The sequence below is a fragment of the Mytilus galloprovincialis genome, chromosome 2 (assembly GCF_965363235.1).
Source record: "Mytilus galloprovincialis chromosome 2, xbMytGall1.hap1.1, whole genome shotgun sequence".
In the NCBI taxonomy this organism is placed as follows: Eukaryota; Metazoa; Mollusca; class Bivalvia; order Mytilida; family Mytilidae; genus Mytilus; species Mytilus galloprovincialis.
In genome coordinates, this window is record NC_134839.1 from 55,690,667 (window position 1) to 55,762,755 (window position 72,089).

General features: G+C 31.2%; 1 protein-coding gene across 4 annotated transcripts; it reads right to left on the minus strand.

The window, feature by feature from the left end:
- Positions 1-2,377: 2,377 nt before the first annotated feature.
- On the minus strand, positions 2,378-43,858 carry LOC143063890 (ATP-dependent RNA helicase A-like). 4 transcript variants are annotated; one of them, XM_076236323.1, is made up of 31 exons: positions 43,814-43,858; positions 41,408-41,518; positions 40,301-40,441; positions 39,661-39,769; positions 38,846-38,967; positions 35,268-35,407; positions 32,380-32,426; positions 31,902-32,038; positions 31,385-31,474; positions 30,715-30,879; positions 29,919-29,996; positions 29,322-29,441; positions 28,737-28,808; positions 27,540-27,681; positions 26,469-26,551; positions 25,477-25,633; positions 24,799-24,908; positions 24,010-24,108; positions 22,844-22,958; positions 21,561-21,655; positions 19,432-19,505; positions 18,429-18,581; positions 17,989-18,149; positions 17,281-17,392; positions 16,018-16,185; positions 15,580-15,664; positions 14,576-14,674; positions 13,414-13,581; positions 9,887-10,002; positions 9,127-9,327; positions 2,378-3,328 (listed from the first exon to the last, which is right to left on the minus strand). In XM_076236323.1, exons 2-31 carry the CDS (start codon positions 41,516-41,518, stop codon positions 3,010-3,012), a joined length of 3,789 nt encoding a protein of 1,262 aa, XP_076092438.1. In that variant the 5' UTR covers positions 43,814-43,858; the 3' UTR covers positions 2,378-3,009. The 4 variants fall into 4 exon arrangements, with proteins under 4 accessions (XP_076092438.1, XP_076092437.1, XP_076092439.1 ...); XM_076236322.1 differs by having other exon boundaries at positions 43,762-43,836; XM_076236324.1 differs by having other exon boundaries at positions 43,776-43,826.
- Positions 43,859-72,089: the final 28,231 nt, after the last annotated feature.

Consider the following 72,089-nt stretch of genomic DNA (forward strand, 5'->3'; position numbering starts at 1 on the left):
CTGCAAAAACCCTTAACAGTGCTTCTCGTGCAAGTTGCTTCCGGTGTTTCTGGTATCGATTTTGTGACGTCAGATATTTTTTATGACAACGTCAAAATTTACGGGAACTTTTGATCATAAAACTCTTCCAAATTTCCAATGTTTCAAAATGCCTCTATAGGAAAAGTTACCATACATATATATGGAGGTAGTGACGCTGTTGTTGGACAATTATAGTATATTTGATTCATAATTTAACTTCTTTATAAAGTTTTTGACTGTTTTAGTTATTGCATTTTTTTATTAGCCTTACATGAAACTATTGTCGGAAGTATGTGATAAAGCGATTAATACATGGCCTTTTCCATATATCAGCCTGGGTATCATCCCGAGACCCATATCAGCACCTCGACTCCGTCTCGGGCTGATATGGGTCGAGGGATGATACCCAGGCTGATATGGAAAAGGCCATGTATTAATTTCTATATAACACATCCCATCAGCTTTATTCGAAACATTTTATAGAATACCTTGTTGGGATGTGTATAACTGTGCAGAATCTTAGATATGGTATTTATGATTTAGCAGCACCTTTATGACTATCATGGACCATTGGTTGACCGTTATGGAATAGCCTTTTCACAAATGATATCGGATATGTTCCTTACGTTGTAACTACAGTCCCCTTCCCTTTCATAAATGTGAACTACCGAATTAAGACTATTTACCAGATTTGTTATCTCATAAGCAACATGACGGTTGCCACATGTGGAGCAGGATCTGCTTACCCTTCCGGAGCACCTGAGATCACCCTAGTTTTTGGTGGGGTTCGAGTTGTTTATTCTTTAGTTTTCTATGTTGTGTTATGTGTACTATTGTTTGTCTGTTTGTCCTTTTCATTTTTAGCCATGGCGTTGTCAATTTATTGTCGATTTATGAGTTTGACTGTCCCTCTGGTATCTTTCGTCCCTCTTTTATTGGAAACATTTATCTGAGAATTGGTAAATCTTAAATTAACAAAAAATATAACAAGAATGTGTCCATAGTACACGGATGCCCCACTCCCACTATCATTTTCTATGTTCAGTGGACCGTGAAATTAGGTCAAAATTTTAATTTGGAATCAAAATTAGAAAGATCATATCATAGGGAACATGTGTACTAAGTTTCAAGTTGATGTAACTTTAACTTCATCAAAAACTACCATGACCAAAAACTTTAACCTGAACTTTGCACTATCATTTTCTATGTTCAGTAGACCATGAAATTGGGGTCAAAACTATAATTTGGCATTAAAATTAGAAAGATCATATCATGGGGAACATTTGTATTAAGTTTCAAGTTGATTGGACTTCAGCTTCATCAAAAACTACCTCGACCAAAAACTTTAACCGGACGGACGGACGGACGGACGAACGGAGGCACAGACCAGAAAACATAATGCCCCTCTACTATCGTAGGTGGGGCATAAAAAGGAAGCTTTATACATCAATAGATATAAACATTTCATCAAAGTTTCATGGAAATAGGTAAAAGGCTTTTTGAGTAGTTGTCCTACAGAATATTTTTTACTTGTCAGGTTGACATTTGCTTGATCAGTTGGAAATGTTTTAAGTGTTCATGAATGGCCTTTGAAAAGTGATCAAACAATGAGGTTAATAAGTATTGGTATCAGCAACACATATTCAGGTACTCCTCTTTGTAAACATTTATTATTCTACTGTATCCGGTGGTTAACTTTTATAGGATGAAATCAGGATGCCAAGGCTAAATTGCACGTCTACAAATCAATGTTATTTACATAGAAAGTTTAAAACCCTTTTCAAAATAAGCAGCTGCAGTGATCTATACATAACAAACTAATACATGTTAACTAAGCAAAAGTTTCAAAATCTCTAGACCATGACTGAGGGACAAGGCCAAATATTCTGCATGGAAATGAGATGTGCTAAAGCTCAAACAACTGAATACCAATTAACTTGGGCCTACCACTAATGGTTCCCCTTGAACTGACCTAATCACAAACTAATACATGTTAACTAAGCAAACTTGTCAAAGTCAATAGACCCTGTCTACGGGGCAGACCCAAACAATCTCTATGGAAATGAGATTGCAAATTCTAATGCAACTACATACCATATATGATTGACCTACCACTTATGGTTCCCCACAAACTATACCTAATTACAAACAAATACATTGTTGGACACCGCTATCACAGCCAGAAACAGCATAACTATGTCTCACTTTTTGGCTCCGTCAAGCAAGACAAAAACTGTGACATATTAATTTCCAGATCCACCTTTTCCATGAAATGAATATAATGATACACTGAAAATCACTCAAAAATAGAGTGACATCTTTTAAAGTCTTTAATAAATGAGATATGACTCTGAAAACAACTGTATATTTTTTTTATTTAGACACATAAATATTCATCAATATTTTCAATAAAATGGCATTCTAACACAAAAACACATGATTATGGTAATTTCTAGATCCTATAGCTGTAATGATGCAAGACTTTTGTTTTAAACTTAAAAACTTGTACTTTTGTACAACTTCTATTTCTTATAAACTACAAATTGCAAAGAGAGTGAAAATAAGTTTTCATCAAACAATGTTAAAATAATATGAACTTGATAGTTTTGAATTTATAATGCAATGATAAAACGATTTTCATAACTGAATGAAAGCATACATCTATCTACTTTATGGTTACACATCAACATACCTAAATGTATTTAAAATAAAATATGTCTATTTATACCATGATTTGGACTTTAGTTACAGGTGAATGTACTCCGAGATTTAAACAATCATTATTTTAATGAAATTGTACATGTAACAAAACAATTTAAAAAATGAAATGTAACGATTAGTAGAAGACAGAACACTGGCTATGGTAAAATAGCAAAAATAATATTTTAAAAATCATAAACATTTAACAGGAAACTTATCATACTTGTCTTAAAAATGTCTTAAACAAGGACTGTTGATAATGTACAGAAAACATTTCACATATTAGAATCAATATCCCCCTTGTCCTCTAAAGTTCCCCCCACCAAATCCACCCGATTGTCCATAACCTCCACGCCCTCTTCCAAATCCACTTGATTGACCACCTCTACTGAATCCTCCTCCTCCTCCACCTCTTCCAAACCCTCCTCCACCAAAATTTCCTCTTCCTCCCCCACTGAATCCACGTCCTCCATACCCACCACCTCCAAAGTTTCCTCTTGATCCTCCAAAACCTCCCCTACCACCAAATCCTCGTCCACCACCGCCGCCGCCAAACCCACCTCCTCCAAATCTTCCTCTTTTCTGTGGTCCACCAAATCCTTTAGCTCTGAAAAATAGGGTTACATTTAAAAATAGAACACAATATTAAATGCATACCAAAATTTTTGAATTTTCAGTATTTCAAACAGCTCAGTATCAAAGGAGAAGGTTCAGGAAGGGTTAAAATTGGCCCTAAATTTTTTATGTTTTTTAAATCAGACCATGAAATTACAAACTTCACATAGAAATACTTGAGATAGTAATCATAGTACTGTTAAAACAAAACTATATTTTTTGGCACCTTTCTTTAACATTTATGAAGCTATGATCCCTTAAATAAACATTTTTTGTAATTTAAGGTCAATTTCGGTAAAATTTTCCATAATTTTAATAATTTTTGGCATAATTAACATTGGCTGCCATCCATGATCCAAAAGGTTTTGATATCAATGAATTCTATATCAAAATTGGAATCTTTTGGTTACCCCACATTTTGGATCGTAGGTCGCGTCCAAGGTGTTTCTAAAGCTTTTAGGTTTGAAAATTGCACAAAATCATCATATGTCGACAAAATGTCTAAAATGGGCCTACTTTGGAGAGTATTATGTACTTTTATGAAAAGAACTGACTTATTTAGCATTAAGACTTTTGATATAGACCCATTACGAACCAAATTGTAACCATTTTCATGTTTTATGACAAGGTTGATATTTTAGGCCATCTGTGCCATAAGTGAACCTTGTCCTTTGAATATAGATATAAATCAAAAGAGATGTTGGGTATAAAGCGAGAAGACAACACCCCAACTTGGCAAAAAAAAAAAAACTTCAAGCAGCCAACATATGGTCATCAACAATACAAAAGTGAATATGCAATATATATCATCATTTAAATTGCCTCAAGTTAGAGAAAACTGGTGAATTGATTTTTAAAACAGAGATTAGCCATCAACACTAAATCTATGAATGTAAAAAATGTGTTTTAATTTTATTTCATCAAGTTTGACAAAATAAAATTAAATATAAAGACTATCATAATATGTTTCATAAATACTCTTAAAATGAAATAATTGTTTTGTTAGAAATAGAAATAAAAAAGATTAACAATAAAAAAAAAAATGATATTGTGGATTAATTGCTGTTTGTGGAGTACTTATTTTGGAAGGTATTGTAGGTATATGTAAATCACAAAAAAAAAAAATTACAATTTTGATCAAGTATAAATGTTCTATAGGCTTGTCCGCAGAATAAGACAGAACCAAAAAATTCATTTTCCGTGAAAATAAGATTTTTCTTAAATCAATGAAAGAATTAGTACACGAATAAATAAATGAACTCGCTTTTTAGGAGGTAATATACAAGAGACTATACTAAACAAATTAACATGAGATGGTTAAACAGGTTTTATAGGTTTATTCAACACTAATTTATTTTAAAACATTTGAACATGAAATAATTATTGAACAACAAACCATTTCTACAAACTACTATAACTTTAAATGTAGGGAAGGATTTAAAAAAGGATCCAAAACCATAAATCCTGTTTAAACCAAATTGTCTGACTATAAAATGTAATTTGTTTTCATCTGAAAATCATTAATAAATGCTTCAAATCTTTTAATGAATATCATTATATGACTTTGAAATTAAAATAATTTGCATAAATTGCATAATCAAATTAATTTCTAAATTCAAATCAATATTTTTCAAATATACTGATGTGATGGATCTTTATACATTTGGTTTAAACAGGCTCCACTGTAACAAAACAAAAACAGTTCGACTACAAAACAAATTTCCAGCTTACAGACACTGCTCCTCATTTTGTTCAGATTTATTTTCTAATAATCCAGTCTTGCAATATTGTCCTCTATGCACTTTATTGATTTCCCCCTCCATTTCAATCTTCATATTATTGAATCCCCTCTTTTTATTATGTCCATTTGCCTCTTCTTTCACTCTTTCTTCAATGTCATTCCTTCCATAATTCTGTTCTGAATCATTTCTTAGTAATTCCTCCTCATATAAGTAACAACTAGTGTATCTTTCAGTATTATCACTTCTGATATCATCCTGTGTTTCCATTTTAACACCATTGAATCCTATTTCTGTATTTTGCCAATTTGTCCTAGGTCTGAATCCTCTTTCAGTATTTTGCCCATTTGTTTCAGGTTTGAATCCTATTTCTGTATTTTGCCAATTTGTCACAGGTTTGTTTCCTATTTTTGCGTTATGCCAAATTGTCACAGGATTGTTTCCAATTTCTGTATTATGCCAATCTGTCACAGTTTTTTTTTCTAGTTGTGCCTTATGCCAATTCGTCATAGAATTTATTCCCATTTCTGTATCCTGCCAATTTGTCATAGGATTTATTCCCATTTCTGTATCCTGCCAATTTGTCATAGGTTTGATTCCCATTTCTGTATCCTGCCAATTTCTCACAGGTCTGACTCCAATTTCTGTATCATGCCAATTTGTCACAGGTCTTTTTCCTAGTTCAGTCTTATGCCAATTTGTCATAGGTTTGAATCCAATTTCTGTATCCTGCCAATTTGTTATAGGATTAATTCCCATTTCTGTATCCTGCCAATTTGTCACAGGTTTGATTCCCATTTCTGTATCCTGCCAATTTGTCACAGGTTTTATTCCTATTTCTGCATTATGCCAATTTGTTACCGGATTGACTCCCATTTCTGTATCCTGCCAATTTGTTACCAGATTGACTCCCATTTCTGTATCCTGCCAATTTGTTACCAGATTGACTCCCATTTCTGTATCCTGCCAATTTGTCACAGGTTTTATTCTTATGTCTTTATCCTGCCAATTAGTTACAGGTCTGACTCCCATTTCTGTATCCTGCCAATCTATTGCAGGTCTGCATCCCATTTCTGCATCTTGCCAATTTGTAACATGACTGATTCCCATTTCTGAAGTATGCCAATTTTTCAAAGGATTGATTCCCATTTCTGGATGAACAGATTTTGTTTCATTGCTGTCATAGTTTCTATCTGTTTCCTCAAAGGCTTTCAATTGTTTCTCTTTACTCTCATTATTTCTTATTGTATTTCCAGTCTCTACTTTCACCTGAACACCACCTCCCAAATCATCAATTGCTGTCCAGATTTTGATATTATCATTAGCATTTAAATTAGCACTGTCTCTCTTTCTTCTTTCTTCAATTTTTGAATGATTCATCTGGAAATCCAGTAGTGCAAAAGGAATATCATTAGTATCTTGTGGTTCCTTTTTAATCACCACTTGCTCTTTATGAATCTCTGTATTTTCCTTTACCACAGCCTGTTTGCTGTTTGATTCATTTACCATTGATCCATCAGAATCATTCAAGTATTTCATATCTTCAAAGTTTGTTATTGACATGTTGACTTGTTGGGATGAATTCTCCATCTCCTTTCCTTTGTTCACTTTACCATGACTAAGCTTGGACGCACTCCTGGATGTGGAATTCCTCCTAAAACTATGAAGCTGAGGTATAAAGACAGGTATGACATTGTTATGGCCATCGCTTACTTCTTCTCTAAAACAATTAGTGACCTGGCTATTGTAAATATTCAATTTTTTCTTCTGACATTCAGACATGCTTATCCTACTAGAGACATAATCTTTCTCTTCATTATATGGGATATCATCAGTATCTTTACTACTTTCTGTCTGTTTATAACTGCTTGTAGATTTTAAGTACTCCTTTCTTTGACAAGAAACATTATTTGTGGAAGATTTTGACTCCTTTCTGAGGATGGCTTTCGGTTCAGTTTTCCTGTAATCATCTACAAACTTATTTTGAAGTCTATCTTTTTGGACTTTAAACTTTTTCGCTATCATTACAGAATCAATTTCCTCAATGTTTACCTCATAGATTTTAGGATCAAATACTATCTTTGGTATTCTCCATTTTCTTTTCAGTCTTTCATCACTGTCTTTCTTTTGTGATTTCTCTGGTGATCTATCCCTTTTAGACTTTTTCAGTTTTTCATCCCCCTCTTTCATTTCTGATTTCTCTGTTAATGTATCCCTCTTTGGCTTTTTACATTTTTCCCACTTAACTGTAGTTTTTGTGGAAACAATTTTTGTTGAGCTCCTTAAACACATTCTTGTGCCAGAATTGACAGTGATTCTTTTGGATTTGTGAGTATTTGTGTTCCTCATGAGCTTTTTACTGTCTATCTTAGTTTTCAATGTCTTTTGATCAATATCAGAATTACTACAGCTTAATGTCATGTCAGAACCATTTAAAAAAATTTCTTTCCCACTGATAAATTCCTTCTTACCAATTTCTGTCTCTTCTTGTGACGAAAACCAGAAAACTGAATGTTCTTCTCTTTCATTGTCACTAACAGATATATCCTTGATAAATTCTTTATTTTTGATACCCTCTAGCATTGATTCACCTAAATTTAGTTTGTCTGAAAAAGTAGAGGACAAACAACTTTCAACACCCAGGTATTGTGATACTTTATTCACTGACATTAACGTATCACTATTATCCTCTAGTTTCACCCTTGGGTAAGCGTTGCTGCCTATTTGCACATTAATTTTGGGTCTTTTTTCCAGGCTACTGCTTATTATTCCTACTCGATCTTCTGGGAAATATCCAACAATATCCATCTTGCAATGATGGAATGATGGCAAAGTTTGAAAAGCTGATGTTTTCTCTTGTGTCTGACATAAGTTTGATGTTGTTTCCTGAAGTTCTCTCTTGATAGTTCCTACAGTAAATACATCTGTTTTGCTTTTTTGATTTGTAGTGGTCACAATGTGTTTTTCCTCTCCTACATATTTGTAATCTTCAGTACCTAAATCCTTATGAGCATTAGTTACTGGTATGAATTCTGGTTTTTGATACACACTAGTTCTATGGCTAGTTTCATTAGCATTGGAATTTGTTAGCACACTATCTGTTGTATTCTGCTTTTGAACATAATCACAACCAACTTTCTGTTGATCAGCAGTCTTGACAGGAAAACTATTCAAAGATGGAAAAATAAAAGCAATATTTTTGTAATTCTGATGAAAATAAAAGAAAATTTTCCTCAAAGTATAAATAATGTGCATGCTTCTAACAGGATGTGGTTAAATGATAGATGGATCACATGATACAACCATCTAACAATCAGTTAGAGTGGATTTTGTATGAAGATTTAATACATACTATCTACATGATCTAATAAACAAAACTATACAATACATTTTGAAGAATTTGTTAAAAAGAAATTAGAAGATGTGGTATGAGTGCCAATGAGAAAACTATCCATCCAAGTCACAATCATACTGAGTTATGTTGAGATATATGAAAAATTGACTAGTCCAATAAATCAAAAACTGATAACTCTGAAAATTGTCAAAATCAAAAGGAAGTGTATCATGACTTTCCTTCTTATGTATATTGAGTTATCACAAGATTTGGTTCAACATGCCCGATAGTACTGAAGGTAAAAGATTGCATACAGATTTCAGAGGGAGCTTAATTTTAGCATTGAAAGGCAATATTTTGAATTGGAGATATCACCATTTGTCTATTATTGGTTCAAATACCATTATAGACACAGAAAGACAATTTCAATTTTAATATTTATCTTCATTGGCATTTTTTAAAACAAGTCAATTCACTAATGTAAATATTAATGAAACCATAATGTAAATTTTAATGAAACAGAAGCTGCACAAATTCCAAAAAATAATACAAATTACAAATCAATTTTTGATATTCAGAATGGGCAAAAAAAATAGATGTAAAAATGTGCTAGCTGTTTTTGTCTCCATCTAAAAATAAAATTGAACAGTATAAAGTTAATGTTAATATAAGACTTCTTTGTGAAATTTTAACAACAGCATCTATATCTAAACTTACGTTTTTTCATCCTGTGCAATACCAAACCTCCCAGCATTGACCTTTGCTAGAGTTCTGAAGGCAGCCATCAGTGGCTCCTCCTGGTGTCCTGGACTACTAACAACCTCTGGATCTGTTGTAGCTCTAACAACCATGGCTTCCAAAGCAGGTCTTAAACCTACTATCTTAGCAGCATGATCATAGTCCATTTTTAAATTAATCCTGCAAAAATATTCAAATTAAAAATTAACTGTCAAATGAAATTACAGTAACCACATCATTCAAAGAAATATTAAATGAAAATGTTTGGATTATCTCCAATCATACAACAACCATATTACACAAAATAAACTCTAACTAAAGGTTAACATACTAAAACTTTGAATAAACGATGCATGCTGTACATTAATGACACATGAACCTAAACACATAAAAATTAAAAGAAATCAAGAGATCAGCATACATTGTCAATCATTAGAAGATCTAAATTACCTGAAGCCTAAACAGTTGTGAATAAATTTAACAGTGACTGTATGATATCTGCCGTCAAAATAAATTCTTGGATGGAGATTAAATATCAAGCTTAAACTACACAAATCTATGACAAGGTCCCTGATGGCAAAGGTAATATAAATAAATGGAATATGTACACAATAATGAAAACTTGAGGTAAATGAGGATTATATTTTACAGATACATAGAAAATATTGGAATGCACCACAGTTGTCTTTCCTTGAACAATTTTTCTTGTACTATATTATTTAGTTATTGCCCAATTTACCAGTTGTCCAGAACAATGCCATCATTGTGAACTGCCACATGTCTTGAGCCAAATATCAGAAGCTGAAGAGGTGTAACCATTGTCATCTGCTTGCAAGAAACTGCTCTTGTCCGTATCTAAAATTCAGAAAAATATTAAGTATAATTAAGGAATGACTGTAATATTTTTTCGGCCTTTAAAGAAATAACATCAAAAATGTTATGTTATTTCGAATAGACAGAAGAAATATTCAATCATTTCTTATAATTTAATTTCAAATTCCATTTTAAACCGGAGTAAACCATGAAAAAACATTGATGACGTCACATGACAAAATTATGTCTATGAGCTGATAAACAAAACAACTTCAGCCAATCAGAAGACAGGTTACATCCAAAATTGAATTATAATCCATATGCCAAATTTTGTACAAAAAGTTTAATAAGTATGATTGAACCATTACTGGTTACTTTCCATTTAGCATTTAGAAGCTTTTTAACGTTTAATACCTGAATTTATTTTTTGTCTGTAGACAATAACCGAGGTTCAGACAAGTTATGACAAGTTATTGTAAATTGAAAATAAAAAACGGAAGAAGCTGACAGTTTGCGTAATGTTTACATTTCTGAAATATTCCAGATCACATAAAAATAAATCGCAACGTGTTCATTATTGTTCAAAATATGTTGATAAATTTACGGGCAGTGATCTCCCACCTTAGAAGAAACTAGATATCATTGAGATGGGAGCCATCTCTGTGGGCCCCGCTGTGAATAATGTGCATTAAAAAATTGTATCTTTACCATAGGACATGGGTTTGTCAACTGAAATCAAAGTTTTTGACCTTGACCTTTGACCTAGGAAGTTGTAAATAAATTATGACACACCCTTTGGTGTTGGTTTATAATCATGTCAAGTATAAACTTTGAAATGATAACGGTTCTCAAGATATAGAGCGGACACGATCTTTACCATAGGACATGGGGTTGTCAACTGAAACCAAAGTTTTTGACCTTGACCTTTGACCTAGGAAGTTGCACATAAATTATGACACACCCTTTGGTGTTGGTTTATATACATGTCAAGTATAAACTTTGAAATGATAACGGTTCTCAAGATATAGAGCGGACACAATCTTTACCATAGGACATGGGGTTGTCAACTGAAACCAAAGTTTTTGACCTTGAACTTTGCCCTAGGCAGTCGTTCATAAATTAGACACACCCTCTGGTGTTGGTTCATATACATGTCAAGTATAAACTTTGAAATCATAACGGTTCTCAAGATATAGAGTGGACACGATCTTCACCACAGGACACAGGGTTGTCAACTGAAACCAAAGTTTTTTTACCTTGACCTTTGACCTAGGAAGTTGTACATACATCATGACACGCCCTCTGGTGGTGGTAAATAAACATGTAAAGTATAAAGTATGAAATCATAATGGTTCTCTAGATATGGAGCGGACACAAAGTGTTACGGACGGACGGACGGACGGACAGACAGACTGATCACTGTAGGGGACCCGCCTTTGGCGGGGCCCTAATTAGAAATCAACTACCTACAATTTAATATTATTCTTCAAGTGTAGACTTCATGAAGGCCCCGATTCAACACATTTGTAAACATATTAAGCATTGTTTGTTCATACAAATGTGATAACAAGTGTATAATATCGCTATTATTGGAGAATCTAGGGTTGGAATAATATGCTGGTTTTTGTTATATTTTTTATTTACATAATTTGATAAATGGCGTCAAATATGTACGTTTAATATAAAGCAATTATCAAATACGTAAGAAAACAAAAAGCACATGTTCATATCTATTTATATCTTGGTTATCTCACTTGCTGTGTCAGCAAAGTTCGGGAAGTAAACCCGTGCATAATTAATGAGATGAATAGGCACGCAACACGATATAAATTATCAATTAATAACACTTCTGTAGTTAATGAAAACATTCTAGCCATCTTATTGCTTATTTTTAGTAAATATCTTTGATTTTAGCAGCTTTAAAACTTGTTAATAATTTTGTCATAAGCTACTATCCCTTTAAGTTTGAAATGACATATAGATGTTCTCCATTAAAGATATTTTTTGGAAAAGTACAAAAATTCTTACTACAGTGCAAGAGATTTACAAAATAAATTGTTATTCACTATTTTCACTAAGTTGCATTTCATCTAATATAAAAAAGAAGATGTGGTATGATTGCCAATGAGACAACTATCCACAAAAAGACCAAAATGACACAGAAATTAACAACTATAGGTCACCGTACGGACTCCAACAATGAGCAAAGCCCATACCGCATAGTAAGCTATAAAAGGCCCCGATAAGACAATGTAAAACAATTCAACGAGAAAACTAACAGCTTTATTTATGTAAAAAAATGAAAGAAAAACAAATATGTAACACATAAACAAACGACAACCACTGAATTACAGGCTCCTGACTTGGGACAGGCACATACATAAATAATGTGGCGGGGTTAAACATGTTAGCAAGATCCCAACCCTCCCCCTAACCTGGGACAGTGGTATAGCAATACAACATAAGAATGAACTATAAAAATCAGTTGAAAAAGGCTTAACTCATCAGATGGACAAAAATACAAGTGGACGTGGACATGTGTATATTATTTCAGTGTAGTTTTCTTTTTTCTTTTTTTTAACTTTTTTTTTCTTCTTTTGTTGTATTTAATTTCATTATTTTAAAATTAAGTTTTTTTTCTCCTTTCTTTTTCAGATATATAGTTACTTATAGTTAACTGGAGTTGGTATTCTAAGGAAACGGATTAATATAAGCTATATATAGCTTGTTTCCGAATCCTGTTATTATTGTGTATTTTGTATGATTATATATTTGTATTGATGATGAATAAATACGTTTAAACTGTTTTGTTTTCTAAGTTTGAACCTCTTACATAAATGGTCAGAAATATACAATAAAATGTATTGTACCATCCCATTTTTAATATCTGGTACTTAACCAAAATGAATAAATTAAAGGCTTATCAAACAGACCTATATTGAATCACAGTTTTTGTTTTATCATAATCTTCTAAGTCTCAGTTAACCTTGAAAGTCCAAAGACAATCAGATACAGTCACAGTTCTGATTATATATGATTCAAACAAATAACAGCCTATTATTTGAACTTTGAATTATTTTTAATTATGGAATTTGCATAATTTCTTGTGTTTAAAATTTTTGAAAAGTTCCATGTGTATTCTGCATTAAAATGTTTTGATAACACTTTCCACACAGTGAATTTTGTATAGATAGTGTTGTGAGCGGCACAGTACAGTCTATTGAAAATGTGCTATCTTCTTTGTAATAGAAAGTGTTGTGCACAGCACAGAACATTATAATACAGAATAAACATGGAATTTATTAAAAATTTCCAGCACAAGAAATTAGGTAAATTTCATAATTAAAAATAATTCCCAGTTCAAATAATAGCCTGTTAAATGATCAAACTGAGTTGCCACAATGACAACTATTTCTGCTTTCATATACAGCTTATACTTCAAACTGTCATTACCTTTTCACCAAATATAAAAAATGGAGATGGAAACTTGATCTCCTGGTTACTGCAGTTAACAGATGACTTGTGAACTAAGGCAGCTCTACTCTCAGTTGTCAACACCTTTCTCTTTTCCTTATGGTAGCATACATTTGGATATAAACCAAGACAGAGTAGAGATATAACCTGTAAAAAGATAATGTTTATGACAAAATATTACAGTATATAACTTATAGATACCTGAGTAGCAATCAACAATATCTGGTTGGTCCTAATATATATTCATTTACATTTTACGATTGCTATGTGATAAATATAAATATTGATGGGGTTAAGTGGAAGAAACTATAGATAGTTTTCCATTGACATAATTTGAACTTGAGCTGTTTTCCTTTGCTGCCATGTTGTAGACTAATGTACATAAACTCCTTCAAAAATCAATAAAATTCAACTTATAACAATATTGACTGCTGGACTGCTAGAAAAATTGTTTTCATATAAAACAAAAGAATTTTGATTTGTGTAAGATTTATTTAATTCATCACTATGATCATGTATAAATTTTGTTTTTTATTTTTTGTTTTGTACTGGCTCAAACTTTACTATTTAACAACCAGCTTGCATTATGTATGTGGGAAGTCACAAGGAAAAAGATCGCCACACCAATGACAAGGATATGTTAGAAGCAGGAGTCATAGAACCTTGAGAAGGTCCATGGTCTCTTCAAATAGAGAAGGAGAAGGACTGGTCACAAGTGTTTGTGTCGACTGTCGTTAGTTAAATGAATTAACTGTCAAGAAAGTATATCTGATGCCTGCCTTGTATATACAAGGGCCTAGAGCATTTTACGCTTGGTTTCTGCTTAGGTTACTGGTAGGTAGAAGTAGGAGACATTGACCCCCCCCCCTCCCCAAAGAAAAATGTAATGGTGTCAGTTCATTATATATAAAGGCAAAATGTATTTAAGTGGCAGGAACTCATGTATTGAATGAGCCAAAAGGAATACCGTTTTTACTATGTATCGTGCATTCACAACACTATTGACCAATTCCCTATAGTGAAGCTTGAATAATGTTTTCAACCTGAATTCTTCAATAAGATTGAAATGTTAAGCTCTGCATAATTTTAGCTTTGTATCACGAAAATGAGAGAATTGAGACCTCTGCTTGTTTACACATACCACATCTAGATTACTGTCAGGTCCATGAAAGTTGTAAGCTTGAGGCATCAGAGAGTCTTCAGGGAATCCAGAATTCACTAGGATATCTGCTAACTGTCTCTGAAAAACCAAAGATGCCATATTAAGGAAGTTTAAATCTAATCATATATAATCCCCCCATCATCAAATTCACCCTTTTATTGTTATTTATAAAATTCAGCATAATAGTTGCAATTGTGAACTTACATCAGAGTAAATTTCATTACTTACAGAAACATACCTTTAGAAACTCATTTATTATGTTAATTCAGTGATTGAAATTTTAATATCTACACAAATAAAGACACTCGTATAGCTCTTCAGAGTTACAAAGTTCATCATATAGCATATTACTAGAAAAGCACCTCGGACACATGAAATTAATAACATTCTGTTTTCATTTCTTCATATAACAACTAATACCATTCCTCAACTGTTGAAATAATAACTTAAGCTACATTGGCTAATAAAAATTCCTAAAGATTAGACAAAGACACCCTTTTTTACCTTCCATCAGAAATCATTTTGTAAAAGCCAATTATTGGAATAAGTTACTATCAAGTCCATTAGTTTGTTCATATGATAAGTTCTTTCATTTTGATAACTTATAATTTAATGAATAGACTAATAAGATAAACAAAGCTACCAGCCATCATTGTACTGTTTTCAAAATTTAATGCATTCATTAATACTTGTAAACAACAAATAGGAGATATATATTAATTAGACTCCTGTAGATATTGTAGAATATATCACAATCACAAAATTAAATGAGTTTTAAATGGTGTGATGTTTGTCATATCACATTTTAGCATGAATAAAAACCTTGCATTTGTTTATAATTCTACAGTATCCGATTTTAATGTATCAAATCAAAATGGAAAACAATCCAAATTCTTACAGAAAAAAGAATTATCTGAGAAGGCTAAATTTTTAATAAGCCTATATTAACATATCTTTTCCTATACATGACAGAGTTATCTTACCTTGGCTTCAGATGTCATTCTAAGTGTTGGCATTGACAATGACTTTTGATCACAGAAATTCATCTCTGACATTTCTCCACCAGATCTGAAAATGTATACATAACCATATTCTTATGACTGACTTTTAACTCATGGATTGCATGTGTTGAAGTTTATAGAAATAGAAAAGATTTTTGGGTTAGCAGATTCATTGATTTTATGAAATTTGTGAAAATCAATACCAAGTCAATTTGTTGCAGCAAAAAAAAAAGCAAAAAACATTTTATTTTTATTTTCGAAGCAGCAGAATGTTTTCAAGGCAAAATATCTGTATTAATATTTGATTGATCAATGAAATCATATTCAGATCTAGCAGACTGATAGATTTTTTTTACCAATTTGAACAATTTAACTCTATACTTTAAAAAAATTTATTACCACTATTTTAAGAAAATTTACCTTGAATCTTCCCACATTTGAAAAGCATTTAGTAATGCAACATGATCACTGAATCTGTCTCCAGCTAAAGATTTATGTACCCAGCCTAATCTTCTTCTATCTGTAGGGGTTATAAATGGTTCTGGGAAGGTTGTACTGGCAGCTATTGTACATACTGCATCACCAACACTAAAATATAACATTTATTATTTGTTATCAATTTTTATTTAATAATAAGATCAGGGGTTTTAGGATTGTTGGAGTGTGAAGACACTAACAATATGTAATGCATTTACTTTTTAGAGAGTGTTGTAGAGCTTTTAAAAAAACCTAAATATATATTACTGAATTTACATAAGCTGCATATGTAAGAAAAAGTTCTTTTCAATTCACAAAGTATTTTTTTTGCAAAAGCATTTAAGGAGGCTCGAGGGTATAAAAATTTCAGAAGAAAATTAAACATTTTTTTTATCATTACAAATTTTATTTATTACTTTATTAGTTGTTACTTTATCATATGGTATAAAATCATTCAAAAAAATCAATTCGTTTTGGACCCAGATGACTTTTAAAATGTATATATCATTGAAAAAGCTCCAAATTATCTCCCTTTGCTGCAAAAATGCCATTTTTGGCATTAAAATTGATATATCTTTTTTAACTCATCAGTGACCTATATTTTTAATTATTATTTTCAAATAAGCTGTACTTAAACAAAACTATTGTAAAATCTGAGAAATTTCTGTAATTTAGTTCTTTTTTTATTTCGATATTAACTCTAATTCTTCTATTAGTTCAACAGAAAAAAAGTACCTTTACAAAAATGTATGCTTCTGTAGAAGGCAGATTGTGAGCGTAAATGAACGGTGACCCCATTTTTTATTTTATTTTTCTATTAAGTATAAGATAAAGTTCATTTATAGAAAAATATAGCGTAATCCTATATTAAGAAAAAAAATCGATTTAGAACAGCGAGCCCCCTTAACGTCAAAATAGATACACCCTTATTTTTGTATCTACAATAATGAAAAAAGAAGATAACAAGATATTAAATAATGCCCATGGAATACAAAAAGAACTTGACAGATATCATTATGAATAGTGAAAAATATTAGATTTCATAAATAAACAAACAATCAAAATTTTGTTTTCAATGTATAAAGGCTTAACTCTTATGGGTATGTCTTATAAATGCTCAGTTATACTAATTATGGTACATTTTACTTATTTTTTTTTCTTTTTCAGGTTAAAGAATTAGACTAATTTACCATTGATAATACTTACTAAAACATACATCCAAAGATGATCATCTTTCCTAGTCTTGGTTCTATAGGTAGTTTAGCCAGAATTTTACCAAGTGGTGTCAGCTCATCATTAGTGTCCAATGCTCTCATTTCTTATAACAGAAATAATAAAAAAAAAATATATAAATATATTGACATCACATAAGTTCAAAGAATCATAACTGCTACAATAGTCAACTGATAAAAATTCTTTGTGGACACGCACATCAACATGGAATGTCCTGATTATCTACAAAGTTTCATGAAAGTGTATTGCATGGATTCAGATGAGTTACCATAGTATAATACAGGCCTAAATTCTATGTTCAAATGGGCATAGCTTCTAGAAAAAAAATCCTGTTGATATGCATATCTACATAGTATGTTCTAATAATCTACAACGTTTCATAAATAATGTTTTGTGGTTTCAGAGGAGTTGAGAAGACAAGAACAGGACTGATAGACAGACGGAAAGGTTAAAAACATTTGACCCTCAGGAACGAAGTTCTAAGGAGAATAATTAATTGTTAAAATTAAGTGTTTTTGACAAACAAAGCTTTAAGGTAGGCAACATTTAATGTCAAACAGAGTAAATTAATATTCATATTAACAATCAAATATGTAAAATCCATGAGATAGGTTAGGACTTACCAACATAAAGATTATAAAGTGTAGCAATAAACAACTTTTCACTGTAACTGTTACCTACCTTTAAGAAGTGCTTCAGCTTCAATGACAGCATCAATTGGTGGTGGTTCCACTGCTTTAGCCATGAATTTAGCTATAGGACCTAGCCTCAGTAGCTTAATAGACAAAGCTAGTTCATGAAGAGGTGTTCTGAAAATCTCTGGTGTTGTATGCTGTTCCAATCTGTTCAAATATAAAATTAAAATGAAAAGAGGGAAAACTAGATACACACTAAAATTTACTGATATATATAATATGTCAGCTCCAAATCAATAAATTTATCCTTCAAAATAAATAACTAACCCTAGTGGATGAAGTAACCATTTTCAGCCTTACATTCCCCAATAAGCACAAACTTTTCCTACTATAAATGCGTATTTCCCCCTTTCAGTGCATCCTCACATATATAAACAATTCTCTCACTTTGAAATAATTTTTGGACATCCTCAATATCATCATTACCTTTCAAACCTGGCTCTACTGCACAAATGGAAGGCAAAACCTGGTCTAACACGCCCAGCTCTCCCTCTTCTCTGCTCCAAGTTGGTCTTCGATGCCCAGACGGTGGCATAATTTGTCATGTTGTTATGTGATGTGAACAGTTTCATTTTAGCTCTGTAATCATTGAAAACATATGATCAAGTTTATCATTAATCTTAAAACCGTCATTAGTAAAATAAAACATATAAAAGATCCAAAATTCAAAATTTTCTTGAAGTTAGATAATATATACAAGAACCACTCAATAATCAAAGTGCTTGAAAGCACTGAAGGGTAAAGATTGTTTTAATTTATCAGTGGGAAGTAAAATTAAATATTGCATTGTCAATAAAGCATTGGTTGTAGTACTAGATGATTGAACTACAATTCTGGACAATTGGAGATAACTCCAATTTTTAAAGATGACTTTAACAATGACATCATTTATATTCTTAGAACAGATATTAGATCCTGCAAATTGCAAAAGTTATGTTATTTTCTTGACAGGTGTAACATCATTTTGTGACTTAAATATCTAAGCATATTTTACATTGATAAATTTCTTGAATTATTCTTGGATAAGGTGTATAGAATGTTATATATAATCAATGCACTTTTTTTTTTGTATCATAAAGGTAGTGATAAGCCTTGGAAGGTTTATATATCAAGTCAGTCACATGGGGTTTGGATTGCATTGAATGCAATCTTTACCCAACAATTGGCTATTGATCAGTCATTCCATACTTCTGTAAGATATGAATGTTACAATTGAGTTTAAGTTTGTTAATTTGTTTGTTTGGCTTTAATCCCACTTTCTATGGGTTTATTTGAATTCAAGGTTCTGTTGATTTTATTGAACTGGAGTAAGAGGCACTGAGTTACATAGTGTTGGACTACAGTGATCTGTACAGAGAAAAGCCCTCAGATATTAGTGTATGGTGCAATGGACATTTTCCTGATATTTGGACAGTTTTTTTTTACTTACTTGCAGCTGTCAACAACAAAGACAACATCATTAATAGTAACACTGGTTTCTGCTATGTTGGTTGATAGAATAATCTGAAACCAAAACAAACAGTGAAAATTGAAAAAAACTGGGTACCAATTTTCGCGGATAAAGAAAAACTTGCGTGTTTGTGGGTATTTAATTTTGTGGTTTTCAGAGGTCTGCATTTAAGCCTATAGAAAAATTTGTCATACATTGAACATAAAATTTCACGAAATCCACAAAAATTGATATCCAACGAATAATAATGAATCCCCAATATCTTTTTCCTTTATGACTAGAATATCATGACAATTTCACAGGTGGAAATCGTATCTTTAATAAGGCTTTTGCTTTTGTGGAAATAGATCTACAAATATCCGCCCATTTAAGTCATTAAAAAAAAAAAAAATCTAAAAGAGAAATACAAATAATTAGATAAGTCACAACTTAGATATAGAAAGGTATCATAGTATGTAAAATGCATCACAAGGTATAGCTGACTCATATGAATCCTAAAACAAAATTTCAGAAATTCTTGTAATGTTGTTCATGAGAATCAATAATTTATTAGTAGGTTGCCTCTTGTCAGAGTATTCAATATCTATGGAACATTACAGCTATCTTCCTAATGCATGTAATTCAAAGGTTTGGTTCACTTGTTTGATTTGTATGTATCAGACTTGGGGTCAATTACATTGGAATGTAATTAATTAAATTACACATTACATTGCAAAAATGATCAATTACACTAATTACACAATACACAGTTTTTGAATTGTAATTAATTAAATTACAATTACTTTACTAAAGTAATTAATTAAATTACACATTACATTTCATCATGATATTTTTTTAACAATCTTTTACATGTATATATAATATATGTGTAAAATATTCATGTAAGCATATAGTTTAAGCGTTGCATTTGATAATCATTTATTTTAGTTATTTTGATGTTGTGTCAATTAGTCTGAATCTGTCTGGTCTGAAAACAGCAATTGTAAATAATCTTTCGACAGAAGCTAATGTGCTAGATATTGCTTGATCAGAACATGGAAGTTTTATGATTAGAAGATCATCAAATTGATAGGAGAGGGAATTTGTTCCTATTTACAAAAGGCATTTGACATCTCAGAAATGAACTCATTTGAATTAAACATAATATGAATAAAGAAATTATAAATGAATTAAAAATATTTTTTATTTTACTTATAAAATATTAAAAAGTGTGCTTGTCACAATATTGAAAATAATTTTTAGTACAAACAGTGTATATAATGTCTAAATATAAGTAATATTTTGCTAATTAGAAAAAATATATGTAATAGTGGCATTGCCTCTGGACATTTTAATCTGATTAATAGCTGTTTGTTTTTACAGCTGTTAATTTTTATTTCTATAATCCTTTTGTGTATACTAATTTGACAAAATGATTAAATGCAGTGATTTTAAATTCTGAAGCTGTCCAAGAAAGATGTTTTACAGTGACACATTTTTGTGTTTTGTTTTGTTTAACAAGCTGATTAATTAATTATCAATCTATTAAGTTAAAAGATCTTTCTTAAAAACTGAACAACACTAATATATGATTCTCACATTTTGAAAATTATAAGACTATTAAAAAAAATCTGTAGGTCAAATAAATGATATAAAAACTTCAGAATAAATTACAGACTTCATATATTAAAAAAGCACGTGATATCAATATTTGAAAAATACATGTACATATAATTTTACAAATTGTATAATTAAACACAACTCCTTATCTTTAACACCATAAAAGTACATGTAATTGAAATGTAATTCAAAAGTAATTGAGCTTTCCATGCTTTTTTCAATGTAATTAATTAAATTACCATTACATGTAATTAAAAAAATGCTCAATTACACATTACATGCAATTACATGGAAAATTGTAATGCATTACACTTAATTACCATTACATTTTTAATTACCCCATCCCTGGTATGTATTACTGTTTGCTCAAGCATTGTAATTAAGTTTTACAATTGCTATCAATAGATAAGTGGGGCTTCAGCTGTTATAATGCTATTGCTTGTTTGAGCAAACATTTATACAAACCTTTAAACTACATGCATTTGGAAAATAGCTTTAACGTCATTTACCTTAGTTACACCATCTGGTACTGGATCAAACACTCTCCTCTGGTCCTCCCTAGGTATTTGTGAATGTAAGGGTAACAGTCTATACTGTGGACCACCTGTTAATATATCAAAGTCGTTGTAGATAAAGACAATAGTGTGTATACAGGATTAAAGTAAAATAATTGACCATGTAATCATTGGGACTATTCCTTTAAATTAAAAGTGTCAGATAGGGGAAACACTTCCAAAATTCTCTCATATCAAACCAACAAATATTTGTGTAATTTTGCCTTCATTTAAAAAGACATGGATCTATAAATGATCTACTAGTAATTACCCATGTTAAAAATAAGTTTCACCCCATCATTCATTTAAAGGAGAAGTTAATGGCAGTATTTGGGATTTAAATTAATTTTAAATGACTACAGAACTAACTCCTTTAACTGAAAAATGATACATGTAGCATTTACACTTCCACAAATATAATTAATATTTTTTTAAACAGATCTACCAACTATACAATGTACATGAAATAAAAGAAGGAATGCTCAAGATTTGCAATTTTCCAAGTTAAAAAGGGACATAACTCTAGAAAGGTAAATGACTCTGTCCAATTTCCAAGTCTGTCTGTATGTTCTGCTTTTAAGCATTGTGTATGAGTTTCATACAATATAAATGAGAACTGAAGAAAAAATGCAGAAATATAAAAGTTCCTAGTTATAAGCAAAGCTGTAGAACTGTAACTGTCTCACTACCCAAATTATAAATGTGTCTGCAAGTTTTGGTTCTTAGCATTGTGCCTATGTTTTAGTTTCATAAAATTTGCATGAGGCTAACTTAAGTTAGAGAGTGGGAGAGAACAGAAGGTATAAATTAAGGAATATTTCCATTTATAAAGAGGTATAACTTAGGAATGGTAAAAGTGAAGCCACTCAAATTCTATAAATTGATCTGTGTTTTGTGGTAATAAGCTTTGAGTATAAGTTTCAGAACATTTGGTCAGAGAAAACTAAATAGAATGCAACTAATTTCGTATGTACAGACAGATTGACAAGTGTAAACGTTAATGCTCCCACCACTAAGACATGGGCATAAAAAGTGCATTTTAATTGTAAATTAACATTTCACAAAAACATTCAAAGAATTTGGTTAATAATGATAGATTACTGCTAGTAACATTTCCATTTAATGATATAACTCAAATTGATATGGGGTACCAGATTCATTTTTAGAACATACTTTGTCTAGATAGTGAGGAGGAAAAAATATTAAGCATATATTGGTGCAAAACCAGTATTTCATACCAAATTCAGGATGCATTTCCAGATGTTTATGGAGGGCAAAGATAAGATTCCATCCAGGCAAGAATATCAATAAAGCTCCTGGTATACCTAGTGTCTTAATGTACTTGATAAGAGCCTGTAAAATATAATATACAAATTATTTGAAATAAAGCTCTCACATAAACAAAATTTTATTATGTATTGTTTCAGACATTTTTGGTATATCTTTTAAGATATGTATTGCTGATGTTTCTGCCAACCTATTTTATCTCAAAAATAATAATACGTAAAAAGGTTGAAAATAGAAAAAAATGTCATTTAGAGGCAATAACTTCTTTAACCCTTTCACCGATTGCTGCCCAGACAGAAGCTACTCTGAGACTATGGCTTCCCTGGCTACTTTTACTCAAGTGGGAGATCTTCATAATAAATGTCAATAAAACCTTGTTTGTAGTTATTTGTGTATTTATTTCATTCACTAACACCATGTTCACAGTTTTGTTCATGTTTTAATAATTTTTTCCTCATAAAATATTCAAATTTTCAAATTTTCGGCATTATCTAGGTGAAATTCTCAAAATTCTGCTCTTAGACCCGAAATCGTAATTTTTTAACCCAAAACAGCAAAATTTTGAAAAATTGAGGCTGTACAAATTCCTCACACCGAACGATGTCCATTCCAAGAGTTTTGTACATAAAACGACATTTTATGTCAAAAAAGTATTCTAGTTTGGCTTCATTTCTTCCATATTCTTTCAAAATTTTTTTTCCCTCATTTCAAATTCTTGTAAATTCCGTAAATTTCGTCTGATTTTGACACGGTTTTCAACAAACGGAAGCGCCATGTTTACACTTTCATCCGGGTTTTCATCAAAGAAAGATAACTCATGTTTGCACTGTTTTGAGCGGGAAATATAAAAGAGGTATTCCAATCCTGGTAAAACGGGACTCATCGTCAGCTGTCTGAAGCGTGAATCCCAGTAAACCGGGACTCATCGGTGAAAGGGTTAAGTAATAAATATGTGGGTCCAGTCATATCCATACTTTTGACGATCATTTTTCCTGTTTACAGTTTTCTATAAAGGCAAAAACTCAAATCATCAGAGATTATCTTGCATACATTATTAAAGATCTTGGATTCCTGGTCATTTTTGCTCTTTAGAGTAAATAATTTTAACTTGTCTTACCTCTATTAGTTCAAAAGACAATTCTTTTTCATTGAGCATAGCCAAAGCTCGTTTGGTCTGTTCAGAGTATTCAGAACTCACTTTCAAATTACAGTTTTCCTGAAAAAGTCACAATCAAAATAATATTCCATTTATCTGAATCATGCTATATGTGTGATATTGAAGTTCTTTATTCAATATATTTTGTTTTCAGATTTGAACAATTTGAAGATGTAGGTAGAACAACAATCACTTTAATGTTTCTATCCACATCAATTATTTCACAGGACTTTGTTCCATGTTAAGCTACCTAAATTTCTTTCCTTGTTTGATAGATAGAAAACTGTATTGTATGTTACAACCATACCCAAGATTAAAAAAAAACCAACATTATCTGTCATTCCTGAACAAAATTACAGTTTTTGCAACAGTGGCATATCGATTATATATTTAGAAGGGATAGATACAATCTGTCAATGTTAAATACAGATGTAACTTCAACAAATGAAACAAGGATGTGTCTATTGTACACGGATGCCCCAATCTCACTATCATTTTCTATGTTTATTGGACCGTAAATTGTGGTAAAACCTCTAAATTTGGCATTAAAATCAAAAAGATTATATCATAGGGAACATGTATACAATGTACTAAGTTTCAAGTTGCTTAGACTTCAACTTCATCAAAAACTACCTTGACCAAAGACTTTAGCCAAAAACTTTAATCTGAAGCAGGACAGACAGACGAACGGACTGACAAACAAATCAAATTCTAAAAATAAATGACGATAAAACATAAAGTATAAATTACTTCCTGGTCTCCTTCCTCAGCATCTAATTCATCTTTATCTTTTTTCTTTTTCCTATCATTTGGAGGTGGGATAAAGTTTAACATCTGTATACAGTCTTCAAGGTAATATTCTACAATACAAATAACTTGCATGATCACTTGTAGAGAATACTGCAGCAACTTTAATGGAGTACTAATAATCCTTTTCCATTTTCATTTCTGAATATCACTACAAAGATTTTCTTATATCTGAATTCTATGCCACAGACAAATTATATCAGAATTTAACCCTGAAACTGAAACATTCAATGAGAACTTTGATTTTTTAAGTAAGCTGCCATTACTAAAATTGGGAAAAAATATATCAAAATATTTTTTTTAACTATCCTAATTTATCATAGAATATTGTAATAACTTTGTAATATCTATAAAATGGGAATATTGTTATTACAGAAATTTCATCATTAATTCAGAAGGGATTAATGTAATTACTTGTGCAAGGAATGTTAAAACTTCTTCAGTACCAAAAAACTGAAGCTTTTTTTTATACAAAGTTGCCACTAATATGCCATATAACTACAAAAAAATATAACCATGCCTTCTTTTTCAAATTTTACTTTTAGTAGAACTAAACCTTAAAGATACTACATTCATCAATTTTAAAAATGGGGGGGGGGGGGGGGTATTAAAACCACATACCTTGTACAGGATGAGTTCTTCCATACACTTCAACGATTTTACAATCGCCAAAATATTCAGAAAACAGTGATGTATCTATTGTGGCTGACATCAGTACAACACGTAATTGTGGATATGTATTTACCATGTCTCGTAACATAATCAGAAGGAAATCAGTCTGAAATAGACAAGAAACTGACAATATACGTACAATTTACAAATGATAATAAAGTGGACAATGTATTTACAAATGCATACCAATAACAATAATGTGTCCCCAGTACATGGATGCCCCATCTGCACTATTATTTTCCTATGTTCAGTGGACCATGAAAATGGGGGAAAATCTCTAATTTGGCATTAAAATAAGAAAGATTACATCATAGGGAACATGTGTACTAAGTTTCAAGTTGATTGGACTTCAACTTCATCAAAAAATACCTTGACCAAAAACTTTATCCTAAAGCTTGACAGATCGACTGACGAACGAAAGGACGCACAGACCAGAAAACAAAATGCCCATAAAATGTGGCATAAAAAGTAGTTTATGGGATTTAACATGTTTGTTTGTGTAGATAATAAACTGTTTTAATAACATCATTTATCGCTATTGTACGAAATTTTCCTTTGATCTTGTGGACTGATAATTTCCTTTCTCAGTGGAGTCGAGTAATATGAAAAATTATTGTTAGAAACTTAGCGGGCATGTGGCGTTGTCAATGAAATTATAGGTAAAGTAGCAATAAACAGATTATCATTGGTCATCTCAACTCAACTGCTTTTCAATTTTGAAAATCAATCTCGTTGATATGATCAAGGATAATCCATAAATACACACTGATAATACTATTATTGACTAGATATGTCATAAAATACTTTAAAATAACTATAGATCAAAGGAACATTGTTTCTCTTCTTCTTTTGTGACATCTCTGTAGAAAATTTAAGTGATTGAACCCAATCCTTTTTTCTTTGATAACCACTTATATCAATGAAAATAAGTTGATACTTACATTGATATCTCTCTCATGTATTTCATCAACAATAACATGTGATATACCCCTCATACCATTCTCTAACCTCCTCAACAGAGTACCTGACAGAGCACAGAAAAATAGAAGTATTCATTTGAAAAAAAAAAAGAGTTATTCATTCAAATTTTGTTCATATACAAAGCTTTAATAAAAGACATTAATATTGTGTTGGTGTCAGCTTTGGCATTAAACTTTTCAATAAATTTGATATCTAGAGTTTATATAGTAGTTAAAAGATAGATTTAGGATATCTCTTTCATATGGAAAGTCACCAAAGACGGCAAAGATTAAAAAAGCTGACATTAAAAACTAAAATTATATAACATGTATGTCTGAAATGACATTAAATATAATTTTGGTTTAGAACTATATTTCTCATCTTTAATACCATCTTTAAACTTTGTTTTTAGTTTTACAGACTTTCATTCTACAGATCACAAGTAAGTTACTAGATTAGCCAAAGTGATTAACTAAATCTTAAGTTGGAAAAAACAAAAACAAAAGCAAATTCTGTTCTTTGAATTAAAATTGTGAGTGTTATATCTGCATTCTAAATTTAATTTAAAAATATTGAGAATGGTAATGGGGAATGTGTCAAAAAGACAACAACCTGATGAAAGAGCAGAAAACAGCCAATGGCCACCAATGGGTCTTCAAAACTGAGAGAAAATCCCACACCCAGAGCAGGCTTCAGCTACCCCTAAATAAAAATGTGTACAAGTTCAGTGAAAATGGACATCATACTATACTCCAAAATATTTGTTGAACTTAAATTAAAAATCATACACTTCTTACAAAGGCCAGAGGCACTGACTTGGGAGAGGTGCACAAATGCAGTGGAATTTAACATGTTTAGTGAGATCTCAACCCTTCCCCTATACCTCTAGTCAATGTAGAAAAAATCAATTGAGTGACTGAGAACATAAAAATCCAGTACAATCAGATAATAATCAATAGTTCACCTATCTTAAGTATACTTATCATTTTACATTCATATCCATGTCTAAGACTATAAACATAAGTCTTGGCAAACTTTTCTGAATCACTCACCTACTGTGCAATACAGAATACCACAATATGGCCGTGGAAATACTGATTCAAATCTGACACTGTATCCAACAGACATGCCTAATTCCTCACATCTCTCCTGAGCTACTCTCTCTGCTATAGATATAGCACTGATTCTTCTTGGCTGCAATACAAATTTGTTATAATTATTTAACACAATAAAGTAATTCATTTTAAAACACTTTTTCTCCCTTAGAAAATAATCTACCCAGCTATGGGATAATGTTGACTTTTGAACATGAAACACTACTCAAACGACTGTTAAGTTCTGAACATATTTAAAGTATTGTAACAGAATCTACATTGCAGCTTTGACACTGTCCAATAATGATTGATTTCCTTAGTTTAAACTATTTTCAATTTTGTTGTCGAGGCCAATGATAGCTTACAGACAGTATTGGTTTTGCTCATTGATAAAGGCAAGCTATAGTTGCTACTATGCACTAAATTTGGTCACTTGCAAATAGTTATCAGAGGTACCAGGATTATAATTTAATTCGCCAATAGTTGTCTCACTAGCAATCAAACCATATCATTTCATTTGTATATTGTAACACTGTTATAAGAGTTACCAATTTCAGGGTAACGGCTTATTTTAAGGTAAGGTTTAGGTGTGAGAGGATAACATAATTGGTAAGGATTAGAGCTTGATTAAGACTGTAAAGCTATATGTGTTGGCTTTTCTAAATGTAATGAACCTACCTGTGTAATTACAATATTACATTATTTGGCACACCTACATGTAATGTACCTACTTGTGTAATTACAATATTACATTATTTGCCACACCTACATGTAATGAACCTACCTCTGTAATTACAATATTACATTATTTGGCACACCTACATGTAATGAACCTACCTGTGTAATTACAATATTACATTATTTGACACACCTACATGTAATGAACCTACCTGTGTAATTTCAATATTACATTATTTGGCACACCTACATGTAATGTACCTACCTATGTAATTACAATATTACATTATTTGGCACACCTACATGTAATGAACCTACCTGTGTAATTTCAATATTACATTATTTGGCACACCTACATGTAATGAACCTACCTGTGTAATTACAATATTACATTATTTGGCACACCTACATGTAATGTACCTACCTGTGTAATTACAATATTACATTATTTGGCAAACCTACATGTAATGAACCTACCTGTGTAATAACAATATTACATTCAGCTCCTCTTCCCTGTTGTATCATCTGATCCATAATAAACTGGGTAACCTGTTAGTGAAAAATTCATTCTATTTCAAATGTGTTTTCTTTTATACCAGAGCAAACATTAATCTCATCGATTATAAATAATTCATATCAACAAATTTGAAACATTTTGCTGAAACTCATACTTGGGTTCAAATATTTAACAGAAATTTTCTACTTGATAACCCTGGTAAACCATCAACTGCACCAGAAACAATTTTGTCTCCACAAAATTAAATGCTCAAATTCTACATTTTCTTCTGACATGAGCTCCCTAAATTCTACCATAAGCTTTGCCTTGATTAAGCATTGTACCATAAATAATTTTTTCTTGTTTTGTTAGAACAAATCATATAATATATCTTAATTGTTGGGAGATCTAATGTCACTAAGCACATTGATAAATTCTATTTCAATTCATGTTATCTTTGAAAATTACATTCTATAACTAATATGAACTTTTCTTTTGCATTACAGCTGAAAACTATGTAAAACCTTTCTGAATTTTGAATTGAACTTTGTAAAGAAAAAGTTTACCTGAGTGGTCTTGCCACAACCTGTTTCTCCTCTGATAATTATACAAGAGTTGTTGTTAATTTCATTTAAGATGTAGTCATGTGACCGAGATACAGGGAGATTGGTTCTCTCTTCTATCATCTACAAAATAAAACATTACATGAACAAAGGAGACATGTGGTATATGGCAATGAGATAGCTATCAAATTAAACAACACAATATAAACAGAATGAAGTATATCGTTAACTGACACATAACTCTTTCTTTCTTTAGCAAGCTCCATATAGAGAAAAACATAGGCAGAATCTAAATTGAGGCTTCATTTATTAAATGTCTTCTTTTGTTCAGTTCAAACTAGAAGTATGTACTCTTTTGTGAAATACAAATGCAACATTGATAGATGTACATGATAGGTTTGATGAGAACCATCATATGGATAAAAATTAATGAAAGCTGCCAAATTGTTTTTTAAGCGAGTTATAACTGTAACAAAACACATTATAAATATAATAAAACAATGTCAGAAGAAAATTTCTCCTTTGAAGCTTTAAGTTTATATTTAATATCTACAAGACATTTATTAAGACCAAAGATAAAAAGTAAATGTTTCAACGCACCTTTTGTAAATTCTGGTCTGTATTTCTTTGTCTTTCTGTTGATTCATATAAATCTCTACTAATCTGGTCAAGGGTAGCCTTTAATTTTACACAAAATAATGTTAAGTTAGATGTACAATTAATATAAAAAGATTTTGATGAATTTCAGCATTAATATGTATAAACGCCAAAACTTAATTAAAGAAAAACAAATAACTACTTTGAAAAGTTATTAATTTAGTTAAACCACAATATATAGTTACTCTTAGTTTAAACATACTTATTTATAGTGGATTGGGAAACAAGTTTTGGAGCTTATATTAATCCCTTTCCACTTTGCAGGTGCGAGTGCTGCCTTGTAGCGACAATAGCCTGCTCTTTTTCATTCTACAAGTGTGTCTTTTACGTGCAAGAGATATGGCTCTCTTAACGCGTGTCAGCCATTTATCGTCCCCTTCCCAGGGACTATCATTGTTTCCTGAAGACCATACTCACAAATGGTGTTAAGGGAGAGCCGAAAATTTAATCCCTGAAATTTTCATCCAAGAACAGGAATCGAACCAGGAACATTTGTGTTAGTAGCCTGACCACTACCACTACGGCTCTCTTAGGTAATATCTTTCACCATAGTTACTCTTGGCCAAACTGTCATGCTTAATGCTTCATATTATGAAACAGCAACTTTCCAAAGAACTCCAGTTTTGCAGGTTTTGTCTATTACAGAAACTTTTACCATAAATTGAAATTAATTGAAGTTAAGTCAATTTCCAAAACACTTTAGGTTCTCCAAGCTCTAAAAGAGGTCCATGGTACTTACATGAGCTAATGGACCTTCATCAATATTACAATTAGACCATGGATTCCAGTTTTCCTGTGGTGGTGACCAGGGGACAACTCCACCCGTATTTCGCTTGGGTGCAGGTTCAAATTCCTCTAATGAGGTATGGGACATCATTGATACAGGCTGACTGGTATCATCTGGCTGTATAATAGATATATACAATGTGATACAGGATATTGTTAAACTATGGTCAGATTATTGAAATTGATAAATAGAAGTGTGATGGTTCTTATATAAGACAAACTTATGTCACAAAATAATGTGTTTTACTTCTTAATTATATGATTTTTACGCATTTTCTAACAATGCTGCATATTTACCACAAATGATTATAGAATTATAAATTGACAAATACTTATAATTGATTAACAACTAATCACATATGAAGTAAGAATGGAACTAGTTTTAAATACCCCCCCACTCCCACCCCACCCTTTATAACATACATTCCAGAACAGATTGTTGATTGAAATGATATATATACATTGTACATGTACATCGTAGCTGAAAATACCAGAACATCTTTTTTTTTATTTGTTATTAAAATGTGATGCTAAAAGTTCTAGCTTTAAACTGCAGTATATTATCCAATTTGAAATTTCTGTAAACATAAATAACTTGACAGCTAAAATTATAATATACATACCCTCTGAACAGGTTCTATATTCCATGCTTCCAGAGCTTTGTTTACCAAATTTTCTGTTTCACTGCTAATAGCAACTTCATATTCATCCAACTGGGAAAAAAATAAAGCTAGATCAACATATTTTAAAGATTCTTCCTTTCTGTGAATAAGCCAACTACTCAATCTCAGTAATATCTTTCACCATAATATTAAACATTTTTCCTATCAGATTTTCAATGTAGAAATCAAACATGGCACTGGGAAAATGCAAAATTAGACAAAATATATGCAATACAATTAAAATTTCAATATTGCCACATTTTCCTACAAATAACAAGCAATATTGTATCAAATATACATGCAAAAATCAGTGAATATTGCACAACTTCTGATTTTATTCAATCAGGTATACTATGTTGATTCAATATTGTTTGTACAGTACTTACCTTCGTTAATTTCATAGGATAACGTTAACCATGAATTTCAGATTTCATTTATACTTGTCATGTATTTGTCAAAACCATATAATCATTTTTACCTTTTCTTGGTCTTTCTTTTTTGTCTGTCCTGTGTAAGCTTCTATAACACCCATGTGAAACAGTTGTCTTACTAGAGACAAGGCACAGGATTTAGAAGCTACCTGTTTGTTAGACCCATGTTCTCGAGCATGGATATCTGAAATGATTACATTGCATGTATGATTCATTATAATATTTTTAAAATGAAGTGTAACATTCATGATGATATGAGCTTCCACAATAAAGTGCACAGGTTAATAAAGAAAACTTGATAGAAACCATGGTCCTAGCAAAAAAATGTAAATGTAAGTATGGAATGATTCTTTTAATAATTTTTTAACTCCTCAAAGGGACAGTTGTAACAATTTAGGCTATCAAAAATTGTATTACAGCTACTTTAACAAGACTAACAGTAAATTCAAAACCATCGAGAAGATGATGATTTAAGAGAATTTAGTAAAAATACAGAATCTGTTTTAATTATAAAGTGTAACTTACATTGTCTCAGCTTGTTCACATAAAACTTCATCTCGGCAATAAAACTCCTACAAAACATTAACTCCATCATCACTAATATAGACAACTAAATCAATAAATTTGAAATTAATCATCATTTCAAAGATAACCTGTTTATCCATTTAAAAATGAAAATAACTTGAAAATGAAATCTTTGAGATATATGCTTTCAACAAATAAGTTATTCAAAATTAGTATAAGTTCATTCATTCAGTATAAGCTTATTAAAATTACTTGAAGTGAAGTTTATTTTGCACTTTGAAACCACTTTCTTATTTACTAATCTCAGCTGTTATAGTTTCTGGAAAGTATTTATATGTACTTATATTTCTCTGTCTCATTGATGGTACCTAATCAAAAACTTAAAACTTGTTAGTACCATGGTCTGCTGACACTAAAAACGCAGATAAGTTATGCCGTAGCAAATATCATTTCAAAACAAACAACTCTTCTCAATAGTAGTTAAAACAATACAATTAAACATTACTGACAAATTCCTTAACATCTGATAGCATTGAAGACAAGTGAAAATCAACTGAAGACAGACTGGGACAAAACAGTGAGAGCAAAAACACACTGTCTGGCATCAATACCTACTCTACAGAGCTTTTTAAACGTGAGCTATATTTCACAAAATTAACACCATCTTATGTGGACAATTAGAACTTAGTGACTAAATGTAAAAAATAATAAGACATCAGTATGAATCTGTAGAGTTCTCAAAATATTGGTCTCCTCTTGTGGTCCTTGTAGAAAATCAGCTGGTCCTCATCATTATTTCTCTTACAAAATACCAAACTTGTGTCAGTCCTTTTTAAAATTATGAACGTCAAACATCAAAGTGTTGGTCCTTTGTAAATTTTTGCAATCACATACGTAAAACTAAGGGCTCACATAAAGAAATTCACAAATTGATTTCTGAATTTACATATATTTACATCACATCTTGAAATAAATATTATTTAAATAAACAATGAAATCATATGTATAAACAAAATAATGTATACCTAATGCATCAATATTACTTTCTAATCTTACCTCGTATGGTCTTCAGTTTCTTAGGGTCTCACTTCCTCTTTCTGTTATTCACACTGTGACACAAATAATGTCTTGTTTCAAAACAATGATACATCATATCAAATCAATATTCCATTATCTACATGGTGTCAATTACACCACATAGGTAATGTTTTAGGTTTTCCCTTAATCTCTCAAAACTTCAATCTCAAAATAGCTGTACTTAAATATTTGAAACTTTGTAAAATCTGAAAGCTTTTCTTTAAGCTTTTTAATTTTCAAAAAAAAATTCCAATTGATAAATATCGAACTACATTTTGTATTTCCAAATTAAAATTTGGTTGAAAATTTCTTTTTAAACTATTATTATCAAATTACAATGTTTTATGAGCTGAAGGTCTTTTGCTAAACAGAGGGAGAAAATAAACAATAATCGACCTTTAGCCCACAAAATATGTAATTATATTAAATATATATAAAGCTGATATATCATGATGTATCATGGTTGAAAATCAGAGATTATTTGTCAGGTGCCATATCATCAGACCCTAAGAAACTGAAAAATTTTAAAAGGGCCATATCATATTATACATTTCTGATAAGTGCAGTGAGAAATTGCCAAATATAGACTGAAGCAGTTTGGGTAATATTTTATGGTTAATCACCAAACACACATGAATAACACAAATATATAACCATTAAATATTACACCCATTGTCCCTTCATTCTTCATCTCATGAATTTATTATGCTGTATCATATTAATTTATTGGTCTTTTCATCACTCCTAAAAACAAGAATGTGTCCATAGTACTCATATGCCCCACTCGCACTATCATTTTTTATGTTCGGTGGACAGTGAAAGTGGGATAAAAATTTAATTTGGCCTTTAAGGTAGAAAGATCATATCATAAGGAACATGTGTAATAAGTTTCAAGTTGATTGGACTTCAACTTCCTCAAAAACTACCTTGACCAAAAACTTTAACCTGAAACTTGCACTTTCATTTTCTATGTTCAGTGGACCGTGAAATTGGGGTCAAAATTTTACTTGGCATTGAAATTAGAAAGATCATATCATAAGCAACATGTGTACTAAGTTTGAAGTTGATTGGACTTCAACTTCATCAAAAACTACCTTGACCAAAAACTTTAACCTGAAACAGGACAGACGGATGGACGAACGAACGAACAGACGGACGCACAGACCAGAAAACATATTGCCCCTCTACTATCATAGGTGAGGCATAAAAAGGGGCAAGCAACCCTGTATTTCCAGAGGGGATCTTCTTAAAATTAACAGATTTGATGTCTGTTGACAGACACCATCTGATAGAAAATGCTAACACTGGCCATTAGGGCAAATATTAACTCCATATAGAAAATCTAAAATCTATGAAATATAAAAATCCCTCATTCAAACACAGAATACTATTCTAAATGAACATGGACTTTAAGAGGGGAGAACCAAATACACCTTAACGCTATTCATTCCATTCCAAGTATATTCTATTACACAACTTTTTCATCCAGTTGAAGCTATCTGGGACCCTGTTTAAACAATGCACCATGCATCATACTTTTTAATGAGACCTGTTTAAACCATCATAAATACTTCAAATGAAATATTTTTTTAACTATAATTTGAGTTTCGAAAAAGTGAATCATAATCTATCAAAGTTTCCTAGTGATCGCTTTCTAAATTGTTTCCTTCCTCAGCTCATTACTGATGACCTTTGTTTTGCTTAACTGTTGACCTAAACAGGAAGTTGTCTAAATGACTGGATTTTTCCCCGGATTGGACTAAATAGCGATAAGGTGTATATAAATATAAAGACAATTCTGCACCAAGTACCTGTTATGATCAGGTCCAACCATATTATACTTATAGTCTGCCTGGATTTTGTTCTGTTGAAGCCACTGATGTAATCGACTTTTAGAATTTTCTAAAGTCCAGTTACCATGGATATCAGCATTGAAATCTACATCCTCTGACTATTAAATAAATATAAAATATAAATTATTCTACTTTAAATATATCTGATTTAATATTTCTAAATGGGAATATAAATTTGTTAACCTTCTTTGGAGGAAACATTGCATATCATGAGGATGTAATTTAAATGTTAAAATATTATTCGTTCATAAGGTTATCTAAATAACTACCAACCATTTAATTTTAATAAAAATACCTTCAGAACCACTCCTCCACCCCCCCCCCCCCTACAACTTATTTTAGTAAAGAAATAAACTAAAAGAGTTGAATTCAAAGTCATCCTATTCTAATTCTTTAATGCAATAGGTCAGATGTTGAGAAAGGTGTCATGCTGCAATTAATTTTTAATACTTTTTAATTAATAAATGGTTTAGTCACCTGTCTTTTCAAAATAATATAAGTAGAAACAGAAAAATCCATGTTTTGGTGTGCGGAAAACCCAGTTAATCACACATCAAATACTTAAACTGCAGGTACATAACTTCATGTCCCACTGAAGAGTATGTGAAAGCTTAATTGAATTCTGACGAGCTAATTAGAAGGAATTGCAAATCAACAAACTGATGAAAGTAGAAGTCAATTTTGATATAGTAAAGCCAAAATGAATCACTTAGATCAATCAAAGAGCTGAAAGCTCTGAGGAAAAATGACGCCACTGTCTCTAATATTGGGATAGTTTTTATGCAAGTCTTGATTTTCACATACCTTAATTAGTTTAACAATGCAACATGTCTCGTAAGCATATAATTGATATTTGTATATGTGTGTGTGTGAAGTGAAGGTGACAACTGGCTGTGGTTTTTTTTAAGACAAATGAATAGGTCAAGACTACCTGAATTGTACAAATAAATACCGTAGAAAGGCTTGTATATTTCTCACTGGTACATAGTCTGAATCCGTGTCCGTTCGCACCCATTCACGTTTGCGCCCACTCATGTTCGCCCCCTTTCACTTTCACACCCTACATGTTCGCACCCAATCTTAATTGGTTTTGTGTTTAATAACTCTGTAAGCAAGTGTTTTCTTATAAGTATAATTGTTGTCATTGTCTCAAAAATAAAGTGTTGAATAAATCTTAATCATGTTTTGGATAGGGTATTGTTAAAAATAATAATAATCCTTTCTAAATATAGTGGTATTTTGTCAACGTTTTATTTTGTATTGAATAACTCTTAATCATGTTTTTGTTAGTGTATTGCTATAACTTTGTTTCATTGACTGTTTCAAAATGAAGTGAGATTCTGACTATGTTTTTTTCTGTGTGTTGAATAAATTTTATCATGTTTTGGTTATAATAGTGGATTGCTATATTTTAGTTCCTATATTTTATTGCTTCGTTGTTTCAGATCAAAGGGACCAAGCTGTTAAAAACAATTATCTTTTGTGTTTTTCCTTTAAAATCTTCAATGTTTTACTCATACCAAGCTATAAATACATTCAGTATTTACACCAAAGCAATTTAAAACAACAATCATGATTTTCCAATTATTCAACTTGAATTTGAATTAAAATTGGGCGCGAATGAGTAGAGTGCGAACGGACCTTGGGTGCGAACGTGCGAGCTGCGAACATGTAGGGTGCGAAAGTGTATTGGGCGAGAACAGACCTGATACCACAGTCTGAACCCCATTCTCCCACAAAATATTAAGTAAATAATCTTTTTGTTACTGTTATCAAAGGTCTAATGAAACTCAGGTAATTTCAAACATTTGTCAAAGAATTCTAGTCAAACCGGTACCTGGTTAAATTGGCACCTGGACAAATCAGCACCTGGTTAAATCGACACCTGATATAGTCAATTCGTCACCCATGTTAAATATATATTTTTAACAGTATTTTAAGCAAAAAGAGTAAAAATAAGAAAGGGGTTGCCAGAATTTTTTTCAGTATTAAAGCAAAAAGAGTTAAATTCTAACTTTCACATTTTTGGGTGTTCACGTACATTTTGTATATATTTATTTTTCTCAAACTAAATGACTTTTTTGGTGTATTTTTAATGATATATAATGTATATATGAGTAGTCCAAATAATTATTACGTCTGGCAAGGCTTTTTTTTATTTCATTCTGGGACACCTTCCTATGACCGCAAGGCTATGTTAATTTTTTTCTGGGATGCCCAGAAAGAAAAAAAAAATATCCTACCCAGACGTCATAATTATTTGGACTAATACATGAGATATTGGATATTTTTATGCATTATTTTAACCAGTTGAGCATTTTACAGGATTGTTGGTTTAATGCTGTTTAAATTTTACTGAAAAAAACACCTTAAATTTGCTAATTATTTGGCATGAAAGGGACTCATAGTTTTCCATTTTATTTTAATAATTGTCTAATTGTTAAATCAACAGTTGGGTAAGGGATTCGTTGTTTACCTTTATACACAACAACATATTCACTTTGGTTTCCTTATTTATAAAATTACCTAAATACACAACAACATATTCACTATGTACTTGGTAACAGTTATTAATTAATTGAATAGAAAATATTATAACAAATATTATTGGATGCCGAATTGACGTCAAATAGGTGCCGATTTGACTAGATGCCAATTTAACCAGGTGCCGACTTAACTTGTACGTTTCAATTATTCCTCTGCGATCGTTTGCGGTATTTTCTTGAGAAAACCTATTTTCCATCATCAAAGAGAAGAAGAAACTGCGTGAAAATGATTCTGGAACGCTTCATGATTGTTAAAATAAGTTTAATTCACTCAAATAACAATTTTGAAACTTGCGATGTTTAAACAGGAAGTTTCAAAAGCACGTGTAAAAGAAGAAATTAACCGGTGAGAGTGGAAATCCGTACATGACAGATATCACTATAGTACGACTTTGAAAGTAAAACAGTTCCATCCTTTTGTAAAACAGTCTTAAATATACCTATCACATTAATGTTTGAAGGGTCTTAAGTTTATTCAAACCATATAAGTCGGTATGAAACACCAAAACGGAATGAACAATAACCGATTACGTTTTGTAGTTTACAAATTCTAAACTGGTTCCCGTCAAACTACAACACTTTGTTCGAGTGTAGTGGAATACAAGCAGGAACCAGTTTGTTTGTATAGTAAATTATGAAACCGAGTGTAAACTGGTTCCTGGCTGATAACTACACAATGATCATGCATAATGATAACACAAGCAGATTCCAGTTTGTATGGAAAATAGTAAATACGAAACCAAGCGCGGTAGGCAGAGAAATGTTATGAAGTTCAGGTCGGCAGTTATGGAACAATGACTGCGTCATTTTCCAAAAACTTAAACAGACGCTGCAAAACTTCCTGTCATGTAAAAGAATTGCTTAACATTTGTTTGAATTTTAAGGAGTTGAACAAAGTCTAACACTGAGAAAAGTTGACAGTACTAAGTGATCCCTATGTGTCACTGACGCTGGATGCTGATAGGAGACCAAAAAAAATAAACAAATTACTTCTTCCAGTTTTCTTTTCTCTGCCATTCTTTCCATATAACTGAGAGGAGGACCTCTTTCATATGGTGGAAACTCTCTTGACATGGGTGGTTCTTCTCTCTGGCCACCAAAGTTTTCCCCACCTAAAATCAGATACAATAAACTAGAGGCTTCTTAAATAAAAAGCTAAGCAGTCGAATATTGGGTACAAACTCTAGCAACCTAGGCAATTTCTAGATTGGATATGAATGGGAAGGGGGGGGGGGGGGGTAGATAGCTATATGTATAGTGTATTACAATCATACTCGAGAGCAATTAGTGTACTGTAGATTTATTGATATTTGTTGGATACAAATTTTCGTGGGTACAGGTGAACCACCAATCCAAATGTTCAACGAATTACACATTTTCTATAGGATGTGTATGCAGCGATTAGTAAAATCATAAAATCAAATACCCATGAAAATTCAAGATTTCCTCAATCCAAGAAAATTGATACCAACGAAAATAAATGAATTTGACAGTATTACAATTGTATTCAAGATCAAGTATTTCTTTCTTATTGTATTCAAAAACAAATAATGTATTAAAATTGTACTCAAAAGCAAGTAACCGTATACATATATCATTTGTGATAAAAGACATTAAAATCAGTGAATATTTAAAACAAGAAATCATCTTCTTAATAAAAATTATATCTCCAATGTATGCATAGGTAGACCTTAGCAGTTTTCTGCTCTTTAATCAGGTTGTTGTCTCTTTGACCCATTTCCCAATTCCATTCTCAATTTTATGTTCCCAATTAATTGATACTGTACCATTTTATCAAATATTACCTAATCCTAAAGCTTGATGTGGAGCTAGACCACCTGGTAATCCACTAAATCCAACATCACTACTAGCTTCACTGGGACCAGGCCTTGGTTCCAACATTTCTGATTGTAACTAGAACATCAATGAATATTACAATACAAAATAATCAGTTACTGATAGACATTTTTGATGGGTTAACATCATTAAGTTCTACAATTAAACATACAGCTTCCAATTATTTCCCGTCTGATTCAATGTTCTCCTAAATTCCAACTATAAATTTTTTTCTTCTTTTTGATGGAATTAAAGGTTCATAATTCAAATGTCTCAAACATTTTAAATGTTTATAAGTACTTCACTTTCAGTAGCCATAGAAACCAGATGATGGAATTGTCAATAACATTGTATGTTGAGGATGAGAATACACTTACACACAAAGACTTTGATACAAGGGGTGCTTCAACCTATAGTTGTTAATATAATTTCTGTGTCATTTGGTCTCTTGTTGAGAGTTGTCTCATTGGCAATCATACCACATCTTCTTTTTTATAATAATTTCCATAATGTTGTAGACAAATTGACGGTTGGGTTTGGTTCCCCCTATCATCTCAAAGGTACCTCCAGTCTATAAAAATAATGAAACCCCTCTTGAAGTAAACTTACCCCTGTCGAAGGAACTTCTGATTGTTGAACCAGGCCTTGACGAACCAAAAACTGAACAAAGTCCTTGGCACAGTTAGCTTGTGCATCTTTCTTATTTGTAGAGTTACCTACACCCATGTAATCAAACCCTTCAACTCTGACCTACAATATTTATATATATATATATACATGTTACGAACAATGACGTTAAGTCATAATACTAATGTGTTCCCCATAACGACGTTCATCAGTCTTGAAAAGTCCCAAGATGGATGAAAGCGCTAGACAATGCTGCTTTTAAAACTCTTTATGTGTATTTAATTTTTAATATATATAATTCTGTACACCGCTTGAAAAAAAACTTTTTTGTATATATATTATTCACTGTTTTCACAGATCTTCAGGTAATGTGACTTTTATATATATATATATTAAACAATTGATTGACTTTAACAATGGTATGACGTTAACAAATACAAGGGAGACTACTAATGTAATTTTAAGTCTTTAAAATGTTACGTTAAAATTAGAATATATATATCTGGAGAATATCTTCAAATTGATGCTACAATGTACACATTAAATTACAGGACACATAAATTCCAAACATATGATTTTTAAACAAAGCATTGCAATGAAAGGTCAAATGTAGATGACTGTGTGATACAATGTAGGCATGTATCCTATAGTGGGTTATAAATAAGATGTCATTCAGGTAAACAAATTATATACAATAACAATAGGCATATGTTTGTCAATTTTTAACACTTTTTTACTACAACCATTTCCATGATATCAGTATCTGCAAAAATATCTGACAGAGATTCAAAAATCGTCCAAATACTTTGTTGCCACAGAACCTTGAAATTTCACACTATATGGTACTTAAACTAACTGTTTTTCATTTTTCATTTGTAAATTGCTTAGTATCTGATAATGAAAATTAGATGTAAACTCTAAATAAGTCATTAAAGCAATGTGATCGATTACTGTGGAAGTCTGATTATGATTACTAACATGACTAATTATGCCACCTCCTTACCTGTAAAACATGCAATAGGTCAGGTGAGCTAGGAAATGATCTGTAATGTTTTACATGCATTAATAAATTCCAAAATAATGACATACCTCACATTTAAACCTTGGTTTATGTTTCGATCCTGTCTGGCCAAACTCATAACATGGTGTGACCTTTCTTTTCCCACACCAAGCATATAAAAACTGTTTAACGTCACCCATCTACAAAAAAATGACAATAGATCTATGAAAAATACCACTGTTCATTATAATCGTAATAAATTTGTTCTCTGCATAATTGCTAGATTATGTACAATGTAATGTATACATGTATATATAGTTGCAAATGTATTGTTTGTTCATACCAGCATTTTTAAAGACTCAAATAGACATATATCCATAAAGCAGATTCTTCGTCCAATACCCATCCCTCACCACTACATGGCACTGTTTATTTATGTTATTGTAGTCATTAGGTCTACACAAGTTAGTAACCTTAAGAAAATTATATGCATTACTCAATCGTTCCTCCATGCCCCCAGTATTAAAGTCATCATTTCATCAACATAGTCATGATAATATTTGTTAACAAATTGACTTGAACATGTTATACTGGATAAAGAAAACATTGGTCAGCATTGCAATTAAAAGTATTTTGACACATAATTTTAAGTACTACCAACTTTGAAGTATAAAAAAATATTTTGGAGGAAATTTTAAGGATCAGAAATTGACACACACATTAGCATGATTAGTCTTAATTAAAATGTAACACCTTAAGGTTTGATAAAAAATGTCATCCAAGTTGAATGAAATGACAGCTATCCATGGTTATCAATTGTTTCCTATATGATAATTATGGACAGTAATTTGGTTTTTCAAGTAAGTGCCTTCATTTCACCTTATTGCAACGAATTGAACAGACTTACTTGTATTCCAAATGAATATATTAAAGAGACTATAGTAGCACTTTTGAGGTCTTAATGTAATTCATTTACACCTGTCATTAGTAATGATTACTTCAAATCAAGTTACAAGTAAGTTTCATCCAAATTGGTCATCACAATTTAACTCATAATTAATATATAGACCATCTACATATTACAGACATTTTTAGTTATACATCATTTCTGGAGTCATGTCCTCCATGATAAATATTGCATACCTTTATGATGTCATTTACAAATGTACCAGATAGAAGGCGAGCCTGTATCCCTGCGCTATTAAAGTTTCAAGCAAATTCACAATCATAATTCTGCAGGGTAGCTTTAGTCTAGAAATAATTTACATGATTTAAGTTTCGTAAGTAGGTAATCTTAATTTCCTTATGACTGAAGCGAGGGTGGCCAACTTATTAGATTTAATTTCCAATATATTCTGCAGACAGTACAAGATACAACTTTTTTAACTAGTTGAGGACGAACAGACTGATAGACAATTCATTTTTAATGGTATACCATAATATGTCCCATGAACGGCCTAATAAAAGTGATTTTTGCATGACCTCAGATGGTTATTTACTAAAGACTGACAAGATCCAGCTAGAGTCATTCTGAGGGCAAATTCAGCTAAATACCCCAAAGTGTAAAATGAAGATACAAATGTACCTTATACACCTTATCTTAAGGCAAGTGCATGTGACCTTATCCCTATTAGTCCGCATTATTACAGGACATCACAAAAGTTTACGTAAAATTTTGACATCATCATACAAAATATCTGATGCCACAATGGATAATTGATAATTGATTGTTGTATGACCTCAATATTTCAAGCTATTCTCAGGTAAACCAGCACATATTTCCAAATACTGAAAGTGGGTCTCATTGTACATGTGGTCTAAGTGTGACACAGGATTGCCATTTTTTTGTAAGCGTGACACTTGAGAGTCAAATTATTGTGCTGTGAAAACCGGAAATAAAGTCTAGCGGGACACAGGAAATTACAAAAAAATAAGAATTACATGGTACATATAGTGTATTAAAGCGGGATACGGGAATCTGACAAAACAATAAGAGTAATCTGGGATCAGAACCCCCCTGAAATAGTGATAAGGTGTATTCAGCACAGGCACTTGTTTCTATCCATAGGAAGGTCGACTATCCATCTATATATCTGTTTTATATATGGATAGTCGACCTTCCTAATATGGATAGAAACAAGTGCCTTAGACAGATTATTCGGTCTACAAGTGCCTGTGGTATTCAGTTATTAGCACGATTGGCAGTTACCTTTGTCTGGTTAGCAAGCTTTATATAAAATAATTTATAAAACTAAGATATTCATGATGATCAATGATGAACATTAAAATTAAACTTGAGTTTTAAAATAATTTATTGGGGGAAACCACTTTCTCTTGCAAACGAATGCGTACAACTGTTTGTAACCAGTCACCCTCCTTGGCATTTATATATATACAAAAACACTGCGGCTAAATACCACATATTCAAACAATTTCATATGACCTTAGAATGCCTACATTAGATGTAAAGCAGTTTCATTTAGCAGAGCACCTACTCTTGTTTACGGGGACGTCAACTGTTTCAGCAGATCTACCTTTTTTCGACCCAAATTCCTTTCGCCACTATTCGATCAAAACCGTCGACCCATATCAGTTCTCTGGACTCCTTTGGATATAAGTGCTCAACAACAACAACACAACATCAATAATAATATTAATGCGGATTAAAAAATATTTAATCATTAAAAATTTAAAAGAGGCATGCACATGGTCGTTTTTCAATACACCTTATCGCTAATCTCGGCTGCCCCGACAGCTTGAACTTTTGCAATCTTATTAAAATTTTAATATTTAAATTTAAGGGGACGACCATTTGATATTCTGGGGGGGGGGGGGGGGGGGGGGCAGGAGGATTTTGAAAACAAATAACTTGGCCTTGATAATCACAAAAATAAATGGTTTGTTCTGTGGTAGTTTGAAAATAAATTACCTGACTTGCAATCAAAAATAAATAACTCAGCAGGTCTAATCGAAAGTATGAGATGGCACCAGATTCTTGTCTCCATATCAAATTGTGTTCACGGCGAGTCCCTTGCAAAAAGCAAGTTCTGTTTTTCCTCAGTCGTAGCCCTGATTTTTCGGGATCAATCGGTTTCTTATTTATTTGTCTTTTGTTCATTGATTGCCCTTCTGTATTCTGTTAGTGTTGGGTCAGTGTTGCATTCCCTTTTGTAATCTAGGTCAAGGACTGTAGTTTTGTTGTGAACTTGATCATGAGTTTAAAAAAAAACAGCAGCCACAGACTTAACTATGTGAATTCCGTTTTTGCTTTATCATGCACATTGGTCTTTTGATGTTGTCCCTAGAAACTTAAGTCTTACACTGAATTTATGTCAAAATAAAAAAATGAAAAAAGGTGACCATGCCTGATGACGTCACAACAAAAGTACACAACTTTTCTCAAATCTTTGAAAAGGGAGGATAAAAATCATAAGAGAAACAGATTCCACCACTGTAATTACTCGTGTATTACGATATTTCTCTACTCTCAACAGTTAAATTTTAATTATTTAAAAAGCTCGACAAGCCTCGCCCTTTAAATATTAAAATTTAACTGTCTCGAGTGGAGAAATAGTTGTGGAATCTATATTTCGCAGTGGACACTACCACTACCATGCAGTCTTTTTGACTCTTTTTTCAATTATATTCGCGCAAAACAAATAACAAGAGTTAGTTTCATGTAATTTTCAGTATGTTTTTATCAACATAGAATAGGGTTGATGTGAACTACGAAATTTTTGTCAACTACGAAACGGGTTTGTCAACTACGAAACTCATCAAAATGTCCACTACGTAACATGAGTTGTACCTTCATATGTGAAGTACTGTCTAAACTTTATCGATAAAAAATGGTTCTCCAATTCAGAAAAAAATTAGATCTTTCTAGTATATAAAGTAAAACAAACTGGAATGTCTATAGAAGACATTAAAGTGCAGTAAGATGTGCGTTTAGAAGCAGTTTCGTAGTGGACAAATGTCCCCTACGCAACAGTATATAAATTAAGAAAATAATATCATTTTAAAGAGTATTTAAGATTGCATTTGTTATATACAAACAGGTCTATAATAGAGGTATTCAAAATAACTCTCGAAATAAAATTTTAAACAAATTGATTTTCCATTCTTTTTAGGTCTGAAATTCACAGTTTTATTGAAAAACGCCCATATACCAGTCGCCCATGAACAAAATCTTGATACAGTAAAAAAATAGATGAAGGTTATTTTTTTCACAATCCCACATTTTTTGACAGAAAATTTGGAACTAAAATATTTCAAAGGTGTCAACTGATTTAGGCACTATAAGCATAATTCCCAAGTTTCCATCATAGCAGATGATCTGGATAACACAAACGATAATTTAAAAAAAAAAGGAAAAAAAGGGGAAAAAAAAATCGACGCTAGTATAGTGTTGTATGATTGTAAGTCATCCTAAGTGCGACGCTGTAGTACCATTTGCATTCGGTATGTTTGTTAGTTTCTCATGAGCAATTATTGAATTGTACGGGCATTTGTTGATCATATGGTATATCATTTGCTGTATTTTGAACTCAGATCAAAATGGACATTTTTTGGTGTTACTTTCTTTGAAATTCAATAAGATCATTATTTTATAATGGTGAAATATTGGTATATGATAGCCGGATTTAGTTTAGGACACCGGAGCAATCCAATTTATCATAATTTTTAGTGTAGCAATTCCTAGGAACTGGCTTAGAAGGAAAAAAATCAGCATGCAGTGTACAAACTATTGTGGTTATATTGTTATGCTAAATAAAACCTTTGACGAATCCCTATTTCGTATGTTATGCTTAACATACAATTCTCAAAGAAGCCATCTTCAGCTGTTATATATGGTTTACTTTGGAAAATTGTATACTTTAAGTCCTCCTTTATTTCGTTTTTGTTGATTTCGTTTTACATGTATATCTGCATCAATAGTCCAATTAAGACGATTTATAATATTCATTTTCCTTGCTTTTAAAGTTTACAGGAAATTGACGATGTCCCCATTTATTATTATTGGTACATTCATATCTTATCAACAGTTACAATTCGACAAGAAGAGAGGCACAGTTGTTTCCCATGGGAATACCGATAGTTTGTTGAAAAACAAGTTCTCCAAACGTAACAAATATGTTGTCAATCAAGAAATTAAACATCTTGATATGTCTGTTTCAGAGATTTTTTTGTTTGAATAAAAGTGATTTTTTTACAAAGAAGAATGTATCCCTCCAAAGGACAAGATACTTGCATCTACGTTGGCAATTCTTTTTATGAAACAAAGTAATACCAACTCTTTCAATTTGTCTTTTAGCTTGGAATAGGGAATACTGGTGTAAAGTGTAGAAAAGTCAACTATTTTAATACTATTACACTTGATGAGTCTTAGATTGTATGTACTTCAAATGATCTTTGGAATTTTTAATATCCACATCTGATTCACATCACCTCTAGAACAGGCAGTTTCACAATAACTTTGACGCCATGGTTTGATTGCTGATAGAAGCGATGTAAATAATTTAGAAAAAGTTTTCGTGGAGAACTTGGGAGACATAGCAATATACCGTTGTTTGTAAGGGCACTTATGTAATTTAGGTATCCAATAAAATGATTGAAGATCCAGTTCTTCATCTTTGGTTGTAATTCCAAGGGAACATAAAAAAAGACCTATGATTATCCAGGATTTCTTCTTTAGTAAGTGTCGTGTGGATATATGTTGAGTTTCCAAGTGAATAGTCAATGCCTAATTCATTATCAAGCAGTTTATGTAATGTGATTTACACACAAATACGATGTTGTTTAGGGCGTTATCTGCGGGGACAACAACATATTTGTCATGGAGGTAGGACAAGTGTTTTGCACCATTTGGGTCTATAAAGATTGACATAACGTGGGTATTGATAGACCCATCCAGCTGCTTAATTCTGGTTTGTATCAACGGCCTCACAGACTTAATTCATTTGGAAAAAAGATCTACGTGTTCAACAAATTGCCTGGCATAATCCTCGACTTACTACATCAGTATTTCGAAGTTGTGTTTCTAATTGATGGAATTTAGCTCACAATATTTCGGATCTTTGGATAACACATTTCGCAGGGAAGTGTTATTAACAATGTTGAGGCCACCAGTAATAACATGACCAGCCGGATTATATATGAGTGGGGATCTAGCACAGGTACAATCAGGAGTTTTAGACTTGAAGTCGTCAATATTGATATCCTGCAAAACCTGCTTGTAGTTGAAAATTTAAGTTTCAATTGGTTTGGTATATGGTCCGAGAACACAATTAATTCGTAGTGCATTTCTTTTAGAACATAAATGAAAATTAAAAAAATCCCACCTGCGCTTTCTCAATGAAATTTTTACAGTGTGTTGTACTACTTTTGGGACAAGTTATATCAAAATTATAGAAAACTTCATCGCCTCTAACTCAAAATATGGACAATTTTGTGTTTAGGGTGTCTTGAAATCTTTTGACAGCTTCCGAAGTGCTAATTTTTAACCTTTTTCAGCTGGACCAAATCACTACTTTCCTGTAAAATTCTGGACCCAAATTTTTTTACAGTGTAATTTCACCCCACTACTTACAATTTGAGGCATTAAACATGGAGAAATAAATTTGGAAGGGGTTTAAAAATTATTGGCAAGTAACCCACTGTTAACAATAGGGACTATATTCGTGAACAACGAAAATCAAGGGACGACAATTGTGGTCTCGGACCTAATAGGATAGAAAGAGTTGACAAATCTTAAAAAAACTTGGTATGACCAAAGCTTAATAAATTATAACACTGCTTGCAAAGTTTCATAACAATAGGATATATATTATAGACAATATGTTAAATTCTATACTCATCTTTGCGTGTTAAATTTTGACGTTAAAATTGAATAATTTCAACTATCAACATTTTGGGCTTTGAAAATTAAAATATTGCCAAAAAATACTTTTTAAATGCTCTAATATATCATTTATTATGTACTTAAAGCAATAGAGTACTCATTTGATTTATCAGACTTAGCATAATTATTCAAAAGTCAAATTTATATCAGCCTGGGCCTAAAAATTGAGGTTTTTCAATGAAAGGGGGCCTTACATGAAGATGTAATTTTTTCCAGCAATTTTAAATTTGTGAAGCTTTTTGGTTATAAATAATCCTTACATATGTATTGAATGTACTTTAAATGGAAAGAAAAGTCACAAATAACACATCATATTAGTTTAAAAGGGTCTTAAGCCAAGTAAGACTGGAAAAAAATAAGGGTCAATTTAGGCCGTGCCACATATTTACATTAAAAAATGCATATTGAGGCTATAAGAAATAAAAAATTGTGTCTTTTTTATCATTTCTATACTCATGTGACATGATACAACAAATCTGAGCACAGAAAGACTCTTGCAATTAACTTTTCTTACAGACAGTATGGTCTGATACAAAGAATTTTGCCTTTTTAATGAAAAACTTGAATGCAATTTTAGTCTCAACAGGCTTATATTTAAACCACTTGCTATCCTACAGAAGAAAAGAAAGATATTATGTGAGATGGAACAGGTACAATAGACATTGTAAAGTGCTTTTGATACAAATTTAGTGAGCTCTTGATTGTGGACTTCAAATTTTATGTACCAAGAACCCCACTTTTGACTTCATCCAAACAGGGCGTTAGACAAGGGTCATTTATACAACACATTTTGTACATATTGTCTGAGATAATCTTCTTTTCTGTAGATTCTGAGTTCATAAACAAGTAAAAGAACTAGATAAAGGCATAGAAACACAAGTATTGACACATGAAAACCTTTCAGATAGAAAGTCAGGATGCCATGTTTGCATCAATATTGAAAAAGCCTTAAAATGCCTATTTTGACCATAAAATGCTAAAATTTGTCATTTTTGAAGAAATTCTATAAAATAAAAGTTTAAATCCTTTAGTTTCATGCTATTTGACAAATTGACACCACCAAATCATTTAGGGAAGTTGCCAAAGTACAGATTCTATATTTACAGACTTCACCTCTTAGGTCCGAGAACACAATTAATTCGTAGTGCATTTCTTTTAGAACATAAATGAAAATTAAAAAAATCCCACCTGCGCTTTCTCAATGAAATTTTTACAGTGTGTTGTACTACTTTTGGGACAAGTTATATCAAAATTATAGAAAACTTCATCGCCTCTAACTCAAAATATGGACAATTTTGTGTTTAGGGTGTCTTGAAATCTTTTGACAGCTTCCGAAGTGCTAATTTTTAACCTTTTTCAGCTGGACCAAATCACTACTTTCCTGTAAAATTCTGGACCCAAATTTTTTTACAGTGTAATTTCACCCCACTACTTACAATTTGAGGCATTAAACATGGAGAAATAAATTTGGAAGGGGTTTAAAAATTATTGGCAAGTAACCCACTGTTAACAATAGGGACTATATTCGTGAACAACGAAAATCAAGGGACGACAATTGTGGTCTCGGACCTAATAGGATAGAAAGAGTTGACAAATCTTAAAAAAACTTGGTATGACCAAAGCTTAATAAATTATAACACTGCTTGCAAAGTTTCATAACAATAGGATATATATTATAGACAATATGTTAAATTCTATACTCATCTTTGCGTGTTAAATTTTGACGTTAAAATTGAATAATTTCAACTATCAACATTTTGGGCTTTGAAAATTAAAATATTGCCAAAAAATACTTTTTAAATGCTCTAATATATCATTTATTATGTACTTAAAGCAATAGAGTACTCATTTGATTTATCAGACTTAGCATAATTATTCAAAAGTCAAATTTATATCAGCCTGGGCCTAAAAATTGAGGTTTTTCAATGAAAGGGGGCCTTACATGAAGATGTAATTTTTTCCAGCAATTTTAAATTTGTGAAGCTTTTTGGTTATAAATAATCCTTACATATGTATTGAATGTACTTTAAATGGAAAGAAAAGTCACAAATAACACATCATATTAGTTTAAAAGGGTCTTAAGCCAAGTAAGACTGGAAAAAAATAAGGGTCAATTTAGGCCGTGCCACATATTTACATTAAAAAATGCATATTGAGGCTATAAGAAATAAAAAATTGTGTCTTTTTTATCATTTCTATACTCATGTGACATGATACAACAAATCTGAGCACAGAAAGACTCTTGCAATTAACTTTTCTTACAGACAGTATGGTCTGATACAAAGAATTTTGCCTTTTTAATGAAAAACTTGAATGCAATTTTAGTCTCAACAGGCTTATATTTAAACCACTTGCTATCCTACAGAAGAAAAGAAAGATATTATGTGAGATGGAACAGGTACAATAGACATTGTAAAGTGCTTTTGATACAAATTTAGTGAGCTCTTGATTGTGGACTTCAAATTTTATGTACCAAGAACCCCACTTTTGACTTCATCCAAACAGGGCGTTAGACAAGGGTCATTTATACAACACATTTTGTACATATTGTCTGAGATAATCTTCTTTTCTGTAGATTCTGAGTTCATAAACAAGTAAAAGAACTAGATAAAGGCATAGAAACACAAGTATTGACACATGAAAACCTTTCAGATAGAAAGTCAGGATGCCATGTTTGCATCAATATTGAAAAAGCCTTAAAATGCCTATTTTGACCATAAAATGCTAAAATTTGTCATTTTTGAAGAAATTCTATAAAATAAAAGTTTAAATCCTTTAGTTTCATGCTATTTGACAAATTGACACCACCAAATCATTTAGGGAAGTTGCCAAAGTACAGATTCTATATTTACAGACTTCACCTCTTAGGTCCGAGAACACAATTAATTCGTAGTGCATTTCTTTTAGAACATAAATGAAAATTAAAAAAATCCCACCTGCGCTTTCTCAATGAAATTTTTACAGTGTGTTGTACTACTTTTGGGACAAGTTATATCAAAATTATAGAAAACTTCATCGCCTCTAACTCAAAATATGGACAATTTTGTGTTTAGGGTGTCTTGAAATCTTTTGACAGCTTCCGAAGTGCTAATTTTTAACCTTTTTCAGCTGGACCAAATCACTACTTTCCTGTAAAATTCTGGACCCAAATTTTTTTACAGTGTAATTTCACCCCACTACTTACAATTTGAGGCATTAAACATGGAGAAATAAATTTGGAAGGGGTTTAAAAATTATTGGCAAGTAACCCACTGTTAACAATAGGGACTATATTCGTGAACAACGAAAATCAAGGGACGACAATTGTGGTCTCGGACCTAATAGGATAGAAAGAGTTGACAAATCTTAAAAAAACTTGGTATGACCAAAGCTTAATAAATTATAACACTGCTTGCAAAGTTTCATAACAATAGGATATATATTATAGACAATATGTTAAATTCTATACTCATCTTTGCGTGTTAAATTTTGACGTTAAAATTGAATAATTTCAACTATCAACATTTTGGGCTTTGAAAATTAAAATATTGCCAAAAAATACTTTTTAAATGCTCTAATATATCATTTATTATGTACTTAAAGCAATAGAGTACTCATTTGATTTATCAGACTTAGCATAATTATTCAAAAGTCAAATTTATATCAGCCTGGGCCTAAAAATTGAGGTTTTTCAATGAAAGGGGGCCTTACATGAAGATGTAATTTTTTCCAGCAATTTTAAATTTGTGAAGCTTTTTGGTTATAAATAATCCTTACATATGTATTGAATGTACTTTAAATGGAAAGAAAAGTCACAAATAACACATCATATTAGTTTAAAAGGGTCTTAAGCCAAGTAAGACTGGAAAAAAATAAGGGTCAATTTAGGCCGTGCCACATATTTACATTAAAAAATGCATATTGAGGCTATAAGAAATAAAAAATTGTGTCTTTTTTATCATTTCTATACTCATGTGACATGATACAACAAATCTGAGCACAGAAAGACTCTTGCAATTAACTTTTCTTACAGACAGTATGGTCTGATACAAAGAATTTTGCCTTTTTAATGAAAAACTTGAATGCAATTTTAGTCTCAACAGGCTTATATTTAAACCACTTGCTATCCTACAGAAGAAAAGAAAGATATTATGTGAGATGGAACAGGTACAATAGACATTGTAAAGTGCTTTTGATACAAATTTAGTGAGCTCTTGATTGTGGACTTCAAATTTTATGTACCAAGAACCCCACTTTTGACTTCATCCAAACAGGGCGTTAGACAAGGGTCATTTATACAACACATTTTGTACATATTGTCTGAGATAATCTTCTTTTCTGTAGATTCTGAGTTCATAAACAAGTAAAAGAACTAGATAAAGGCATAGAAACACAAGTATTGACACATGAAAACCTTTCAGATAGAAAGTCAGGATGCCATGTTTGCATCAATATTGAAAAAGCCTTAAAATGCCTATTTTGACCATAAAATGCTAAAATTTGTCATTTTTGAAGAAATTCTATAAAATAAAAGTTTAAATCCTTTAGTTTCATGCTATTTGACAAATTGACACCACCAAATCATTTAGGGAAGTTGCCAAAGTACAGATTCTATATTTACAGACTTCACCTCTTAGGTCCGAGAACACAATTAATTCGTAGTGCATTTCTTTTAGAACATAAATGAAAATTAAAAAAATCCCACCTGCGCTTTCTCAATGAAATTTTTACAGTGTGTTGTACTACTTTTGGGACAAGTTATATCAAAATTATAGAAAACTTCATCGCCTCTAACTCAAAATATGGACAATTTTGTGTTTAGGGTGTCTTGAAATCTTTTGACAGCTTCCGAAGTGCTAATTTTTAACCTTTTTCAGCTGGACCAAATCACTACTTTCCTGTAAAATTCTGGACCCAAATTTTTTTACAGTGTAATTTCACCCCACTACTTACAATTTGAGGCATTAAACATGGAGAAATAAATTTGGAAGGGGTTTAAAAATTATTGGCAAGTAACCCACTGTTAACAATAGGGACTATATTCGTGAACAACGAAAATCAAGGGACGACAATTGTGGTCTCGGACCTAATAGGATAGAAAGAGTTGACAAATCTTAAAAAAACTTGGTATGACCAAAGCTTAATAAATTATAACACTGCTTGCAAAGTTTCATAACAATAGGATATATATTATAGACAATATGTTAAATTCTATACTCATCTTTGCGTGTTAAATTTTGACGTTAAAATTGAATAATTTCAACTATCAACATTTTGGGCTTTGAAAATTAAAATATTGCCAAAAAATACTTTTTAAATGCTCTAATATATCATTTATTATGTACTTAAAGCAATAGAGTACTCATTTGATTTATCAGACTTAGCATAATTATTCAAAAGTCAAATTTATATCAGCCTGGGCCTAAAAATTGAGGTTTTTCAATGAAAGGGGGCCTTACATGAAGATGTAATTTTTTCCAGCAATTTTAAATTTGTGAAGCTTTTTGGTTATAAATAATCCTTACATATGTATTGAATGTACTTTAAATGGAAAGAAAAGTCACAAATAACACATCATATTAGTTTAAAAGGGTCTTAAGCCAAGTAAGACTGGAAAAAAATAAGGGTCAATTTAGGCCGTGCCACATATTTACATTAAAAAATGCATATTGAGGCTATAAGAAATAAAAAATTGTGTCTTTTTTATCATTTCTATACTCATGTGACATGATACAACAAATCTGAGCACAGAAAGACTCTTGCAATTAACTTTTCTTACAGACAGTATGGTCTGATACAAAGAATTTTGCCTTTTTAATGAAAAACTTGAATGCAATTTTAGTCTCAACAGGCTTATATTTAAACCACTTGCTATCCTACAGAAGAAAAGAAAGATATTATGTGAGATGGAACAGGTACAATAGACATTGTAAAGTGCTTTTGATACAAATTTAGTGAGCTCTTGATTGTGGACTTCAAATTTTATGTACCAAGAACCCCACTTTTGACTTCATCCAAACAGGGCGTTAGACAAGGGTCATTTATACAACACATTTTGTACATATTGTCTGAGATAATCTTCTTTTCTGTAGATTCTGAGTTCATAAACAAGTAAAAGAACTAGATAAAGGCATAGAAACACAAGTATTGACACATGAAAACCTTTCAGATAGAAAGTCAGGATGCCATGTTTGCATCAATATTGAAAAAGCCTTAAAATGCCTATTTTGACCATAAAATGCTAAAATTTGTCATTTTTGAAGAAATTCTATAAAATAAAAGTTTAAATCCTTTAGTTTCATGCTATTTGACAAATTGACACCACCAAATCATTTAGGGAAGTTGCCAAAGTACAGATTCTATATTTACAGACTTCACCTAATAGGATAGAAAGAGTTGACAAATCTTAAAAAAACTTGGTATGACCAAAGCTTAATAAATTATAACACTGCTTGCAAAGTTTCATAACAATAGGATATATATTATAGACAATATGTTAAATTCTATACTCATCTTTGCGTGTTAAATTTTGACGTTAAAATTGAATAATTTCAACTATCAACATTTTGGGCTTTGAAAATTAAAATATTGCCAAAAAATACTTTTTAAATGCTCTAATATATCATTTATTATGTACTTAAAGCAATAGAGTACTCATTTGATTTATCAGACTTAGCATAATTATTCAAAAGTCAAATTTATATCAGCCTGGGCCTAAAAATTGAGGTTTTTCAATGAAAGGGGGCCTTACATGAAGATGTAATTTTTTCCAGCAATTTTAAATTTGTGAAGCTTTTTGGTTATAAATAATCCTTACATATGTATTGAATGTACTTTAAATGGAAAGAAAAGTCACAAATAACACATCATATTAGTTTAAAAGGGTCTTAAGCCAAGTAAGACTGGAAAAAAATAAGGGTCAATTTAGGCCGTGCCACATATTTACATTAAAAAATGCATATTGAGGCTATAAGAAATAAAAAATTGTGTCTTTTTTATCATTTCTATACTCATGTGACATGATACAACAAATCTGAGCACAGAAAGACTCTTGCAATTAACTTTTCTTACAGACAGTATGGTCTGATACAAAGAATTTTGCCTTTTTAATGAAAAACTTGAATGCAATTTTAGTCTCAACAGGCTTATATTTAAACCACTTGCTATCCTACAGAAGAAAAGAAAGATATTATGTGAGATGGAACAGGTACAATAGACATTGTAAAGTGCTTTTGATACAAATTTAGTGAGCTCTTGATTGTGGACTTCAAATTTTATGTACCAAGAACCCCACTTTTGACTTCATCCAAACAGGGCGTTAGACAAGGGTCATTTATACAACACATTTTGTACATATTGTCTGAGATAATCTTCTTTTCTGTAGATTCTGAGTTCATAAACAAGTAAAAGAACTAGATAAAGGCATAGAAACACAAGTATTGACACATGAAAACCTTTCAGATAGAAAGTCAGGATGCCATGTTTGCATCAATATTGAAAAAGCCTTAAAATGCCTATTTTGACCATAAAATGCTAAAATTTGTCATTTTTGAAGAAATTCTATAAAATAAAAGTTTAAATCCTTTAGTTTCATGCTATTTGACAAATTGACACCACCAAATCATTTAGGGAAGTTGCCAAAGTACAGATTCTATATTTACAGACTTCACCTAATAGGATAGAAAGAGTTGACAAATCTTAAAAAAACTTGGTATGACCAAAGCTTAATAAATTATAACACTGCTTGCAAAGTTTCATAACAATAGGATATATATTATAGACAATATGTTAAATTCTATACTCATCTTTGCGTGTTAAATTTTGACGTTAAAATTGAATAATTTCAACTATCAACATTTTGGGCTTTGAAAATTAAAATATTGCCAAAAAATACTTTTTAAATGCTCTAATATATCATTTATTATGTACTTAAAGCAATAGAGTACTCATTTGATTTATCAGACTTAGCATAATTATTCAAAAGTCAAATTTATATCAGCCTGGGCCTAAAAATTGAGGTTTTTCAATGAAAGGGGGCCTTACATGAAGATGTAATTTTTTCCAGCAATTTTAAATTTGTGAAGCTTTTTGGTTATAAATAATCCTTACATATGTATTGAATGTACTTTAAATGGAAAGAAAAGTCACAAATAACACATCATATTAGTTTAAAAGGGTCTTAAGCCAAGTAAGACTGGAAAAAAATAAGGGTCAATTTAGGCCGTGCCACATATTTACATTAAAAAATGCATATTGAGGCTATAAGAAATAAAAAATTGTGTCTTTTTTATCATTTCTATACTCATGTGACATGATACAACAAATCTGAGCACAGAAAGACTCTTGCAATTAACTTTTCTTACAGACAGTATGGTCTGATACAAAGAATTTTGCCTTTTTAATGAAAAACTTGAATGCAATTTTAGTCTCAACAGGCTTATATTTAAACCACTTGCTATCCTACAGAAGAAAAGAAAGATATTATGTGAGATGGAACAGGTACAATAGACATTGTAAAGTGCTTTTGATACAAATTTAGTGAGCTCTTGATTGTGGACTTCAAATTTTATGTACCAAGAACCCCACTTTTGACTTCATCCAAACAGGGCGTTAGACAAGGGTCATTTATACAACACATTTTGTACATATTGTCTGAGATAATCTTCTTTTCTGTAGATTCTGAGTTCATAAACAAGTAAAAGAACTAGATAAAGGCATAGAAACACAAGTATTGACACATGAAAACCTTTCAGATAGAAAGTCAGGATGCCATGTTTGCATCAATATTGAAAAAGCCTTAAAATGCCTATTTTGACCATAAAATGCTAAAATTTGTCATTTTTGAAGAAATTCTATAAAATAAAAGTTTAAATCCTTTAGTTTCATGCTATTTGACAAATTGACACCACCAAATCATTTAGGGAAGTTGCCAAAGTACAGATTCTATATTTACAGACTTCACCTCTTAGGTCCGAGAACACAATTAATTCGTAGTGCATTTCTTTTAGAACATAAATGAAAATTAAAAAAATCCCACCTGCGCTTTCTCAATGAAATTTTTACAGTGTGTTGTACTACTTTTGGGACAAGTTATATCAAAATTATAGAAAACTTCATCGCCTCTAACTCAAAATATGGACAATTTTGTGTTTAGGGTGTCTTGAAATCTTTTGACAGCTTCCGAAGTGCTAATTTTTAACCTTTTTCAGCTGGACCAAATCACTACTTTCCTGTAAAATTCTGGACCCAAATTTTTTTACAGTGTAATTTCACCCCACTACTTACAATTTGAGGCATTAAACATGGAGAAATAAATTTGGAAGGGGTTTAAAAATTATTGGCAAGTAACCCACTGTTAACAATAGGGACTATATTCGTGAACAACGAAAATCAAGGGACGACAATTGTGGTCTCGGACCTAATAGGATAGAAAGAGTTGACAAATCTTAAAAAAACTTGGTATGACCAAAGCTTAATAAATTATAACACTGCTTGCAAAGTTTCATAACAATAGGATATATATTATAGACAATATGTTAAATTCTATACTCATCTTTGCGTGTTAAATTTTGACGTTAAAATTGAATAATTTCAACTATCAACATTTTGGGCTTTGAAAATTAAAATATTGCCAAAAAATACTTTTTAAATGCTCTAATATATCATTTATTATGTACTTAAAGCAATAGAGTACTCATTTGATTTATCAGACTTAGCATAATTATTCAAAAGTCAAATTTATATCAGCCTGGGCCTAAAAATTGAGGTTTTTCAATGAAAGGGGGCCTTACATGAAGATGTAATTTTTTCCAGCAATTTTAAATTTGTGAAGCTTTTTGGTTATAAATAATCCTTACATATGTATTGAATGTACTTTAAATGGAAAGAAAAGTCACAAATAACACATCATATTAGTTTAAAAGGGTCTTAAGCCAAGTAAGACTGGAAAAAAATAAGGGTCAATTTAGGCCGTGCCACATATTTACATTAAAAAATGCATATTGAGGCTATAAGAAATAAAAAATTGTGTCTTTTTTATCATTTCTATACTCATGTGACATGATACAACAAATCTGAGCACAGAAAGACTCTTGCAATTAACTTTTCTTACAGACAGTATGGTCTGATACAAAGAATTTTGCCTTTTTAATGAAAAACTTGAATGCAATTTTAGTCTCAACAGGCTTATATTTAAACCACTTGCTATCCTACAGAAGAAAAGAAAGATATTATGTGAGATGGAACAGGTACAATAGACATTGTAAAGTGCTTTTGATACAAATTTAGTGAGCTCTTGATTGTGGACTTCAAATTTTATGTACCAAGAACCCCACTTTTGACTTCATCCAAACAGGGCGTTAGACAAGGGTCATTTATACAACACATTTTGTACATATTGTCTGAGATAATCTTCTTTTCTGTAGATTCTGAGTTCATAAACAAGTAAAAGAACTAGATAAAGGCATAGAAACACAAGTATTGACACATGAAAACCTTTCAGATAGAAAGTCAGGATGCCATGTTTGCATCAATATTGAAAAAGCCTTAAAATGCCTATTTTGACCATAAAATGCTAAAATTTGTCATTTTTGAAGAAATTCTATAAAATAAAAGTTTAAATCCTTTAGTTTCATGCTATTTGACAAATTGACACCACCAAATCATTTAGGGAAGTTGCCAAAGTACAGATTCTATATTTACAGACTTCACCTAATAGGATAGAAAGAGTTGACAAATCTTAAAAAAACTTGGTATGACCAAAGCTTAATAAATTATAACACTGCTTGCAAAGTTTCATAACAATAGGATATATATTATAGACAATATGTTAAATTCTATACTCATCTTTGCGTGTTAAATTTTGACGTTAAAATTGAATAATTTCAACTATCAACATTTTGGGCTTTGAAAATTAAAATATTGCCAAAAAATACTTTTTAAATGCTCTAATATATCATTTATTATGTACTTAAAGCAATAGAGTACTCATTTGATTTATCAGACTTAGCATAATTATTCAAAAGTCAAATTTATATCAGCCTGGGCCTAAAAATTGAGGTTTTTCAATGAAAGGGGGCCTTACATGAAGATGTAATTTTTTCCAGCAATTTTAAATTTGTGAAGCTTTTTGGTTATAAATAATCCTTACATATGTATTGAATGTACTTTAAATGGAAAGAAAAGTCACAAATAACACATCATATTAGTTTAAAAGGGTCTTAAGCCAAGTAAGACTGGAAAAAAATAAGGGTCAATTTAGGCCGTGCCACATATTTACATTAAAAAATGCATATTGAGGCTATAAGAAATAAAAAATTGTGTCTTTTTTATCATTTCTATACTCATGTGACATGATACAACAAATCTGAGCACAGAAAGACTCTTGCAATTAACTTTTCTTACAGACAGTATGGTCTGATACAAAGAATTTTGCCTTTTTAATGAAAAACTTGAATGCAATTTTAGTCTCAACAGGCTTATATTTAAACCACTTGCTATCCTACAGAAGAAAAGAAAGATATTATGTGAGATGGAACAGGTACAATAGACATTGTAAAGTGCTTTTGATACAAATTTAGTGAGCTCTTGATTGTGGACTTCAAATTTTATGTACCAAGAACCCCACTTTTGACTTCATCCAAACAGGGCGTTAGACAAGGGTCATTTATACAACACATTTTGTACATATTGTCTGAGATAATCTTCTTTTCTGTAGATTCTGAGTTCATAAACAAGTAAAAGAACTAGATAAAGGCATAGAAACACAAGTATTGACACATGAAAACCTTTCAGATAGAAAGTCAGGATGCCATGTTTGCATCAATATTGAAAAAGCCTTAAAATGCCTATTTTGACCATAAAATGCTAAAATTTGTCATTTTTGAAGAAATTCTATAAAATAAAAGTTTAAATCCTTTAGTTTCATGCTATTTGACAAATTGACACCACCAAATCATTTAGGGAAGTTGCCAAAGTACAGATTCTATATTTACAGACTTCACCTCTTAGGTCCGAGAACACAATTAATTCGTAGTGCATTTCTTTTAGAACATAAATGAAAATTAAAAAAATCCCACCTGCGCTTTCTCAATGAAATTTTTACAGTGTGTTGTACTACTTTTGGGACAAGTTATATCAAAATTATAGAAAACTTCATCGCCTCTAACTCAAAATATGGACAATTTTGTGTTTAGGGTGTCTTGAAATCTTTTGACAGCTTCCGAAGTGCTAATTTTTAACCTTTTTCAGCTGGACCAAATCACTACTTTCCTGTAAAATTCTGGACCCAAATTTTTTTACAGTGTAATTTCACCCCACTACTTACAATTTGAGGCATTAAACATGGAGAAATAAATTTGGAAGGGGTTTAAAAATTATTGGCAAGTAACCCACTGTTAACAATAGGGACTATATTCGTGAACAACGAAAATCAAGGGACGACAATTGTGGTCTCGGACCTAATAGGATAGAAAGAGTTGACAAATCTTAAAAAAACTTGGTATGACCAAAGCTTAATAAATTATAACACTGCTTGCAAAGTTTCATAACAATAGGATATATATTATAGACAATATGTTAAATTCTATACTCATCTTTGCGTGTTAAATTTTGACGTTAAAATTGAATAATTTCAACTATCAACATTTTGGGCTTTGAAAATTAAAATATTGCCAAAAAATACTTTTTAAATGCTCTAATATATCATTTATTATGTACTTAAAGCAATAGAGTACTCATTTGATTTATCAGACTTAGCATAATTATTCAAAAGTCAAATTTATATCAGCCTGGGCCTAAAAATTGAGGTTTTTCAATGAAAGGGGGCCTTACATGAAGATGTAATTTTTTCCAGCAATTTTAAATTTGTGAAGCTTTTTGGTTATAAATAATCCTTACATATGTATTGAATGTACTTTAAATGGAAAGAAAAGTCACAAATAACACATCATATTAGTTTAAAAGGGTCTTAAGCCAAGTAAGACTGGAAAAAAATAAGGGTCAATTTAGGCCGTGCCACATATTTACATTAAAAAATGCATATTGAGGCTATAAGAAATAAAAAATTGTGTCTTTTTTATCATTTCTATACTCATGTGACATGATACAACAAATCTGAGCACAGAAAGACTCTTGCAATTAACTTTTCTTACAGACAGTATGGTCTGATACAAAGAATTTTGCCTTTTTAATGAAAAACTTGAATGCAATTTTAGTCTCAACAGGCTTATATTTAAACCACTTGCTATCCTACAGAAGAAAAGAAAGATATTATGTGAGATGGAACAGGTACAATAGACATTGTAAAGTGCTTTTGATACAAATTTAGTGAGCTCTTGATTGTGGACTTCAAATTTTATGTACCAAGAACCCCACTTTTGACTTCATCCAAACAGGGCGTTAGACAAGGGTCATTTATACAACACATTTTGTACATATTGTCTGAGATAATCTTCTTTTCTGTAGATTCTGAGTTCATAAACAAGTAAAAGAACTAGATAAAGGCATAGAAACACAAGTATTGACACATGAAAACCTTTCAGATAGAAAGTCAGGATGCCATGTTTGCATCAATATTGAAAAAGCCTTAAAATGCCTATTTTGACCATAAAATGCTAAAATTTGTCATTTTTGAAGAAATTCTATAAAATAAAAGTTTAAATCCTTTAGTTTCATGCTATTTGACAAATTGACACCACCAAATCATTTAGGGAAGTTGCCAAAGTACAGATTCTATATTTACAGACTTCACCTAATAGGATAGAAAGAGTTGACAAATCTTAAAAAAACTTGGTATGACCAAAGCTTAATAAATTATAACACTGCTTGCAAAGTTTCATAACAATAGGATATATATTATAGACAATATGTTAAATTCTATACTCATCTTTGCGTGTTAAATTTTGACGTTAAAATTGAATAATTTCAACTATCAACATTTTGGGCTTTGAAAATTAAAATATTGCCAAAAAATACTTTTTAAATGCTCTAATATATCATTTATTATGTACTTAAAGCAATAGAGTACTCATTTGATTTATCAGACTTAGCATAATTATTCAAAAGTCAAATTTATATCAGCCTGGGCCTAAAAATTGAGGTTTTTCAATGAAAGGGGGCCTTACATGAAGATGTAATTTTTTCCAGCAATTTTAAATTTGTGAAGCTTTTTGGTTATAAATAATCCTTACATATGTATTGAATGTACTTTAAATGGAAAGAAAAGTCACAAATAACACATCATATTAGTTTAAAAGGGTCTTAAGCCAAGTAAGACTGGAAAAAAATAAGGGTCAATTTAGGCCGTGCCACATATTTACATTAAAAAATGCATATTGAGGCTATAAGAAATAAAAAATTGTGTCTTTTTTATCATTTCTATACTCATGTGACATGATACAACAAATCTGAGCACAGAAAGACTCTTGCAATTAACTTTTCTTACAGACAGTATGGTCTGATACAAAGAATTTTGCCTTTTTAATGAAAAACTTGAATGCAATTTTAGTCTCAACAGGCTTATATTTAAACCACTTGCTATCCTACAGAAGAAAAGAAAGATATTATGTGAGATGGAACAGGTACAATAGACATTGTAAAGTGCTTTTGATACAAATTTAGTGAGCTCTTGATTGTGGACTTCAAATTTTATGTACCAAGAACCCCACTTTTGACTTCATCCAAACAGGGCGTTAGACAAGGGTCATTTATACAACACATTTTGTACATATTGTCTGAGATAATCTTCTTTTCTGTAGATTCTGAGTTCATAAACAAGTAAAAGAACTAGATAAAGGCATAGAAACACAAGTATTGACACATGAAAACCTTTCAGATAGAAAGTCAGGATGCCATGTTTGCATCAATATTGAAAAAGCCTTAAAATGCCTATTTTGACCATAAAATGCTAAAATTTGTCATTTTTGAAGAAATTCTATAAAATAAAAGTTTAAATCCTTTAGTTTCATGCTATTTGACAAATTGACACCACCAAATCATTTAGGGAAGTTGCCAAAGTACAGATTCTATATTTACAGACTTCACCTCTTAGGTCCGAGAACACAATTAATTCGTAGTGCATTTCTTTTAGAACATAAATGAAAATTAAAAAAATCCCACCTGCGCTTTCTCAATGAAATTTTTACAGTGTGTTGTACTACTTTTGGGACAAGTTATATCAAAATTATAGAAAACTTCATCGCCTCTAACTCAAAATATGGACAATTTTGTGTTTAGGGTGTCTTGAAATCTTTTGACAGCTTCCGAAGTGCTAATTTTTAACCTTTTTCAGCTGGACCAAATCACTACTTTCCTGTAAAATTCTGGACCCAAATTTTTTTACAGTGTAATTTCACCCCACTACTTACAATTTGAGGCATTAAACATGGAGAAATAAATTTGGAAGGGGTTTAAAAATTATTGGCAAGTAACCCACTGTTAACAATAGGGACTATATTCGTGAACAACGAAAATCAAGGGACGACAATTGTGGTCTCGGACCTAATAGGATAGAAAGAGTTGACAAATCTTAAAAAAACTTGGTATGACCAAAGCTTAATAAATTATAACACTGCTTGCAAAGTTTCATAACAATAGGATATATATTATAGACAATATGTTAAATTCTATACTCATCTTTGCGTGTTAAATTTTGACGTTAAAATTGAATAATTTCAACTATCAACATTTTGGGCTTTGAAAATTAAAATATTGCCAAAAAATACTTTTTAAATGCTCTAATATATCATTTATTATGTACTTAAAGCAATAGAGTACTCATTTGATTTATCAGACTTAGCATAATTATTCAAAAGTCAAATTTATATCAGCCTGGGCCTAAAAATTGAGGTTTTTCAATGAAAGGGGGCCTTACATGAAGATGTAATTTTTTCCAGCAATTTTAAATTTGTGAAGCTTTTTGGTTATAAATAATCCTTACATATGTATTGAATGTACTTTAAATGGAAAGAAAAGTCACAAATAACACATCATATTAGTTTAAAAGGGTCTTAAGCCAAGTAAGACTGGAAAAAAATAAGGGTCAATTTAGGCCGTGCCACATATTTACATTAAAAAATGCATATTGAGGCTATAAGAAATAAAAAATTGTGTCTTTTTTATCATTTCTATACTCATGTGACATGATACAACAAATCTGAGCACAGAAAGACTCTTGCAATTAACTTTTCTTACAGACAGTATGGTCTGATACAAAGAATTTTGCCTTTTTAATGAAAAACTTGAATGCAATTTTAGTCTCAACAGGCTTATATTTAAACCACTTGCTATCCTACAGAAGAAAAGAAAGATATTATGTGAGATGGAACAGGTACAATAGACATTGTAAAGTGCTTTTGATACAAATTTAGTGAGCTCTTGATTGTGGACTTCAAATTTTATGTACCAAGAACCCCACTTTTGACTTCATCCAAACAGGGCGTTAGACAAGGGTCATTTATACAACACATTTTGTACATATTGTCTGAGATAATCTTCTTTTCTGTAGATTCTGAGTTCATAAACAAGTAAAAGAACTAGATAAAGGCATAGAAACACAAGTATTGACACATGAAAACCTTTCAGATAGAAAGTCAGGATGCCATGTTTGCATCAATATTGAAAAAGCCTTAAAATGCCTATTTTGACCATAAAATGCTAAAATTTGTCATTTTTGAAGAAATTCTATAAAATAAAAGTTTAAATCCTTTAGTTTCATGCTATTTGACAAATTGACACCACCAAATCATTTAGGGAAGTTGCCAAAGTACAGATTCTATATTTACAGACTTCACCTCTTAGGTCCGAGAACACAATTAATTCGTAGTGCATTTCTTTTAGAACATAAATGAAAATTAAAAAAATCCCACCTGCGCTTTCTCAATGAAATTTTTACAGTGTGTTGTACTACTTTTGGGACAAGTTATATCAAAATTATAGAAAACTTCATCGCCTCTAACTCAAAATATGGACAATTTTGTGTTTAGGGTGTCTTGAAATCTTTTGACAGCTTCCGAAGTGCTAATTTTTAACCTTTTTCAGCTGGACCAAATCACTACTTTCCTGTAAAATTCTGGACCCAAATTTTTTTACAGTGTAATTTCACCCCACTACTTACAATTTGAGGCATTAAACATGGAGAAATAAATTTGGAAGGGGTTTAAAAATTATTGGCAAGTAACCCACTGTTAACAATAGGGACTATATTCGTGAACAACGAAAATCAAGGGACGACAATTGTGGTCTCGGACCTAATAGGATAGAAAGAGTTGACAAATCTTAAAAAAACTTGGTATGACCAAAGCTTAATAAATTATAACACTGCTTGCAAAGTTTCATAACAATAGGATATATATTATAGACAATATGTTAAATTCTATACTCATCTTTGCGTGTTAAATTTTGACGTTAAAATTGAATAATTTCAACTATCAACATTTTGGGCTTTGAAAATTAAAATATTGCCAAAAAATACTTTTTAAATGCTCTAATATATCATTTATTATGTACTTAAAGCAATAGAGTACTCATTTGATTTATCAGACTTAGCATAATTATTCAAAAGTCAAATTTATATCAGCCTGGGCCTAAAAATTGAGGTTTTTCAATGAAAGGGGGCCTTACATGAAGATGTAATTTTTTCCAGCAATTTTAAATTTGTGAAGCTTTTTGGTTATAAATAATCCTTACATATGTATTGAATGTACTTTAAATGGAAAGAAAAGTCACAAATAACACATCATATTAGTTTAAAAGGGTCTTAAGCCAAGTAAGACTGGAAAAAAATAAGGGTCAATTTAGGCCGTGCCACATATTTACATTAAAAAATGCATATTGAGGCTATAAGAAATAAAAAATTGTGTCTTTTTTATCATTTCTATACTCATGTGACATGATACAACAAATCTGAGCACAGAAAGACTCTTGCAATTAACTTTTCTTACAGACAGTATGGTCTGATACAAAGAATTTTGCCTTTTTAATGAAAAACTTGAATGCAATTTTAGTCTCAACAGGCTTATATTTAAACCACTTGCTATCCTACAGAAGAAAAGAAAGATATTATGTGAGATGGAACAGGTACAATAGACATTGTAAAGTGCTTTTGATACAAATTTAGTGAGCTCTTGATTGTGGACTTCAAATTTTATGTACCAAGAACCCCACTTTTGACTTCATCCAAACAGGGCGTTAGACAAGGGTCATTTATACAACACATTTTGTACATATTGTCTGAGATAATCTTCTTTTCTGTAGATTCTGAGTTCATAAACAAGTAAAAGAACTAGATAAAGGCATAGAAACACAAGTATTGACACATGAAAACCTTTCAGATAGAAAGTCAGGATGCCATGTTTGCATCAATATTGAAAAAGCCTTAAAATGCCTATTTTGACCATAAAATGCTAAAATTTGTCATTTTTGAAGAAATTCTATAAAATAAAAGTTTAAATCCTTTAGTTTCATGCTATTTGACAAATTGACACCACCAAATCATTTAGGGAAGTTGCCAAAGTACAGATTCTATATTTACAGACTTCACCTCTTAGGTCCGAGAACACAATTAATTCGTAGTGCATTTCTTTTAGAACATAAATGAAAATTAAAAAAATCCCACCTGCGCTTTCTCAATGAAATTTTTACAGTGTGTTGTACTACTTTTGGGACAAGTTATATCAAAATTATAGAAAACTTCATCGCCTCTAACTCAAAATATGGACAATTTTGTGTTTAGGGTGTCTTGAAATCTTTTGACAGCTTCCGAAGTGCTAATTTTTAACCTTTTTCAGCTGGACCAAATCACTACTTTCCTGTAAAATTCTGGACCCAAATTTTTTTACAGTGTAATTTCACCCCACTACTTACAATTTGAGGCATTAAACATGGAGAAATAAATTTGGAAGGGGTTTAAAAATTATTGGCAAGTAACCCACTGTTAACAATAGGGACTATATTCGTGAACAACGAAAATCAAGGGACGACAATTGTGGTCTCGGACCTAATAGGATAGAAAGAGTTGACAAATCTTAAAAAAACTTGGTATGACCAAAGCTTAATAAATTATAACACTGCTTGCAAAGTTTCATAACAATAGGATATATATTATAGACAATATGTTAAATTCTATACTCATCTTTGCGTGTTAAATTTTGACGTTAAAATTGAATAATTTCAACTATCAACATTTTGGGCTTTGAAAATTAAAATATTGCCAAAAAATACTTTTTAAATGCTCTAATATATCATTTATTATGTACTTAAAGCAATAGAGTACTCATTTGATTTATCAGACTTAGCATAATTATTCAAAAGTCAAATTTATATCAGCCTGGGCCTAAAAATTGAGGTTTTTCAATGAAAGGGGGCCTTACATGAAGATGTAATTTTTTCCAGCAATTTTAAATTTGTGAAGCTTTTTGGTTATAAATAATCCTTACATATGTATTGAATGTACTTTAAATGGAAAGAAAAGTCACAAATAACACATCATATTAGTTTAAAAGGGTCTTAAGCCAAGTAAGACTGGAAAAAAATAAGGGTCAATTTAGGCCGTGCCACATATTTACATTAAAAAATGCATATTGAGGCTATAAGAAATAAAAAATTGTGTCTTTTTTATCATTTCTATACTCATGTGACATGATACAACAAATCTGAGCACAGAAAGACTCTTGCAATTAACTTTTCTTACAGACAGTATGGTCTGATACAAAGAATTTTGCCTTTTTAATGAAAAACTTGAATGCAATTTTAGTCTCAACAGGCTTATATTTAAACCACTTGCTATCCTACAGAAGAAAAGAAAGATATTATGTGAGATGGAACAGGTACAATAGACATTGTAAAGTGCTTTTGATACAAATTTAGTGAGCTCTTGATTGTGGACTTCAAATTTTATGTACCAAGAACCCCACTTTTGACTTCATCCAAACAGGGCGTTAGACAAGGGTCATTTATACAACACATTTTGTACATATTGTCTGAGATAATCTTCTTTTCTGTAGATTCTGAGTTCATAAACAAGTAAAAGAACTAGATAAAGGCATAGAAACACAAGTATTGACACATGAAAACCTTTCAGATAGAAAGTCAGGATGCCATGTTTGCATCAATATTGAAAAAGCCTTAAAATGCCTATTTTGACCATAAAATGCTAAAATTTGTCATTTTTGAAGAAATTCTATAAAATAAAAGTTTAAATCCTTTAGTTTCATGCTATTTGACAAATTGACACCACCAAATCATTTAGGGAAGTTGCCAAAGTACAGATTCTATATTTACAGACTTCACCTCTTAGGTCCGAGAACACAATTAATTCGTAGTGCATTTCTTTTAGAACATAAATGAAAATTAAAAAAATCCCACCTGCGCTTTCTCAATGAAATTTTTACAGTGTGTTGTACTACTTTTGGGACAAGTTATATCAAAATTATAGAAAACTTCATCGCCTCTAACTCAAAATATGGACAATTTTGTGTTTAGGGTGTCTTGAAATCTTTTGACAGCTTCCGAAGTGCTAATTTTTAACCTTTTTCAGCTGGACCAAATCACTACTTTCCTGTAAAATTCTGGACCCAAATTTTTTTACAGTGTAATTTCACCCCACTACTTACAATTTGAGGCATTAAACATGGAGAAATAAATTTGGAAGGGGTTTAAAAATTATTGGCAAGTAACCCACTGTTAACAATAGGGACTATATTCGTGAACAACGAAAATCAAGGGACGACAATTGTGGTCTCGGACCTAATAGGATAGAAAGAGTTGACAAATCTTAAAAAAACTTGGTATGACCAAAGCTTAATAAATTATAACACTGCTTGCAAAGTTTCATAACAATAGGATATATATTATAGACAATATGTTAAATTCTATACTCATCTTTGCGTGTTAAATTTTGACGTTAAAATTGAATAATTTCAACTATCAACATTTTGGGCTTTGAAAATTAAAATATTGCCAAAAAATACTTTTTAAATGCTCTAATATATCATTTATTATGTACTTAAAGCAATAGAGTACTCATTTGATTTATCAGACTTAGCATAATTATTCAAAAGTCAAATTTATATCAGCCTGGGCCTAAAAATTGAGGTTTTTCAATGAAAGGGGGCCTTACATGAAGATGTAATTTTTTCCAGCAATTTTAAATTTGTGAAGCTTTTTGGTTATAAATAATCCTTACATATGTATTGAATGTACTTTAAATGGAAAGAAAAGTCACAAATAACACATCATATTAGTTTAAAAGGGTCTTAAGCCAAGTAAGACTGGAAAAAAATAAGGGTCAATTTAGGCCGTGCCACATATTTACATTAAAAAATGCATATTGAGGCTATAAGAAATAAAAAATTGTGTCTTTTTTATCATTTCTATACTCATGTGACATGATACAACAAATCTGAGCACAGAAAGACTCTTGCAATTAACTTTTCTTACAGACAGTATGGTCTGATACAAAGAATTTTGCCTTTTTAATGAAAAACTTGAATGCAATTTTAGTCTCAACAGGCTTATATTTAAACCACTTGCTATCCTACAGAAGAAAAGAAAGATATTATGTGAGATGGAACAGGTACAATAGACATTGTAAAGTGCTTTTGATACAAATTTAGTGAGCTCTTGATTGTGGACTTCAAATTTTATGTACCAAGAACCCCACTTTTGACTTCATCCAAACAGGGCGTTAGACAAGGGTCATTTATACAACACATTTTGTACATATTGTCTGAGATAATCTTCTTTTCTGTAGATTCTGAGTTCATAAACAAGTAAAAGAACTAGATAAAGGCATAGAAACACAAGTATTGACACATGAAAACCTTTCAGATAGAAAGTCAGGATGCCATGTTTGCATCAATATTGAAAAAGCCTTAAAATGCCTATTTTGACCATAAAATGCTAAAATTTGTCATTTTTGAAGAAATTCTATAAAATAAAAGTTTAAATCCTTTAGTTTCATGCTATTTGACAAATTGACACCACCAAATCATTTAGGGAAGTTGCCAAAGTACAGATTCTATATTTACAGACTTCACCTCTTAGGTCCGAGAACACAATTAATTCGTAGTGCATTTCTTTTAGAACATAAATGAAAATTAAAAAAATCCCACCTGCGCTTTCTCAATGAAATTTTTACAGTGTGTTGTACTACTTTTGGGACAAGTTATATCAAAATTATAGAAAACTTCATCGCCTCTAACTCAAAATATGGACAATTTTGTGTTTAGGGTGTCTTGAAATCTTTTGACAGCTTCCGAAGTGCTAATTTTTAACCTTTTTCAGCTGGACCAAATCACTACTTTCCTGTAAAATTCTGGACCCAAATTTTTTTACAGTGTAATTTCACCCCACTACTTACAATTTGAGGCATTAAACATGGAGAAATAAATTTGGAAGGGGTTTAAAAATTATTGGCAAGTAACCCACTGTTAACAATAGGGACTATATTCGTGAACAACGAAAATCAAGGGACGACAATTGTGGTCTCGGACCTAATAGGATAGAAAGAGTTGACAAATCTTAAAAAAACTTGGTATGACCAAAGCTTAATAAATTATAACACTGCTTGCAAAGTTTCATAACAATAGGATATATATTATAGACAATATGTTAAATTCTATACTCATCTTTGCGTGTTAAATTTTGACGTTAAAATTGAATAATTTCAACTATCAACATTTTGGGCTTTGAAAATTAAAATATTGCCAAAAAATACTTTTTAAATGCTCTAATATATCATTTATTATGTACTTAAAGCAATAGAGTACTCATTTGATTTATCAGACTTAGCATAATTATTCAAAAGTCAAATTTATATCAGCCTGGGCCTAAAAATTGAGGTTTTTCAATGAAAGGGGGCCTTACATGAAGATGTAATTTTTTCCAGCAATTTTAAATTTGTGAAGCTTTTTGGTTATAAATAATCCTTACATATGTATTGAATGTACTTTAAATGGAAAGAAAAGTCACAAATAACACATCATATTAGTTTAAAAGGGTCTTAAGCCAAGTAAGACTGGAAAAAAATAAGGGTCAATTTAGGCCGTGCCACATATTTACATTAAAAAATGCATATTGAGGCTATAAGAAATAAAAAATTGTGTCTTTTTTATCATTTCTATACTCATGTGACATGATACAACAAATCTGAGCACAGAAAGACTCTTGCAATTAACTTTTCTTACAGACAGTATGGTCTGATACAAAGAATTTTGCCTTTTTAATGAAAAACTTGAATGCAATTTTAGTCTCAACAGGCTTATATTTAAACCACTTGCTATCCTACAGAAGAAAAGAAAGATATTATGTGAGATGGAACAGGTACAATAGACATTGTAAAGTGCTTTTGATACAAATTTAGTGAGCTCTTGATTGTGGACTTCAAATTTTATGTACCAAGAACCCCACTTTTGACTTCATCCAAACAGGGCGTTAGACAAGGGTCATTTATACAACACATTTTGTACATATTGTCTGAGATAATCTTCTTTTCTGTAGATTCTGAGTTCATAAACAAGTAAAAGAACTAGATAAAGGCATAGAAACACAAGTATTGACACATGAAAACCTTTCAGATAGAAAGTCAGGATGCCATGTTTGCATCAATATTGAAAAAGCCTTAAAATGCCTATTTTGACCATAAAATGCTAAAATTTGTCATTTTTGAAGAAATTCTATAAAATAAAAGTTTAAATCCTTTAGTTTCATGCTATTTGACAAATTGACACCACCAAATCATTTAGGGAAGTTGCCAAAGTACAGATTCTATATTTACAGACTTCACCTCTTAGGATAGAAAGAGTTGACAAATCTTAAAAAAACTTGGTATGACCAAAGCTTAATAAATTATAACACTGCTTGCAAAGTTTCATAACAATAGGATATATATTATA

Excerpts from the sequence above, each read along its gene's own strand:
- LOC143063890 (XM_076236323.1), bottom strand. The coding sequence starts at position 41,518 with ATGGGTGACGTTAAACAGTTTTTATATGCTTGGTGTGGGAAAAGAAAG. Across the intron at positions 29,997-30,714 it reads ATGAAGGTCCATTAGCTCAT|GCTACCCTTGACCAGATTAG; the intron begins GTAAGTACCATG and ends GTAAAATTAAAG. Across the intron at positions 24,909-25,476 it reads AAGAACTCATCCTGTACAAG|AATATTACCTTGAAGACTGT; the intron begins GTATGTGGTTTT and ends TTTGTATTGTAG.